At 42.4% G+C, this 72,089-nt stretch overlaps 11 non-coding genes across 11 annotated transcripts; all 11 read right to left on the reverse strand.

Moving 5' to 3' along the window:
* Nucleotides 1–14,102: 14,102 nt before the first annotated feature.
* Nucleotides 14,103–14,181, reverse strand: TRNAW-CCA (transfer RNA tryptophan (anticodon CCA)). Its single transcript has one exon. It is a non-coding gene; the product is annotated as a tRNA-Trp (tRNA).
* Nucleotides 14,182–14,599: 418 nt separating this feature from the next.
* On the reverse strand, nucleotides 14,600–14,671 carry TRNAW-CCA (transfer RNA tryptophan (anticodon CCA)). The gene has a single exon. It is a non-coding gene; the product is annotated as a tRNA-Trp (tRNA).
* A 12,109-nt stretch (nucleotides 14,672–26,780) lies between these two features.
* On the reverse strand, nucleotides 26,781–26,852 carry TRNAW-CCA (transfer RNA tryptophan (anticodon CCA)). The gene has a single exon. It is a non-coding gene; the product is annotated as a tRNA-Trp (tRNA).
* Nucleotides 26,853–51,645: 24,793 nt separating this feature from the next.
* TRNAW-CCA (transfer RNA tryptophan (anticodon CCA)) lies at nucleotides 51,646–51,720 on the reverse strand. Its single transcript has one exon. It is a non-coding gene; the product is annotated as a tRNA-Trp (tRNA).
* A 430-nt stretch (nucleotides 51,721–52,150) lies between these two features.
* On the reverse strand, nucleotides 52,151–52,222 carry TRNAW-CCA (transfer RNA tryptophan (anticodon CCA)). The gene has a single exon. It is a non-coding gene; the product is annotated as a tRNA-Trp (tRNA).
* A 921-nt stretch (nucleotides 52,223–53,143) lies between these two features.
* Nucleotides 53,144–53,215, reverse strand: TRNAW-CCA (transfer RNA tryptophan (anticodon CCA)). The gene has a single exon. It is a non-coding gene; the product is annotated as a tRNA-Trp (tRNA).
* A 932-nt stretch (nucleotides 53,216–54,147) lies between these two features.
* On the reverse strand, nucleotides 54,148–54,219 carry TRNAW-CCA (transfer RNA tryptophan (anticodon CCA)). Its single transcript has one exon. It is a non-coding gene; the product is annotated as a tRNA-Trp (tRNA).
* Nucleotides 54,220–67,252: 13,033 nt separating this feature from the next.
* TRNAW-CCA (transfer RNA tryptophan (anticodon CCA)) lies at nucleotides 67,253–67,324 on the reverse strand. Its single transcript has one exon. It is a non-coding gene; the product is annotated as a tRNA-Trp (tRNA).
* Nucleotides 67,325–67,754: 430 nt separating this feature from the next.
* On the reverse strand, nucleotides 67,755–67,826 carry TRNAW-CCA (transfer RNA tryptophan (anticodon CCA)). The gene has a single exon. It is a non-coding gene; the product is annotated as a tRNA-Trp (tRNA).
* Nucleotides 67,827–70,734: 2,908 nt separating this feature from the next.
* On the reverse strand, nucleotides 70,735–70,806 carry TRNAW-CCA (transfer RNA tryptophan (anticodon CCA)). The gene has a single exon. It is a non-coding gene; the product is annotated as a tRNA-Trp (tRNA).
* Nucleotides 70,807–71,227: 421 nt separating this feature from the next.
* TRNAW-CCA (transfer RNA tryptophan (anticodon CCA)) lies at nucleotides 71,228–71,299 on the reverse strand. The gene has a single exon. It is a non-coding gene; the product is annotated as a tRNA-Trp (tRNA).
* Nucleotides 71,300–72,089: the final 790 nt, after the last annotated feature.

A 72,089-nucleotide genomic window follows, 5' to 3' on the forward strand; every position in this document is an offset into this window, starting at 1 on the left:
ATTTAAACATCAAAACCACATAAATAGTTCCGCCACTGGTTTGACCACCCTGAGCCACGGAACCGGGTTGCCGCCACGGAGACTACAACCACCAGCATCCACCAAAAAGGGTCCGGCTCCGGGTGTCCCAAGGCCCAGGATTCGCGTGAGAACATTTTCATCACCTTTCACAATCACCAATGGGACAAGGCAGGGATGTTCTCTGTCCCCTCTCTTATACATCCTAGTGATGGAGCACCTGCCCTCATCAATTCGCCATAACCCCAATATTATGTGGATTGAGGTGGGAGGCACCGAGTACAAGTGCTCTCTATTTGCTGATGATGTCCTAGAATATATCACTCAATCACATATATCCATCCATGCTGTTATGGCTGAAATAGATCACTTTGTTACATGGTCAAATTTTAAAATCAATGCAGCGAAGTCTGAGGCCCTCGATGTCACCCTCCCCAAATCCATATAGGATTCCATCCAGTCCAACTTTCCCTTTGCCTGGCCCTCACAGGGTATCAAATACTTAGGAATTCCTATTCATAGAGACCTCTCCCATCTATGTTATCTTAATTTTGGGCCCTTTATTGAACAACTCCATACAGACCACGGTTGGCAAGTTAGAACTGTAAGATTCACTACGTGAACCACTGGTGTTTTGTGGAAAAGCACATGTACACTGTGTTCCAAATTATTATGCAAAAAGTGTTTAGGAGTGATAAGGGAAGAATTTGTTTGTTTGTCAGTTAAACTCATTGATGGTGATGTGTGTCAGGGCTCTTTATATCACTGTAAGCAATTGCAGATACCTGTGCTAATTAGTTTGGCAGGTGTGTCCAATGAAAGGCAAGACTACTTAAGAAGGCTGTCTCACATTATTAAGCAGCCTACATTTTCTGCCAAAATGGGAAAGAAAAAGGATGTGTCGGCTGCTGAGAAGCAACAAATTGTGGAGTGTTTAGGTCAAGGCATGACTACAATCAACATTGAGCGATGATCAGGATGAAGTGTCTTGGCAATCAAGAAGTATGTAGCTGATTCACAGTACACACGTGTGCGTGCTGATAAGGGCAAATTGAGGACTCTTTCCTACAGGCAATTACGTCAGGTTGAAAGAGCAGCGGCAAAAAAGCCTTGTCATAGCAGCAGACAAGTTTTTGAAGCTGCTTGTGCCTCCAACGTCCCCCGAACAACAAGATGCAGGGTCCTTCAGAGGTTTGCAGCTGTGCATACGCCATCCTGTCGACCTCCTCTATCCACTTCACACAAGCAGAAACGGCTCCAGTGGGCCAAACATTACATGAAGACTGATTTCAAAACTGTTTTGTTCACGGATGAGTGCCGTGCAGCGCTCGATGGTCCAGATGGATGGAGTGGAGGATGGCTGGTTGATGGACACCCCACGCAAACACGGCTACAGTGCCAACAAGGAGGAGGTGGAGTAATGTTTTGGGCTGGAATCATGGGGAGAGAGATTGTCGGCCCCTTTAGGATCCCTGAAGGCGCTAAAGATGAACTCCATAATGTATGTGGATTTTCTCAAACAGCACTTCCTGCCATGGTTCAAGAAGAAGAACCGTGTATTTCACAGCAAGATCATTTTTCTGCATGATAATGCACCATCTCATGCTGCACATAAAACATCTGCATTTCTGGCTGATATGGGCATAAAAGGGGACAAACTTATGGTGTGACCCACATGCTCCCCTGACCTCTACCCCATTCAGAACCTTTGGAGCATCATTAAAAGGAGTGTCTATGATGGCGGGAGGCAGTTCACATCTAAGCAACAGCTCTGGGAGGGTATTCTGTCCTCATGCAAAACAATTGAAGCAGAAACCATCCAAAACCTGACAAATTCAATGGACTAGAGAGTTCAGAAGCTCCTTTCGAACAAGGGGTTCTATGTGAAAATGTAACATCACCTAGAATAAAGTTTTGAGTTGAAAACTGTTTGATTTCAGTTTCTAACAACCTGCTAATGCTTATAATTTCAAAAATGACCATTTTTTTGGTCTTTATTGAAATGAAAAGGTTGATCGAAAAGTTTGGGGGATCTAAGAGTGTGGCAACCCAGTAGTCATGATTACTTCGAATTCTGACAATATGAGGGTCATGCTGCAGGTAGTGCAGCAAGAAGGCACTTATGTGTCTTGCGCATCTCGGAGCCCCAAAATTATTTTCCGGGCTAGATGCAGCTAAAAATTATTATTAATTTTAAATCTGGTGAAGCTTTAGTATAGATGGCCTAATAGGATCAGTGCTGCACACTGCTACAAAGCCCAAATTATTTTCCAGTCAAGATACAAATAAACATGATTAGTAATTTTAAATCTGGTGGAGCTTATTATAGATGGCCTAATAGAATCAGTGCTGCACACTGCTACAAAGCCCAAATTATTTTCCAGCCAAGATACAGATAAACATGATTAGTAATTTGAAAGCTTAAAACGGTTGGTAGGGTGATTTTAACCAATCATCAAGCTTTTACTCTCCCCAGGATGACACAGGGGTAGAAAAGTCGTTTCGGATCCATGATTTGTTCATCTTTATGAACGTGAGTCTGTCTACATTATCAGTGGAGAGCCGCGTGCGCTTATCTGTCAGCACACCACCAGCAGCGCTGAACACACGTTCAGACAGAACGCTGACTGCGGGGCATGACAAGATCTCCAAGGCGTAAGTGGCTAGCTCCGGCCATTTATCCAGATTGGAAGCCCAAAAAGAGCAATAGTCCAGTGACAGAATCGTGGCTTCAATGTTTACTTGGAGATACTCCTGTACCATCATCTCTAGGCGTTGACTATGTGTCAGACTTCTTGTCTCCTGTGGCCTTGCAAAGGATGGGCTAAAAAAGTGGTGAAATGATTCCGCAAAATTGATGTTACCAGCAGATACTGTGGTTCTGTTACGGTTTGAGTGCTGAACACTTGACGGTCCCACGGTTGGCAAGTTGGAACTGTGAGATTCACTACGTGCACCACTGGTGTTTTGTGGAAAAGCACATGTAAGATTCTGCAACAGTCTCTGCTGATACTCCTGCATGCGTCTATCCCTTTCTATGGCAGGAATAATTTCTGCAAATTTACTTTTGTACCGGGGATCTAACAGTGTGGCAACCCAGTAGTCAGGATTATTTCTAATTCTCACAATTCGAGGGTCATGTTGCAGGTAGTGCAGCAAGAAGGCACTCATGTGTGTTGCGCATCCAGGAGCACCAAGTCCCTGTTGTGTTGGTGGCGAGGTAACAATCATGCTTCCTTCCTCTGTCCTCTCCCCCCAACCTCGCACAACAGAAATGTGATCAAGGTCTCCCTCATCTGATGAGTCTTCCATCAGTTCGTCCTCCACTTCTTCCTGGGCTCCTGCACCTTCCTCACTAGTTTGGCTGCTACCATGCGCCCTGGTAAAACCATCTCCCCCACCCTCACATGCCTGCCGCCTTGGTGCTGCCGACCGTCTGGACCTTGCAGATGTTAGCCCTTCCGCATACAACTCCTCCTCCTCTACTTCCTCCACCTCCTCTTGTGCCACCACCTGACTCCGAATTCTGTTTAACATGTGCTCCAGCATGTAAATCACCGGAATAGTCATGCTGATAATGGCATCGTCAGCACTAAACATCTTTGTCGCCATTTCAAAACTGTGCAGAAGGGTGCATAGGTCCCTGATCTGAGACCACTCCTCCAGCGTGATTTGCCCCACCTCTGGATCTCGTTGGCCCAGGCTATACATCAGGACGTATTGCACCAGGGCTTGTCGGTGCTGCCACAGTCGCTGCAACATGTGCAGAGCTGAATTCCACCGGGTAGGCACATCGCATTTTAGCCGGTGAAGTGGCAGGCCCAACGACTTCTGTAGAGATGTAAGTCGCTGAGCTGCGGGATGCGAACGGCAAAAGTGAGCACACAGCGACCGTGCCCTCTGCAGAAGGCCATCTAGTCTGGGATAGTGGGCTAAAAATTGCTGGACAACCAGGTTCAACACGTGAGCCATACAAGGCACGTGTGTGACATTGCCCCGGCGAAGGGCCGCACCCAGGTTTGCAGTATTGTCGCACACAGCCTTCCCTGGTTTCAGGTCCAGTGGAGACAACCATTCATGAAATTGGTTCTCCAGAGCTGACCACAACTCCTCAGCTGTGTGACTCACATTTCCCAGACATTTCAATGTAAAAACCGCCTGATGACGTTGAGCCCTACTGCCAGCATAGTAAGGAGGTGTGCAGGATCCCTTCTGCGCAGTTAGAAAGCCTGTGGCATGACCAGACAGGCTTTGGGTGCAGGTGGAAGACCGAGAGGAGGTTGAGGAGGCAGAAGCAGTGGAGGAACTTTGACATAAAGAGGATTGACGCACAACTCGTGGGGACGGCAAGACTTGGACAGCAGCCCCTTGTCCTGCTGTCACCATAGTTACCCAGTGCCCAGTCAGCGACATGTAATGCCCCTGTCCATGCCTACTCGTCCAAGTGTCTGTGGTGAAATGCACCCTGTCACACACAGAGTTTCACAAAGAAGCGGTGATGTTGTGTGCGACATGCTCGTGGAGCGCAGGCACACCTTTCTTTGAGAAGTAGTGCCGACTGGGCATCTGGTACTGGGGCACTGCGACAGACATAAGGTCTCGAAAATCCTCTGTGTCCACCAGGCGGAAAGGCAGCTTTTCTGTAGCCAAGAACTTGCAGATGGTGAAATTCAACCTCTTAGCTTTCTCATGGCTAGGAGGAAATGGTCTTTTACTTGTCCACATCTGAGGGACCGAGGGCTGGCTATTGTGCTTAGACGGGGTTGATAAGGGTGTCCCCGGCAAACTGCCGGTCTGTGAGGAAGATGCAGGCGGATATGTTAGGTTGCCTTGATCCAAAGGTGGTGCTATCGATGTCGAACAGCGCTCAACACCAGCTGGTGTTACCACCTCCAAAGAAAATGATGACCTGCCAATCACGCTGGCTGTTGCGGGTAAAGAGGTGGCAGGTCTGCGCCCCAAAACAGGTGTGACTGCTGTCCCCCCAGTCACAGAGGATGAAGAGGCCGCGGATGCACAAGATATGGCAAACGGTGGCTGGCCCGGCCGGCTAGGCTGCATTGTAGCACACTGAGCTTCCCACTGCAACTTATGCTTCATGTCCATGTGCCGGTTCATGCATGAAGTACTCAAACTATGTATTTTTTGGCCTCTACTTAGCTTTTGCTGACAAATGTTACAGATAACACGAGTTGGGTCATCTTTATCGATCTGAAAAAATGCCCAGGCTATGCAAGGCTTAGCACCCATGCGACCTGAAGAGCCACCACGACTTGTGGTGAGAGGCAGAGTTGTGTTTGAGGATGCAGTTGTTGACGTGCTTCCAGTACTACGTCTCTGTCCAGGAAGGCGCAACCTGACCTCGTCGTCACTAGCATCTTCCTTCACCTCCTCTGCTGACCTCATCTCTTGGCTGACTGTGGGTTGACTGTAAGTGGGATCTCCAACCTCATCATCATCACCCTGTGCGTTATCACACCCGTCGTCCTCAGAGCCAACCTGTTCCTGCCCTGACAAAAAACTAAAGTTGTCGCTCCAATCAGGTATTTGAGTCTTATCATCGTCTTCCTCTTTGTCTCCACCAACAGGAGTTACAGTTTGGGAATGAGGGTCTACATTATGGTCAGAACCTTCTGCGTCTGGTCCTGGATCCGACTCATAAAGATTCTGGGCATCAGTGCAGATCATTTCCTCGTCTGGATTCACAGAAGCGCTGGAGTCGACCTCTGATTCCCAGGCTATAGTATGAGTAAACAGCTCTGCAGACTCAACCATCTGTTCTACCTCATACTCAGACGGGCAGATGGAGATTTGGGAGCTGTGAGGAAGCAAGTGCGATTGGGGTGACACCTTTGAGGACTGGAGTATTTGTGATGTTGAAGTTGATGTGGAGGAGAGCCCACTTAAAGGAGCACTTGATATCCGTTGAAGCACCTGCTGTTTTTGTGCCTCATCTGGAATTTGTAGCGATTGGCGTGGCCGTAAGAAAGGGATCTTATCACATTGTCCGCTAAAAGAAGTAGACATTTTAGTTTGACTGGAAGATGGTCTTTCTTCTGCAGATGTTACTGTTGCTTTAACACCTACCCAACGGACACAACCTTTTTTCCCCTTCCCAAAACGCCTATTCCCCTTTCCACCAGCAGCAGGCCTTTTTCCACTCATTTTGGTGGTTAACTAATTAACAACTCTGGAGTTGTTTGCACAAAAAAACAATGGATGGGAACCGAGCAGAGCTGAGTGGCCAAACTGTGGTATTAGGCCAAAACTATTGGCTGGGTTAGATGCAGAAAAAAATTATATTCAATTTGCAACCTGATGGAGGTCAGTATAGATGGACTAATAGAGAAAGTCCCACACACTGCTATAAGGCCAAATATTTTTTCAGAGCTAGATGCAGAAAAAAATATATTCAGTTTGCAACCTGATGGAGGTCTGTATAGATGGATTAATAGAACAAGTCCCACACACAGCTAGAAGCCCAATATTTTTTCAGAGGTAGATGCAGAAAAAAATATATTCAGTTTGCAACCTGATGGAGGTCAGTATAGATGGACTAATACAACAAGTCCCACACACAGCTAGAAGCCCAATATTTTTTCAGAGGTAGATGCAGAAAAAAATATATTCAGTTTGCAACCTGATGGAGGTCTGTATAGATGGATTAATACAACAAGTCCCACACACAGCTAGAAGCCCAATATTTTTTCAGAGGTAGATGCAGAAAAAAATATATTCAGTTTGCAACCTGATGGAGGTCTGAATAGATGGACTAATACAACAAGTCCCACACACAGCTAGAAGCCCAATATTTTTTCAGAGGTAGATGCAGAAAAAAATATATTCAGTTTGCAACCTGATGGAGGTCAGTATAGATGGACTAATACAACAAGTCCCACACACAGCTAGAAGCCCAATATTTTTTCAGAGGTAGATGCAGAAAAAAATATATTCAGTTTGCAACCTGATGGAGGTCTGTATAGATGGACTAATACAACAAGTCCCACACACAGTTAGAAGCCCAATATTTTTTCAGAGGTAGATGCACAAAAAAATATATTCAGTTTGCAACGTGATGGAGGTCAGTATAGATGGACTAATACAACAAGTCCCACACACATCTAGAAGCCCAATATTTTTTCAGAGGTATATGCAGAAAAATATATATTCAGTTTGCAACCTGCTGGAGGTCTGTATAGATGGATTAATAGAACAAGTCCCACACACAGCTAGAAGCCCAATATTTTTTCAGAGGTAGATGCAGAAAAAAATATATTCAGTTTGCAACCTGATGGAGGTCAGTATAGATGGACTAATACAACAAGTCCCACACACAGCTAGAAGCCCAATATTTTTTCAGAGGTAGATGCAGAAAAAAATATATTCAGTTTGCAACCTGATGGAGGTCTGTATAGATGGATTAATAGAACAAGTCCCACACACAGCTAGAAGCCCAATATTTTTTCAGAGGTAGATGCAGAAAAAAATATATTCAGTTTGCAACCTGATGGAGGTCTGTATAGATGGATTAATAGAACAAGTCCCACACACAGCTAGAAGCCCAATATTTTTTCAGAGGTAGATGAAGAAAAAAATATATGCAGTTTGCAACCTGATGGAGGTCAGTATATATGGACTAATACAACAAGTCCCACACACAGCTAGAAGCCCAATATTTTTTCAGAGCTAGATGCAGAAAAAAATTATATTCAATTTGCAACCTGATGGAGGTCAGTATAGATGGACTAATAGAATGATGCTATGCCCAAAAGATTTTACTTCACTAGGTGCAGTAAAAAAATTGGTATTCTATACACATGTGGTATATCTTGCAACACAGAAAGGCTACTCCACTGACTAACACACTCTGCAATAGGCCAAAAAGGATTAGCTTTGCTAGATTCAGCCAAATGCTGTGAAAAAAACTTGCACAGCACTGGCACAGACCTGCCTGGCAAAAACTGATAGGAACTGATGTAACCTAGTCCTGAAAAGGACTCCAATTACAATTAGTCTTTACTCCCACAATCTATCTATTTAAGAGCACAGACCTGCCTGATAAAAGTCGTAGGAAATGCTGTAACCTAGTCCTTAAAAGGACTGCAATCACAACTATTCCCTACTCCCAAGCTATCTGTAGATTTGTGCGAAAATTGGCTTGAAATTAAAAAGGTATAGCGCACACAGCAACAGCGGTGCCCTCTAACACGCAGCTGCAGCAGTGAGAAAATGGTGGCGACGGGGAAAATGGCTTGGTCTTATAGGGCAAGGACATGTGACATACACTGCCAATGACACATGCCCTTGCTTGTGTGAAAAAAAGCACTTCGCTCCGTGTGTGCGCTGCTGATAGGCCGACAGATTGCACCTCCCCACTGTAAATGCGGGAAAGAGAAAAAAAAATGGAGATCTTCATTGTTCCTGCAGAGATCCATCCCCTGCCCCTCCCCCCACCCCGCTGTACACTCAAACTGCGTATTAACATTAATTTTCATCATTACTGAGAAAAAATCCAGTTATGATTTTGGTGCACGAACAGTTATCGAACATAACCTCGAACAGTCGTATTTTTCTCAAATTGTTCGTGTTCGCCGAACGGCTCGAACACCGCCCAAAACAGCTCGAATTTGAGATTGGCGAACAGTTCGAGTAGAACAACCCTCATCTCTAATCAGGAGGCACCCAAATGCATAGGGGCTGGGACTGACAGTAGGATGCCTTGCGGTGGACAGCCGAGCTCGATCCTTATAAAAGCTTTTTAACTGCAGCAGCTTTAGTGGACGCTACTGGAGCTGGAATTACGCGGCTGCTGGAATGAGACTTGCCCTCCAATAGATCCTTGTAAATAGATTTAAAGTGTATTCATTCAAATTAGAGAGACAATTTAAATTAAAAAGCTTAGAGCTGCCTCCACCACAGGGGGGCTCGCTCGACCTACCAGCGGACAGGCACCAGTATTGGGAGAGGGGGGCTGGCTGTCAGGGTTCAACACGGCTCTGGCACAAACCCGGCAACACAGGCAGGAGTGGACTGAATGTGTCAGCTTCTCACGTTTTGGAATTTAGAAGGGCATGACATGCCTATGTCTGTGTCTCCCCCTCCTTTTACTCCTCCACCTCTTTTCTTTTTGCATGACTATATGGACTTGTCACTTATCCATGTGTTAGTTGTGTCTTCTGAGCAGTTTGTCAGCTTTTGGATGTCTTTGAAGGTGTTTCTATGTGTTTTTGTTTGCCTGCCATTGGTTTTAATGGTGTTTGACAAACATACAGGTGTTTGACGAACCGAACCGAACTCGAACACTACAGGGGTGGCTTAACACTACTTCTGATCTGGAGTCAGACATGCTACCAATGCGCCACGAGGTCATATGAAAAGAAACTTTCCGCCCATAATATAACTCACTTAAAAAGTGCATGAAGCAATCATGGCACACCTTCTCGAAATTTGCTACTTTTACTTACAGACTGAAAAAGACATAAACAAGGACGAATGAACATCTTGATATTGGAAATGCAGGGATTTCCAGTTTAAAATTTAGAATCTAGTAATGAACCCTTTTTTCTTATGGTTTCAAAGATGACAATGTTATGATCAAAGTGAAATTGTATCCCGTAGTGCATTAAATATTCAATGTTTTGATTTCGTTTCATGATGATTTTTCTCATCAAAGAATTGTTTATAAGATATTAATCTATAACATTCAACTAAAAGACAGTATTTTAGACACTGCGCCGACAGATAGAAACACAGTTTCAATTTTAATCCAGACATGGGTTAAGTAATGAAAGAGTTACTTGACCCTGACATGACTTGAACACGCAACCTTCTGATCTGGAGTCAGACGTGCTACCGTTTCGCCATGAGATCATACGAAAAGGATATTTCCACCCATAATATAACTCACTTAAAAAGTGCATGAAGAAATCGTGGCACACCTTCTCGAAATTTGCTACTTTTACTTACAGACTGAAAAAGACATAAACAAGCACGAATGAACATCTTGGTATTGGGAATGCAGGGATTTCCAGTTTAAAATTTAGAATCTAGTAATGAACCCTTTTTTCTTATGGTTTCAAAGATGACAATGCTATGATCAAAGTGAAAGGAGATCCAGACGTGCCTTAAATATTCAATGTTTTGATTTTGTTCCCCGATGTTTTTTCTCATCAAATAATTGTTTATAAGATATTAATCTATAACATTTAACTAAAAGACACTTTTTTAGACACTGCGCTGACAGAGAGCAACACATTTTCAATTTTAATCCAGACATGGGTTAAGTAATGAAAAAGTTGCTTGACCCTGGCGTGATTTGAACACGCGAACTTCTGATCTCGAATAAGACGCGCTACCGTTGCGCCACGAGGTCATATGAAAAGAAACTTTCCGCCCATAATATAACTCATATGAAAAGTGCATGAAGAAATCGTGGCACACCTCGAAATTTGCTACTTTTACTTACAGACTGAAAAAGACATAAACAAGGACGAATGAACATCTTGATATTGGGAATGCAGGGATTTCCAGTTTAAAATTTAGAATCTAGTAATGAACACTTTTTTCATAGAATCATAGAATCATAGAATGTAGAGTTGGAAGGGACCTCCTGGGTCATCTGGTCCAACCCCCTGCTCAAAGCAGGATTCACTAAATCATCTCAAACAGATGTCTGTCCAGCCTCTGTTTGAAGATGTCCATTGAAGGGGAACTCACCACCTCTCGTGGCAGCCACTCATTGACCACCCTCACTGTCAAAAAGTTTTTTCTAATATCTAATCTGTGTCTCCTCCCATTTAGTTTCATCCCATTGCTTCTAGTCTTTCCTTGTGCAAATGAGAATAAAGATGATCCTTCTACAATGTGACAGCCCTTGACATATTTGTAGACAGCTATTAAGTCTCCTCTCAGTCTTCTTTTTTGCAAGCTAAACATTCCCAAATCCTGCAACCGTTCCTCATAGGACATGGTTTGCAGACCAGTCACCATTCTGGTTGCTTTTCTCTGAACTTGCTCCAGTTTGTCTATGTCTTTTTTAAAATGTGGTGCCCAAAACTGTACACAGTATTCCAGATGAGGTCTGACCAAAGAGGAGTAAAGTCCGATAATGACTTCACGTGATCTAGACTGTATGCTTCTGTTAATACATCCCAGAATTGTATTTGCCTTTTTTGCTGCTGCATCACACTGTTGACTCATGTTCAGTCTATGATCTATTAGTATACCTAAGTCTTTTTCACATGTACTGTTGCTTAGCTCTATTCCTCCCATTCTGTATATGCTTTTTTCATTTTTATTGCCCAGATGTAGTGCTTTGCATTTTTCCATGTTAAAAACCATTCTGTTGGTTGCCGCCCACTGCTCCAGTTTATTTAGGTCTTTTTGAATCCTCTCTCTCTCTTCTCTAGTATTAGCTATCCCTCCTAGCTTTGTGTCATCAGCAAATTTAATCAGTTTACCCTCAATTCCTTCATCTAAATCATTGATAAAGATGTTGAACAATACAGGTCCCAGGACGGAGCCCTGTGGTACCCCAATTGAGACATTCATCCAGCTGGATGTGAAGCCATTTACAACCACCCTTTGAGTCCGATCACTAAGCCAGTTATGAATCCACCTAACAGTTGCCTGGTCCATTGCATACTTGGTCATTTTTTCAATAAGGATGGTGTGAGATACTTTGTCAAATGCTTTGCTGAAGTCAAGATATACTATATCTACAGCATTTCCCTGATCCACCCAGTCAGTGATTCTGTCATAGAAGGAAATTAAGTTAGTCTGACATGACTTGTTAGTTACAAACCCATGCTGACTCTGGTTAATCACTTCATTCTTATCCATGTACTTACATACATGTTGTTTAATAATATGTTCAAAGATCTTTCCTGGTATAGAAGTCAGACTCACCGGCCTATAGTTCCCTGGGTCCACCTTCTTCCCCTTTTTGAAGATAGGAACAACATTTGCTCTTCTCCAGTCTTCTGGGACTTCTCCTGTTCTCCAAGAATTTTCAAAGATTATGGAGAGTGGTTCTAAAATTTCTTCTACGATCTCCTTCAGTACTCTGGGGTGTAATTCATCTGGACCTAGAGACTTGAACTCATTTATGTTAGCTAAATATTCCCTCACAATCTTTCTGTTTACAGATAACTTGGATTCTTCTATTCTTTTAAAACGACAGTGAAGATCAGTTGATGATACATTTTCTTTCTGAGAGAAAACAGATGCAAAATAGGAATTAAAAAGTTCGGCCTTCTCAACATCCTCTCTTACCATTTCTCCATTTTCATCCTGTAAAAATTCTATAGCATCTTTGACTTTTCTTTTACTTTTAACATACCCCCAAAATCCTTTTTTGTTGCTTTTGACATCTCTTGCAAGCCTTAATTCATTGTCAGCTTTAGCTAACCTGATACGTGCCCTACAGGATCTGCAGACTGCATTATAATCTTCTTTAGATATGCCTCCCTCTTTCCATTTAATAAACATTTCTTTCTTTCTTTTTAGCATGTGTTTAAGTTCTGTGTTCATCCATCCTGTTTTCCTTAAATGCTTCCCATTCTTCCTACTTTTCGGGATTGTTAAGGATTGTGCTTTGAGAATCTCATTTTTAAAAATTTCCCATCCTTCCTGGACATTTTTGTCCTTAAGGACATCCAGCCATTGGATACCTCCTATTCTCTTTCTGAGTCTCTTAAAATCTGCCTTTCTAAAATCTAACCTTGAAGTTTGAATCTTCACATGTCTTCCTCCTCTAGTTATCGAAAATTCTATAATAGCATGATCGCTGCCTCCTAGGGTCCCAGCCACCTTTACCTCCTCAACCATTTCATCCCTGTTTATAAGGATTAGATCCAAAGTAGCAGATCCCCTTGTTTTCTCCCCTACCAATTGGAAGATAAAGTTGTCAGCAAGAGAGGATAAGAATTTGCTTGACCTGTTAGTTTTACTTGAGAGAGATTCCCAACAAATGTCTGGATAGTTGAAATCTCCCATTACCACTACGTCATATTTTTTGGAGAACTTGGTCATTTGATACATAAAGAGTTCATCCATATCTTCAGCTTGCCCAGGTGGCCTGTAGTAAATGCCTACAATGGTGTCCTTTCCGTTGTTCTCTCCTTGTATTCTTACCCAAACAGTTTCCACAGAACTCCCAGTCTCTGAAGCTTCAATCTCTGTGCAGATATACGCTTTTCTAACATACAATGCGACACCTCCTCCTCGTTTATCAAGTCTGTTTCTTGCAAATAAGTTGTATCCTTTTAGCCTTTTATTCCAATCATGTGTATCGTCCCACCAAGTTTCAGTGATTCCAATGACATCATATTCCTTTTCCTGCGTTAGTAGTTCCAATTCTTATGGTTTCTTATGGTTTCAAAGATGACAATGCTATGATCAAAGTGAAAAGAGATCCCGAAATGCATTAAATATTCAATGTTTTGATTTCGTTTCACGATGATTTTTCTCATGAAAGAATTGTTTATAAGATATTAATCTATAACATTCAACTAAAAGACACTTTTTTAGACACTGCGCTGACAGATAGCAACACAGTTTCAATTTTAATCCAGACATGGGTTAAGTAATGAAAAAGTTGCTTGACCCTGGCGTGATTTGAACACGCAACCTTCTGATCAGGAGTCAGATGCGTCACTGTTGCACCACAAGATCATACGGAAAGAAACTTACCGCCCATAATTCACTTAAAAAGTGCATGAAGAAATCGTGGCACACCTCGAAATTTGCTACTTTTACTAACAGACTGAAAAAGACATAAACAAGACGAATGAATATCTTGGTATTGGGAATGGAGGGTTTTCCAGTTTAAAATTTAGAGTCTAGTAAAGAACCCTTTTTTCTTATGGATTCAAAGATGACAATGCTATGATCAAAGTGAAAGGAGATCCCAACGTGCCTTAAATATTCAATGTTTTGATTAAGCTTCCCTATGATTTTTCTCATCAAATAATTGTTTATAAGATATTAATTTTTAACATTCAACTAAAAGACACTTTTTCAGACACATAGCAACACAGCTTCAATTTTAATCCAGACATGGGTTAATTTAGGAATAAGTTTTTTGACCCCGACGTGATTTGAACACGCAACCTTCTGATCTGGAGTCAGATGCGCTATGCGCTACCGTTGCGCCACAAGGTCATATGAAAAGAAACTTTCCACCCATAATATAGCTCACTTAAAAATTGCATGAAGAAATCGTGGCACACCTTCTCGAAATTTGCTACTTTTACTTACAGACTGAAAAAGACATAAACAAGGACGAATGAACATCTTGATATTGGGAATGCAGGGATTTCCAGTTTAAAATTTAGAATCTTGTAATGAACACTTTTTTCTTATGGTTTGAAAGATAACAATGCTATGATCAAAGTGAAAAGAGATCCCGAAGTGCATTAAACATTCAATGTTTTGATTTCGTTTCCCGATGATTTTGCTCATCAAATAATTGTTTATAAGATATTAATCTATAACATTCAACTAAAAGACACTGCGCTGAAATATAGCAACACAGTTTCAATTTTAATCCAGACCTGGGTTAAGTAATGAAAAAGTTGCTTGACCCTGGCGTGATTTGAACACACAACCTTCTGATCTGGAGTCAGACGCGCTACCGTTGCGCCACAAGGTCATAAGAAAAGAAACTTTCCGCCCATAATTCACTTAAAAAGTGCATGAAGAAATCGTGCACACCTTCTCGAAATTTGCTACTTTTACTTACAGACTGAAAAAGACATAAACAAGACGAATGAATATCTTGGTATTGGGAATGCAGGGATTTCCAGTTTAAAATTTAGAGTCTAGTAAAGAACCCTTTTTTCTTATGGATTCAAAGATGACAATGCTATGATCAAAGTGAAAGCAGATCCCGACGTACCTTAAATATTCAATGTTTTGATTTTGCTTCCTGATTATTTTTCTCATCAAATAATTGTTTGTAAGATATTAATCTATAACATTCAACTAAAAGACACTTTTTCAGACACTGTGCTGACAGATAGCAACACAGCTTCAATTTTAATCCAGACATGGGTTAAGTTATGAAAAAGTATTTTGATCTTGACATGATTTGAACACGCAACCTTCTGATCTGGAGTCAGACGCGCTACCGTTGCTCCACGAGGTCATATGAAAAGGAACTTTCCGCCCATAATATAACTCACTTAAAAATTGCATGAAGAAATCGTGGCACACTTTCTCGAAATTTGCTACTTTTACTTACAGACTGAAAAAGACATAAACAAGGATGAATGAACATCTGGATATTGGGAATGCAGGGATTTCCAGTTTAAAATTTAGAATCTATTAATAAACCCTTTTTTCTTATGGTTTCAAAGATGACAATGCTATGATCAAAGTGAAAAGAAATCCCGAAATGCATTAAATATTCATTGTTTTGATTTCGTTTCACGATGATTTTTCTCATGAAAGAATTGTTTATAAGATATTAATCTATAACATTCAACTAAAAGACACTTTTTTAGACACTGCGCTGACAGATAGCAACACAGTTTCAATTTTAATCCAGACATGGGTTAAGTAATGAAAATGTTGCTTGACCCTGGCATGATTTGAACACGCAACCTTCTAATCTGGAGTCAAACGCGTCACTGTTGCACCACAAGATAATACGGAAAGAAACTTTCCACCCATAATTCACTTATAAAGTGCATGAAGAAATCGTGTCACACCTCAAAATTTGCTACTTTTACTAACAGACTGAAAAAGACATAAACAAGGACGAATGAATATCTTGGTATTGGGAATGGAGGGTTTTCCAGTTTAAAATTTATAGTCTAGTAAAGAACCCTTTTTTCTTTTGGATTCAAAGATGACAATGCTATGATCAAAGTGAAAAGACATCCCAACGTACCTTAAATATTCAATGTTTTGCTTTCGCTTCCCTATGATTTTTCTCATCAAATAATTGTTTATAAGATATTAATTTATAACATTCAACTAAAAGACACTTTTTTAGACACTGCGCTGACAGATAGCAACACAGTTTCAATTTTAATCCAGACATGGGTTAAGTTATGAACAAGTTGCTTGACCCTGGCGTGATTTGAACATGCAAACTTCTGATCTGGAGTGCGCTACCGTTGCACCACAAGATTATACGAAAAGAAACTTTCCGCCCATAATTCACATGAAAAGTGTATGAAGAAATCACGCAAACCTTCTCGAAATTTGCTACTCTTGCTCACAGACTGAAAATTACATAAACAAGGACGAATGAACATCTTGATATTGGGAATTCATTGTTTTCCTGTTTAAAATTTAGAATCTAGTTAAGAACCATTTTTTCTTATGGATTCAAAGATGACAATGCTATGATCAAAGTGAAAGGAGATCCCGACGTGCCTTAAATATTCAATGTTTTGATTTTGTTCCCCGATGCTTTTTCTCATCAAAGAATTGTTTGTAAGATATTAATCTATAACATTCAACTAGAAGACACTTTTTTAGACACTGCGCTGACAGATAGCAACACAGGTTCAATTTTAATCCAGACATGGGTTAAGTAATGAAAAAGTTGCTTGACCCTGGCGTGATTTGAACACGCAACCTTTTGATCGGGAGTCAGTCGCGTCACTGTTGCACCACAAGATCATACGAAAAGAAGCTTTCCGCCCATAATTCACTTAAAAAGTGCATGAAGAAATCGTGGATAGTGTTGAGCCACCCCCTTAGTGTTCTAGTTCGGTTCGGTTCGTCGAACACCCGTGTGTTCGTCGAACTGTTCGTCGAACACTTCGAACACCGTTAAAACCAATGGCAGGAAAACAAAAACACATAGAAACACATAGAAAACACCATCAAAGGTGTCCAAAAGCTGACAAACTGCTCAGAAGACACAACTAACACATGGAAAAGTGACAAGTACATATAGTCATGCGAAAAGAAAAGAGGTGGAGGAGTAAAAGGAGGGGGAGACACAGCTATAGGCATGTCATGCCCTTCTAAAATCCAAAAAGTGAGAAGCCGACACGGCCAGTCCGTTCCTGCCCGTGCCACCTCTGTGTCGCCGGGTTTGTGCCAAAGCCACGGTGGACCCTGACGGCCAGCCCCCCTATCCCAATACTGGTGCCTGTCCGCCGGTGGGTCGAGGCCCCCCACGGTGTGGAGGGGAGAAACATTTGCAGAAGAAAGACCATCTTCCAGCCAAACTAAGATGTCGACTTCTTTTCGTGGACAATGTGATACGATCCCATTCTTACGGACACGCCCATCGCTACAAATTCTAGATGAGGCACAAAAACAGCAGGTGCTTCAAAAGATATAAAGTGCTCCTTCAAGTGGGCTCTCCATCACCTCAATTTCAACATCACAAATACTCCAGTCCTCAGACCTGTCACCCCAATCGCACTTGCTTCCTCACAGCTCCCAAGTCTCCAGCTGCCCGTCTGAGTATGGGGTAACACAGATGGTTGAGTCTGCACAGCTGTTTACTCATACTATAGCCTGGGAAACGGAGGTCTGCTCCAGAGCTTCTGTTTATCCAGATGAGGAAATGATCTGATCTGATGCCCAGAATCTTTATAAGTCGGATCCAGGACCAGATGAAGAAGGTTCTGAGCATAATGTAGACCCTTGTTCCCAAACTGTAACTCCTGTTGGTGGAGACAATGATGAAGACGATGATGAGACTCAAATACCTGATTGGAGCGACAACTTGACTTTTCGGTCAGGGCAGGAAGAGGTTGGCTCTGAGGACGACGGGTGTGATAACACACAGGGTGATGATGACGAGGTTGGAGATCCCACTTACTGTCAACCCACAGTCAGCCAGTCCATGAGGTCAGCAGAGGAGGTGGAGGAGGATGTGACTAGCCCTGGGGATGGGGATGACTCAGTACCCGGGCATTTGCCTGGCCTTGGGGATGTCGCGGTTGTCGGCTCCCTAGCCCGTACCCTGGGGTCTCTCTTTAAAAGGGTGGATAATTGTTAATTTTATAAGAGTTCATGACGCCACCTGTGGTATCTGGTGACAAGCACCAGCGCTGCAGCAGTCCACTGAGGCCGGTGATAAGGCAGCTCGATGGTATAGCTCCCCACAGGTGGAGCTAGGTCTCAGGGCAGCGTATGCAGGGGGAATGCAGGACAGGCGAGAACCAGCTGGGTCAGAGCAAGAACGGGAACGGACACGGTAGTCACTTCAGTACCTTTTACTGGTGGAAATTCAGGCACATCCCGAAGCACTGTAGGGTGAAGGGTGCATATCAGGATCCTCCCCAATGAGCGGGTGTAGGGCCTCCTGTTTCTTGTCTCTGCGTAGTAAGTTTCTGACCTGCCTGGAGCTAGGCCTAACTTTGTCTCTGTCCTGCGCTGGCTGACCTCTTGGTAGGGCCTTCTCTTGGAGTTCACGCTCCCAGTATGCGGGGCCTAATCGTCTCCTGGCTCTGTTACATATCAGCACCTTAGCGATCCTGGGACTTGTAGTTCTCCAGGGATTCCGGTTATGCCTTACTGGGTCATAGAGATACCGGTAAGCTCGGATCCTGTGTCCGGTAAATGCTTCGGGGTGAGCTGGTTAAGCTCCTCTGTCCCTTATGTACTAACTCGCCCCTCGCCTTCGGCCTACTCGGGCCCTCACTAGGCTATACACACTAACGGCAGCTTGCCACGCTTCACTGATCTTACAGCACCGGCACACCTTAAGCTCTATCTGGGCTCCCTGAATCTAGCAAGCAGGAGCCTCGTGCTCCAATGCTGAACTATTAACTGCGTTCTCTAGACTAGACTGAGCTCCACTGCAGACTGACCTCTCTTAGGCTTCTCTACTGCAGGAACTCTTCAGAGGAACTGAACTGCCTATACCGCTATCGGCACAATCTCTGACCATACTATAGCTAATTTTGTGAAAAAATCTCTGAAGCGCTTGGTGTCTAGTTTCATTATTGTCATTAGTTATGCGCTCTTGTGATGACCTAGGTTGTTTCCCCCGGCCTGTATAACTAATATGACTGGACCTCTTGCCTCTCTCCCTACCTTGATTACCTCCATTAGTACCTGTGGACATAGCAGGCCTCTAATACCTCTCCAGTTGAAATATGTGTTATGAAACTCTAATTTCCTCCCGCCTGGGCGAACTTTCGCCCTTTTTTGTGCCCAATATATATACGAGTGGCCTATCACTCACACTGTTGGCTTAGCTTCACCTGTAAAAGAAACAAACCACGTTAGGATAACAAGTCCGGTCTTATGTATCTCGCCAAACACGTGGATCGCCATCTCCCTATCCTCTGAACTTCCGTTTCTGACAGTCCTGCTCTTGCTGCTTCCGTGGCCGCACCTATGCGGAATGAGTGTGTCCCGTAATCTTTGGGGTGGTTCCCTGCTGATGTTATGCATTTATTAAATATAGCTTGGAACAGGTATCTTGATAATGGCGTTCCATCAATGTGTGATAGGAAGAAATTACTTTGTGATCTGATGGTTAGATATGTTTTTACTATTGTTACCTGACTCAGTGTACCGTTTGTGGGTTGTAGAAGTACCCAAGTACCCCTGCCCGCTGGAACTGTTTTCGATTGGTGTATGCGTAGACGTATTGCATTATTGGCTATGACTACGTCCTGGTGTAATAAGCCTCCACTGGTGGTAATTTTGGATTGAGGGACTAATTCGCTTATACATAGCGCCCCGAAGAAGGCGATCACAAATGCAGTAGACATTAGTGTTGCTTCAAATTGTGAGTGTCATGTTAATGGTGTTAGGGATAAGATGTGAGAAATCAGTTTTAGTGACACGGGACGGGACGTCTACATTCCTGACTTGGCTGACCTCTTTTCGACCCTTTTATGGATTGTCTGATGATGAATCTTTGTCACATCTCAACAATTCTGTAGTTGGAAGTGAAATGCTACTCCGGTCAGACACCGCTGCGCTGACGCCCCTGATATGCCCCTCATCATTAGCTGGTGGAGAAATTCTATGGTGAGTTGTGATCTGGCTTGTTCACATTGGTCAACCCGTCTGCCTGCTACTAGTCGTGTCCACTCTTCCCATGCCTTACCGTATGCTTGCCATGTTGACGGGGCATCTGACGCTCTGATTAATGGCATCAACTATTCGCCACTAGATCCCATAGGGAGGGTGGGCAACTGTTGCCCGATGGGTGGGCGTTGTGGAAGAGCTCTGTGAAAATCTGCCAATTGAATTGTTATAAAGCGTTAGCAGCAGCTTTATACCCCTCAGCATAGTGGCTAGCGCGGACTCATACATTGTGTTTTAGGCACAGGAATGCTAGCCTGCGTAGTAGGCCTAGCACTGGGAGAGACGATGATGCCATCTTATTAATGCAGTGCGCTAGGCTGGTGTTTTGTGCTATGAAGCGTATATTTTTGTTAGCCAGGCGCGCGCCCCATATTGCTATTGCTACCACTATTGGGAAAAATTATTTTCAGGGCTAGATGCAGCTAAAAATTATTATTAATTTCAAAGCTGGTGGAGCTTGGTATAGATGGCCTAATACAATGAGTCCCACACACTGATAGTAGCCCAACCTGATGGAGGTCAGTATAGATGGACTAATAGACCAAGTCCCACACACTGCTAGAAGCCCAAATATTTTTTCAGAGCTAGATGCAGATAACAAATATTTTGAATTTGCAACCTGATAGAGGTCAGTATAGATGGACTACTAAAACAAGTCCCACACACTGCTAGAAGCCCAAATATTTTTTCAGAGGTAGATACAGAATAAAATTATATTGAATTTGCAACCTGGTGTAGGTTAGTATAGATGGACTAATAGAACAAGTCCCACACACTGCTAGAAGCCCAAAATTTTTTCAGAGCTAGATGCAGAAAAAAATGATATTCAATTTGCAACCTGATGGAGGTCAGTGTAGATGGACTAATAGACCAAGTCCCACACACTGCTAGAAGCCCAAATATTTTTTCAGAAGTAGATGCAGAAAAAAATTATATTCAATTTGCAACCTGATGGAGGTCAGTATAGATGGACTAATAGAACAAGTCCCACACACTGCTAGAAGCCCAAATTTTTTTTCAGAGGTAGATGCAAAAAAAATGATATTCAGTTTGCAACCTGATGGAGGTCAGTGTAGATGGACTAATAGACCAAGTCCCACACACTGCTAGAAGCCCAAATTTTTTTTCAGAGGTAGATGCAGAAAAAAATTATATTCAATTTGCAACCTGATGGAGATCAGTATAGATGGACTAATAGAACAAGTCCCACACACTGCTAGAAGCCCAAATATTTTTCCAGAGCTAGATGCAGATAAAAATTATTTTTAATTTGCAGTCTGATGGAGGTCAGTATAGATGGACTAATAGACCAAGTCCCACACACTGCTAGAAGCCCAAACATTTTTTCAGAAGTAGATGCAGAAAAAAATGATATTCAATTTGCAACCTGATGGAGGTCAGTATAGATGGACTAATAGAACAAGTCCCACACACTGCTAGAAGCCCAAATTTTTTTTCAGAGGTAGATGCAGAAAAAATTATATTCAATTTGCAACCTGATGGAGGTCAGTATAGATGGACTAATAGAGCAAGTCCCACACACTGTTAGAAGGCCAAATATTTTTTCAGAGCTAGATGCAGAAAAAAATTATATTTAATTTGCAGCCTGATGGAGGTCAGTATAGATGGACTAATAGAGAAAGTCCCACACACTGCTAGAAGGCCAAATATTTTTTCAGAGCTAGATGCAGACAAAACATTATTTTTAATTTGCAACCTGATGGAGGTCAGTATAGATGGACTAATAGAGAAAGTCCCACACACTGCTAGAAGGCCAAATATTTTTTCAGAGCTAGATGCAGATATAAATTATTTTTAATTTGCAACCTGATGGAGGTCAGTATAGATGGACTAATAGAGAAAGTCCCACACACTGCTAGAAGGCCAAATATATTTTCAGAGCTAGATGCAGAAAAAAATTATATTCAATTTGCAACCTGATGGAGGTCTGTATAGATGGACTAATAGACCAAGTCCCACACACTGCTAGAAGGCCAAATATTTTTTCAGAGCTACAGTAGATGCAGATAAAAATTATTTTTAATTTGCAACCTGATCCCGACGTGCCTTAAATATTCAATGTTTTGATTTCGTTTCACGATGATTTTTCTCATGAAAGAATGGTTTATAAGATATTAATCTATAACATTCAACTAAAAGACACTTTTTTAGACACTGCGCTGACAAATAGAAACACAGCTTCAATTTTAATCCATACATGGGTTAAGTTATGAAAAACATTTTGAACCTGACGTGATTTGAACACGCAAACTTCTGATCTTGAGTAAGACGCACTTCTGTTGCGCCACAAGGTCATATGAAAAGAAACTTTCCGCCCATAATATAACTCACTTAAAAAGTGCAAGAAGAAATCGTGGCACACCTTCTCGAAATTTGCTACTTTTGCTTACAGACTGAAAATGACATAAACAAGGATGAATGAACGTATTGATATTGGGAATGCAGGGTTTTCCAGTTTAAAATTTAGAATCTAGTAAAGAACCCTTTTTTCTTATGGATTCAAAGATGACAATGCTGTGATCAAAGTGAAAGGAGATCCCGAAGTGCATTAAATATTCAATGTTTTGATTTCGCTTCCCGATGATTTTTCTCATCAAATAATTGTTTATGAGATATTAATCTATAACATTCAACTAAAATACAATTTTTCAGACACTGTGCTGACAGATAGCAACACAGCTTCAATTTTAATCCAGACATGGGTTAAGTTATGAAAAAGTTTTTTGACCAAGATGTGATTTGAACATGCAACCTTCTGATCTGGAGTCAGACGTGCTACCATTGCGCCACACTATAATAAGAAAACAAACTTTCCGCCCATAATATAAATTACTTAAAAAGTGCATGAAGAAATCGTGGCACACCTTCTCGAAATTTGCTACTTTTACTTACAGACTGAAAAAGACATAAACAAGAACGAATGAACATCTTGATATTGGGAATGCAGGGATTTCCAGTTTAAAATTTAGAATCTAGTAATGAACACTTTTTTCTTATGGTTTCAAAGATGACAATGCTATTATCAAAGTGAAAAGAGATCCCGAAATGCATTAAATATTCAATGTTTTGATTTCGTTTCACGATGATTTTTCTCATCAAAGAATTGTTTATAAGATATTAATCTATAACATTCAACTAAAAGACACTTTTTTAGACACTGCCCTGACAGATTGCAAAACAGTTTCAATTTTAATCCAGACATGGGTTAAGTAATGAAAAAGTTGCTTGACCCTGGCGTGATTTGAACCAGCAACCTTCTGATCTGGAGTCAGACACGCTACAGTTGCGCCACAAAATATTAAGAAAATAAACTTTCCGCCCATAATTCACATGAAAAGTGCATGAAGAAATCGCGCAAAGCTTCTCGAAATTTGCTACTTTTGCTCACAGACTGAAAATGACATAAACAAGGACGAATGAACATCTTGATATTGGGAATGCAGGGTTTTCCTGTTTACAATTTAGAATCTAGTAATGAACCCTTTTTTCTTATTGATTCAAAGATGACAATGCTATGATCAAAGTGAAAGGAGATCCCGAATTGCATTAAATATTCAATGTTTTGATTTCACTTCCCGATGATTTTTCTCATCAAATAATTGTTTATGAGATATTAATCTATAACATTCAACTAAAAGACACTTTTTCGGACACTGTGCTGACAGATAGCAACACAGCTTCAATTTTAATCCAGACATGGGTTAAGTTATGAAAAAGTTTTTTGACCAAGATGAGATTTGAAAATGCAACCTTCTGATCTGGAGTCAGACGTGCTACCATTGCGCCACACTATCATAAGAAAGCAAACTTTCCGCCCATAATATAAATTACTTAAAAAGTGCATGAAGAAATCGTGGCACACCTTCTCGAAATTTGCTACTTTTACTTACAGACTGAAAAAGACATAAACAAGAACGAATAAACATCTTGATATTGGGAATGCAGGGATTTCCAGTTTAAAATTTAGAATCTAGTAATGAACACTTTTTTCTTATGGTTTCAAAGATGACAATGCTATTATCAAAGTGAAAAGAGATCCCGAAATGCATTAAATATTCAATGTTTTGATTTCGTTTCACGATGATTTTTCTCATCAAAGAATTGTTTATAAGATATTAATCTATAACATTCAACTAAAAGACACTTTTTTAGACACTGCCCTGACAGATTGCAAAACAGTTTCAATTTTAATCCAGACATGGGTTAAGTAATGAAAAAGTTGCTTGACCCTGGCGTGATTTGAATCAGCAACCTTCTGATCTGGAGTCAGACGTGCTACCGTTGCGCCACAAAATCTTAAGAAAATAAACTTTCCGCCCATAATTCACATGAAAAGTGCATGAAGAAATCGCGCAAAGCTTCTCGAAATTTGCTACTTTTGCTCACAGACTGAAAATGACATAAACAAGGACGAATGAACATCTTGATATTGGGAATGCAGGGTTTTCCTGTTTACAATTTAGAATCTAGTAATGAACCCTTTTTTCTTATTGATTCAAAGATGACAATGCTATGATCAAAGTGAAAGGAGATCCCGAATTGCATTAAATATTCAATGTTTTGATTTCGCTTCCCAATGATTTTTCTCATCAAATAATTGTTTATGAGATATTAATCTATAACATTCAACTAAAAGACACTTTTTCAGACACTGTGCTGACAGATTGCAACACAGCTTCAATTTTAATCCAGACATGGGTTAAGTTATGAAAAAGTTTTTTGACCAAGATGTGATTTGAACATGCAACCTTCTGATTTGGAGTCAGACGTGCTACCATTGCGCCACGCTATCATAAGAAAATAAACTTTCCGCCCATAATATAAATTACTTAAAAAGTGCATGAAGAAATCGTGGCACACCTTCTCGAAATTTGCTACTTTTACTTACAGACTGAAAAAGACATAAACAAGAACGAATGAACATCTTGATATTGGGAATGCAGGGATTTCCAGTTTAAAATTTAGAATCTAGTAATGAGCACTTTTTTCTTATGGTTTCAAAGATGACAATGCTATGGTCAAAGTGAAAAGAGATCCCGAAGTGCATTAAATATTCAATGTTTTGATTTCGTTTCCCGATAATTTTTCTCATCAAAGAATTGTTTATAAGATATTAATCGATAACAATCAACTAAAAGACACTTTTTTAGACACTGTGCTGACAGATTGCAACACAGTTTCAATTTTAATCCAGACATGAGTTAAGTTATGAAAAAGTTGCTTGACCCAGATGTGATTTTAACACGCAATCTACTGATCTGGAGTCAGACACGCTACCGTTGCGCCACAAGATCATAAGAAAAGAAACTTTCCACTCATAATTCACATTAAAAGTGTATGAAGAAATCGCGCAAATCTCGAAATTTGCTAATTTTGCTCACAGACTGAAAATGACATAAACAAAGACGAATGAACATCTTGATATTGTGAATGCAGGGTTTTCCTGTTTAAAATTTTGAATCTAGTAAATAACCCTTTTTTCTTATGGATTAAAAGATGACAATGCTATGATCAAAGTGAAAAGAGATCCCGACGTGCCTTAAATATTCAATGTTTTGATTTTGTTTCCCGATGATTTTTCTCTTCAAAGAATCATTTGTAAGATATTAATCTATAACATTCAACTAAAAGACACTTTTTAAGACACTGTGCTGACAGATAGCAACACAGCTTCAATTTTAATCCAGACATGGGTTAAGTTTTGAAAAAGTTTTTTGACCGTCACGAGATTTGAACACGCAAACTTCTGATCTGGAGTCAGATGAGCTACCGTTGCACCACAAGGTCATAAGAAAAGAGACTTTCCGCCCATAATATAACTCACTTAAAAAGTGCATGAAGAAATCGTGGCACACTTTCTCGAAATTTGCTACTTTTACTTACAGACTGAAAAAGACATAAACAAGGATGAATGAACATCTTGATATTGGGAATGCAGGGTTTTCCAGTTTAAAATTTATAGTCTGGTAAAGAACCCTTTTTTCTTCTAGATTCAAAGATGACAATGCTATGATCTAAGTGAAAGGAGATCCCGATGTGACTTAAATATTCAATGTTTTTATTTCACTTCCTGATGATTTTTCTCATCAAATAATTGTTTATAAGATATTAATCTATAACATTCAACTAAAAGACACTTTTTCAGACACTGTGCTGACAGATAGCAACACATCTTCAATTTTAATCCAGACATGGGTTAAGTTATGAAAAAGTTTTTTGACCACGATGTGAATTGAACATGCAACCTTCTGATCTAGAGTCAGACGTGCTACCATTGCGCCACGCTATCATAAGAAAACAAACTTTCCGCCCATAATATAAATTACTTAAAAAGTGCATGAAGAAATCGTGGCACACCTTCTCGAAATTTGCTACTTTTACTTACAGACTGAAAAAGACATAAACAAGAACGAATAAACATCTTGATATTGGGAATGCAGGGATTTCCAGTTTAAAATTTAGAATCTAGTAATGAACACTTTTTTCTTATGGTTTCAAAGATGACAATGCTATTATCAAAGTGAAAAGAGATCCCGAAATGCATTAAATATTCAATGTTTTGATTTCGTTTCAAGATGATTTTTCTCATCAAAGAATTGATTATAAGATATTAATCTATAACATTCAACTAAAAGACACTTTTTTAGACACTGCCCTGACAGATTGCAAAACAGTTTCAATTTTAATCCAGACATGGGTTAAGTAATGAAAAAGTTGCTTGACCCTGGCATGATTTGAACCAGCAACCTTCTGATATGGAGTCAGACGCGCTACCGTTGCGCCACAAAATCTTAAGAAAATAAACTTTCCACCCATAATTCACATTAAAAGTGTATGAAGAAATCGCGCAAATCTCGAAATTTGCTAATTTTGCTCACAGACTGAAAATGACATAAACAAAGACGAATGAACATCTTGATATTGTGAATGCAGGGCTTTCCTGTTTAAAATTTAGAATCTAGTAAATAACCCTTTTTTCTTATGGATTAAAAGATGACAATGCTATGATCAAAGTGAAAAGAGATCCCTACTAGAGATGAGCGTTGTTCTACTCGAACTGTTCGCCAATCTCAAATTCGAGCTGTTTTGGGCGGTGTTCGAGCCGGTCGGCGAACACGAACAATTTGAGAAAAATTCGGCTGTTCGAGGTTATGTTCGATAACTGTTCGTGCACCCAAATCATAACTGGATTTTTTCTCAGTAATGATGAAAATTAATGTTAATACGCAGTTTGAGTGTACAGCGGGGCGGGGGGAGGGGCAGGGGATGGATCTCTGCAGGAACAATGAAGATCTCCATTTTTTTTTCTCTTTCCCGCATTTGCAGTGGGGAGGTGCAATCTGTCAGCCTATCAGCAGCGCACACACGGAGTGAAGTGCTTTTTTTCACACAAGCAAGGGCATGTGTGATTGGCAGTGTATGTCACATGTCCTTGCCCTATAAGACCAAGCCATTTTCCCCGTCGCCACCATTTTCTCACTGCTGCAGCTGCGTGTTAGACGGCACCGTTGTTGCTGTGTGCGCTATACCTTGTTAATTTCAAGCCAATTTTCGCACAAATATACAGATAGCTTGGGAGTAGGGAATAGTTGTGATTGCAGTCCTTTTAAGGACTAGGTTACAGCATTTCCTACGACTTTTATCAGGCAGGTCTGTGCTCTTAAATAGATAGATTGTGGGAGTAAAGACTAATTGTAATTGGAGTCCTTTTCAGGACTAGGTTACATCAGTTCCTATCAGTTTTTGCCAGGCAGGTCTGTGCAAGTTTTTTTCACAGCATTTGGCTGAATCTAGCAAAGCTAATCCTTTTTGGCCTATTGCAGAGTGTGTTAGTCAGTGGAGTAGCCTATCTGTGTTGCAAGATATACCACCTGTGTATAGAATACCAATTTTTTTACTGCACCTAGTGAAGTAAAATCTTTTGGGCATAGCATCATTCTATTAGTCCATCTATACTGACCTCCATCAGGTTGCAAACTGAATATAATTTTTTTCTGCATCTAGCTCTGAAAAAATATTTGGGCTTCTAGCAGTGTGTGGGACTTGGTCTATTAGTCCATCTATACTGACCTACATCAGGTTGCAAATTAAAAATAATTTTTTTCTTCATTTAGCTCTGAAAAAATATTTGGGCTTCTAGCAGTGTGTGGGATTTGTTCTATTAGTCCTTCTATACTGACCTCCAGCAGGTTGCAAATTGAATATAATTTTTTTCTGTATCTAGCTCTGAAAAAATATTTGGGCTTCTAGCGGTGTGTGGGACTTGGTCTATTAGTCCATCTATACTGACCTCCATCAGGTTGAAAATTAAAAATAATTTTTTTCTACATCTAGCTCTGAAAAAATATTTGGGCTTCTAGCAGTGTGTGGGACTTGGTCTATTAGTCCATCTATACTGACCTCCATCAGGTTGCAAATTAAAAATAATTTTTTTCTTCATTTATCTCTGAAAAAATATTTGGGCTTCTAGCAGCGTGTGGGACTTGTTCTTTTAGTCCATCTATACTGACCTCCATCAGGTTGCAAATTAAAAATAATTTTTTTCTGCATCTAGCTCTGAAAAAATATTTGGGCTTCTAGCAGTGTGTGGGACTTGGTCTATTAGTCCATCTATACTGACCTCCATCAGGTTGCAAATTAAAAATAATTTTTTTCTGCATCTAGCTCTGAAAAAATATTTGGGCTTCTAGCAGTGTGTGGGACTTGGTCTATTAGTCCATCTATACTGACCTCCATCAGGTTGCAAATTAAAAATAATTTTTTTCTGCATCTAGCTCTGAAAAAATATTTGGGCTTCTAGCAGTGTGTGGGACTTGGTCTATTAGTCCATCTATACTGACCTCCATCAGGTTGCAAATTGAATAAAAAAATTTTCTGCATCTAGCTCTGAAAAAATATTTGGGCTTCTAGCGGTGTGTGGGACTTGGTCTATTAGTCCATCTATACTGACCTCCATCAGGTTGCAAATTAAAAATAATTTTTTTCTGCATCTAACCCAGCCAATAGTTTTGGCCTAATACCACAGTTTGGCCACTCAGCTCTGCTCGGTTACCATCCATTGTTTTTTTGTGCAAACAACTCCAGAGTTGTGAATTAGTTAACCACCAAAATGAGTGGAAAAAGGCCTGCTGCTGGTGGAAAGGGGAATAGGCGTGTTGGGAAGGGGAAAAAAGGTTGTGTCCGTGGGGTAGGTGCAGAAGAAAGACCATCTTCCAGCCAAACTAAAATGTCTACTTCTTTTAGCGGACAATGTGATAAGATCCCTTTCTTACGGCCACGCCAATCGCTACAAATTCCAGATGAGGCACAAAAACAGCAGGTGCTTCAACGGATATCAAGTGCTCCTTTAAGTGGGCTCTCCTCCACATCAACTTCAACATCACAAATACTCCAGTCCTCAAAGGTGTCACCCAAATCGCACTTGCTTCCTCACAGCTCCCAAATCTCCAGCTGCCCGTCTGAGTATGAGGTAGAACAGATGGTTGAGTCTGCAGAGCTGTTTACTCATACTATAGCCTGGGAATCAGAGGTCGACTCCAGCGCTTCTGTGAATCCAGACGAGGAAATGATCTGCACTGATGCCCAGAATCTTTGTGAGTCGGATCCAGGACCAGACGCAGAAGGTTCTGACCATAATGTAGACCCTCATTCCCAAACTGTAACTCCTGTTGGTGGAGACAATGAGGAAGACGATGATAAGACTCAAATACCTGATTGGAGCGACAACTTTAGTTTTTTGTCAGGGCAGGAACAGGTTGGCTCTGAGGACGACGGGTGTGATAACGCACAGGGTGATGATGATGAGGTCGGAGATCCCACTTACTGTCAACCCACAGTCAGCCAAGAGATGAGGTCAGCAGAGGAGGTGGAGGAAGATGCTAGTGACGACGAGGTCAGGTTGCGCCTTCCTGGACAGAGACGTAGTACTGGAAGCACGTCAACAACTGCATCCTCAAACACAACTCTGCCTCTCACCACAAGTCGTGGTGGCTCTTCAGGTCGCATGGGTGCTAAGCCTTGCATAGCCTGGGCATATTTTTAGATCGATAAAGATGACCCAACTCGTGTTATCTGTAACATTTGTCAGCAAAAGCTAAGTAGAGGCCAAAAAATACATAGTTTGAGTACTTCATGCATGAACCGGCACATGGACATGAAGCATAAGTTGCAGTGGGAAGCTCAGTGTGCTACAATGCGGTCTAGCCGGCCGGGCCAACCACCGTCTGCATATCTTGTGCATCCGCGGCCTCTTCATCCTCTGTGACTGGGGGGACAGCAGTCACACCTGTTTTGGGGCGCAGACCTGCCACCTCTTTACCCGCAACAGCCAGCGTGATTGGCAGGTCATCATTTTCTTTGGAGGTGGTAACACCAGCTGGTCTTGAGCGCTGTCCGACATCGATAGCACCACCTTTGGATCAAGGCAACCTAACATGTCCGCCTGCATCTTCCTCACAAACCGGCAGTTTGCCGGGGACACCCTTATCAACCCCGTCTAAGCACAATAGCCAGCCCTCGGTCCCTCAGATGTGGACAAGTAAAAGACCATTTCCTCCTAGCCATGAGAAAGCTAAGAGGTTGAATTTCACCATCTGCAAGCTCTTGGCTACAGAAATGCTGCCTTTCCGCCTGGTGGACACAGAGGATTTTCGAGACCTTATGTCCGTCGCAGTGCCCCAGTACCAGATGCCCAGTCGGCACTACTTCTCAAAGAAAGGTGTGCCTGCGCTCCACCAGCATGTCGCACACAACATCACCGCTTCTTTGAGAAACTCTGTGTGTGACAGGGTGCATTTCACCACAGACACTTGGACGAGTAGGCATGGACAGGGGCGTTACATGTCGCTGACTGGGCACTGGGTAACTATGGTGACAGCAGGACAAGGGGCTGCTGTCCAAGTCTTGCCGTCCCCACGAGTTGTGCGTCAATCCTCTTTATGTCATTTTTCCTCCACTGCTTCTGCCTCCTCAACCTCCTCTCGGTCTTCCACCTGCACCCAAAGCCTGTCTGGTCATGCCACAAGCTTTCTAACTGCGCAGAAGGGATCCTGCACACCTCCTTACTATGCTGGCAGTAGGGCTCAACGTCATCAGGCGGTTTTTACATTGAAATGTCTGGGAAATGTGAGTCACACAGCTGAGGAGTTGTGGTCAGCTCTGGAGAACCAATTTCATGAATGGTTGTCTCCACTGGACCTGAAACCAGGGAAGGTCGTGTGCGACAATGCTGCAAACCTGGGTGCGGCCCTTCGCCGGGGCAATGTCACACACGTGCCTTGTATGGCTCACGTGTTGAACCTGGTTGTCCAGCAATTTTTAGCCCACTATCCCAGACTAGATGGCCTTCTGCAGAGGGCACGGTCGCTGTGTGCTCACTTCCGCCGTTCGCATCCTGCAGCTCAGCGACTTACATCTCTACAGAAGTCGTTGGGCCTGCCACTTCACCGGCTAAAATGCGATGTGCCTACCCGGTGGAATTCAACTCTGCACATGTTGCAGCGACTGTGGCAGCACCGACAAGCCCTGGTGCAATACGTTCTGACGTATAGCCTGGGCCAATGAGATTCAGAGGTGGGGCAAATCACGCTGGAGGAGTGGTCTCAGATCAGGGACCTATGCACCCTTCTGCACAGTTTTGAAATGGCGACGAAGATGTTTAGTGCTGACGATGCCATTATCAGCATGACTATTCCGGTGATTTACATGCTGGAGCACATGTTAAACAGAATTCGGAGTCAGGTGGTGGCACAAGAGGAGGTGGAGGAAGTAGAGGAGGAGGAGTTGTATGCGGAAGGGCTAACATCTGCAAGGTCCAGACGGTCGGCAGCACCAGGGCGGCAGGCATGTGAGGGTGGGGGAGATGATTTTACCAGGGCGCATGGTAGCAGCCAAACTAGTGAGGAAGGTGCAGGAGCCCAGGAAGAAGTGGAGGACGAACTGATGGAAGACTCATCAGATGAGGGAGACCTTGATCACATTTCTGTTGTGCGAGGTTGGGGGGAGAGGACAGAGGAAGGAAGCATGATTGTTACCTCGCCACCAACACAACAAGGACTTGGTGCTCCTGGATGCGCAACACACATGAGTGCCTTCTTGCTGCACTACCTGCAACATGACCCTCGAATTGTGAGAATTAGAAATAATCCTGACTACTGGGTTGCCACACTGTTAGATCCCCAGTACAAAAGTAAATTTGCAGAAATTATTCCTGCCATAGAAAGGGATGCACGCATGCAGGAGTATCAGCAGAGACTGTTGCAGAATCTTACATGTGCTTTTCCACAAAATACCAGTGGTGCACGTAGTGAATCTCACAGTTCCAACTTGCCAACCGTGGGACCGTCAAGTGTTCAGCACTCAAACCGTAACAGAACCACAGTGTCTGCTGGTAACATCAATTTTGCGGAATCATTTCACCACTTTTTTAGCCCATCCTTTGCAAGGCCACAGGAGACAAGAAGTCTGACACATAGTCAACGCCTAGAGACGATGGTACAGGAGTATCTCCAAGTAAACATTGAAGCCACGACTGTGTCACTGGACCCTTGCTCTTTTTGGGCTTCCAATCTGGATAAATGGCCGGAGCTAGCCACTTACGCCTTGGATATCTTGTCATGCCCCGCAGCCAGCGTTCTGTCTGAACGTGTGTTCAGCGCTGCTGGTGGTGTGCTGACAGATAAGCGCACGCGGCTCTCCACTGATAATGTAGACAGACTCACGTTCATAAAGATGAACAAATCATGGATCCGAAACGACTTTTCTACCCCTGTGTCATCCTGGGGAGAGTAAAAGCTTGATGATTGGTTAAAATCACCCTACCAACCGTTTTAAGCTTTCAAATTACTAACCATGTTTATCTGTATCTTGACTGGAAAATAATTTGGGCTTTGTAGCAGTGTGCAGCACTGATCCTATTAGGCCATCTATAATAAGCTTCACCAGATTTAAAATTAAAAATAATTTTTAGCTGCATCTAGCCCGGAAAATAATTTTGGGGCTCAGAGATGCGCAAGACACATAAGTGCCTTCTTGCTGCACTACCTGCAGCATGACCCTCATATTGTCAGAATTCGAAGTAATCATGACTACTGGGTTGCCACACTCTTAGATCCCCAAACTTTTCGATCAACCTTTTCATTTTAATAAAGACCAAAAAAATGGTCATTTTTGAAATTATAAGCATTAGCAGGTTGTTAGAAACTGAAATCAAACAGTTTTCAACACAAAACTTTATTCTAGGTGATGTTACATTTTCACATAGGACCCCTTGTTCGAAAGGAGCTTCTGAACTCTCTCGTCCATTGAATTTGTCAGGTTTTGGATGGTTTCTGCTTCAATTGTTTTGCATGAGGACAGAATACCCTCCCAGAGCTGTTGCTTAGATGTGAACTGCCTCCCGCCATCATAGACACTCCTTTTAATGATGCTCCAAAGGTTCTGAATGGGGTAGAGGTCAGGGGAGCATGGGGGTCACACCATAAGTTTGTCCCCTTTTATGCCCATATCAGCCAGAGATGCAGATGTTTTATGTGCAGCATGAGATGGTGCATTATCATGCAGAAAAATGATCTTGCTGTGAAATACACGGTTCTTCTTCTTGAACCATGGCAGGAAGTGCTGTTTGAGAAAATCCACATACATTATGGAGTTCATCTTTAGCGCCTTCAGGGATCCTAAAGGGGCCGACAATCTCTCTCCCCATGATTCCAGCCCAAAACATTACTCCACCTCCTCCTTGTTGGCGCTGTAGCCGTGTTTGCGTGGGGTGTCCATCAACCAGCCATCCTCCACTCCATTCATCTGGACCATCGAGCACTGCACGGCACTCATCCGTGAACAAAACAGTTTTGAAATCAGTCTTCATGTAATGTTTGGCCCACTGGAGCCGTTTCTGCTTGTGTGAAGTGGATAGAGGAGGTCGACAGGATGGCGTATGCACAGCTGCAAACCTCTGAAGGACCCTGCATCTTGTTGTTCGGGGGACGTTGGAGGCACAAGCAGCTTCAAAAACTTGTCTGCTGCTATGACAAGGCTTTTTTGCCGCTGCTCTTTCAACCTGACGTAATTGCCTGTAGGAAAGAGTCCTCAATTTGCCCTTATCAGCACGCACACGTGTGTACTGTGAATCAGCTACATACTTCTTGATTGCCAAGACACTTCATCCTGATCATCGCACAATGTTGATTGTAGTCATGCCTTGACCTAAACACTCCACAATTTGTTGCTTCTCAGCAGCCGACACATCCTTTTTCTTTCCCATTTTGGCAGAAAATGTAGGCTGCTTAATAATGTGAGAGAGCCTTCTTAAGTAGTCTTGCCTTTCATTGGACACACCTGCCAAACTAATTAGCACAGGTGTCTGCAATTGCTTACAGTGATATAAAGAGCCCTGACACACATCACCATCAATGAGTTTAACTGACAAACAAACAAATTCTTCCCTTATCACTCCTAAACACTTTTTGCATAATAATTTGGAACGCGGTGTACATGTGCTTTTCCACAAAACACCAGTGGTTCACGTAGTGAATCTTACAGTTCTAACTTGCCAACCGTGGTCTGTATGGAATTGTTCAATAAAGGGCCCAAAATTAAGATAACATAGATGGGAGAGGTCTCTATGAATAGGAATTCCTAAGTATTTGATACCCTGTGAGGGCCAGGCAAAGGGAAAGTTGGACTGGATGGAATCCTATATGGATTTAGGGAGGGAGACATCGAGGGCCTCAGACTTCGCTGCATTGATTTTAAAATTTTATCATGTAACAAAGTGATCTATTTCAGCCATAACAGCAGGGATGGATATATGTGATTGAGTGATATATACTAGGACATCATCAGCAAATAGAGAGCACTTGTACTCGGTGCCTCCCACCTCAATCCACCTAATATTGGGGTTATGGCGAATTGATGAGAGCAGGTGCTCCGTCACTAGGATGTATAAGAGAGGGGACCGAGGACATCCCTGCCTTGTCCCATTGGTGATTGTGAAAGGTGATGAAAATGTTCTGACGCACCCCCTGGGCCTTGGGACACCCGGAGCCGGACCCTTTTTGGTGGATGCTGGTGGTTGTAGTCTTCGTGGCGGCGATCCGGTTCCATGGCTCAGGGCGGTCAAACCAGTGGCGGAACTATTTATGTGGTTTTGATGTTTAAATGTCCGACTACGCCACCCGTGGATTGCGGTCAGAGTGAACCGCCACTACAGGGCAGACCGCTAAGGCCGGTGTTGTGGGTGCAGCAGAGCGTAGCATAACTCCCCACGGGAGGAGTATAGCCTCAGGGCAGTGTATGCGGAGGATGGGGGTGATGGTGCAGGGCAGCAGCAGTAACGACACGGAGTCAGTGATGCAGTTCAGGGCCTTTACTCACAGTTCTTATTATCCAGACCACGTCTGCAGGTAACGGCTGCCCACGTCGTACTGTGCTCACCAGGTGAGGGGCTCAGACAACTCCCAGATAACTTTGGAGCGCTTCACAGGACCCCCTTTGTGTGTCCTTTGTCTGGCCTTTCTTACCAACACTTCTGTCCGGCTGCCTCGGGCCTCCTCTTGGTAAACTTGGCGCCAGTTTCCCTGACCCTATGTGGTGCCTTCCTAGCGGGTGGAGCAAGGGGCTGCGCCACATAAAATGTCAGAGCCTCCGGTTTCTAGCTGAGGGTCGTTTCCTGCCTCCACTAGTTCGGGGACCGGTCTCCCCCTTTGGCCTGACCCCTCCACGCAGGTGGATTCGGGCGTGCGGTGGCAACTCGCCCGTCCGCACCCCTGGGATCCCTTCATTCCTCGTTCCTGGAGCCTTCTCCGCTCCTCTTCCTTCCTTCTCCCTCTTGCAGGCCTGGGCCTCTGTTACTAGGCCCGCCTCCGGAGCAGAGCTCATGCAGAGCCCCTGCTCCCTGCCACTTCTGCTCAGACTTCTCTGCACTGAACTAAGATGGTGCCCACCTTTTATACTCCCTTCTCAATGCACCCAGGAACTGCTTCCTCCCTGCTCCTGCACTGCAGGGTTCCCCTTCCTCAGTGTTCCCTCCCCCCACTCCAGCCAGGGACAGGGACTGTCGTGCCCATCTCAGGGGCATATTGGTCGCCCTGCCCCACGGCAATGTGGTGTAATGCATGCAGGTGTCGGGTCCTGATCCACACTCCATCCTTATCTGAGAGTGAGATATCACACCTCTGGGTGAGGTGCAATACGTCTGTAGCAACCGAGCCCTCGGTGCTACAGTTCCATTTATCTTCAGCCTAGGTGACGTATTGTGATACAGGGCCGTGATTTTGGCTATAAAAGGGTCCCCTAGACCCCTACCCCAAGCTTTTTAAGAGAATCATATATGGCGTGCCAGGAGACTCTATGGAATGCTTTCTCAGCATCCAACGAGAGTATCTACTTACAAATTTTTAACTGCATCTAGCCCAGGAAATACTTTGTGCCTAGTAGCAGTGTCTGCTAGTCAGCGGATTATCTCGGCTGTTAAGCAAGCTACACCACCTGTAGTTTGGACACTTAATTTTTTCAAAGGAAATGCTTCGGGACCACGGGATACTTAGTGAAGAGCATCAGGAGGCACCCCAAGGCATAGGGGCTGGGACTGGCACTAGGATGCCTTGCGTGGACAGCCGAGCTCGATCCTTATAAAAGCTTTTTAACTGCAGCAGCTTTAGTGGATGCTACTGGAGCTGGAATTACGCGGCTGCTGGCATGAGACTTGCCCTCCAATAGATCCTTGTAAATGGATTTAAAGTGTATTCATTCAAATTAGAGGGACAATTTAAATTAAAAAGCTTAGAGCTGCCTCCACCACAGGGGGGCTCTCTCGACCCACCAGCGGACAGGCACCAGTATTGGGAGAGGGGGGCTGGCCGTCAGGGTTCACCGCGGCTCTGGCACAAACCCGGCGACACGGAGGTGGCACGGGCAGGAGCGGACTGGCCGTCTCGGCTTCTCACTTTTTGGATTTTAGAAGGGCATGACATGCCTATATCTGTGTCTCCCCCTCCTTTTACTCCTCCACCTCTTTTCTTTTCGCATGACTATATGTACTTGTCACTTTTCCATGTGTTAGTTGTGTCTTCTGAGCAGTTTGTCAGCTTTTGGACACCTTTGAAGGTGTTTTCTATGTGTTTCTATGTGTTTTTGTTTGCCTGCCATTGGTTTTAACGGTGTTCGAAGGTGTTCGACGAACAGTTCGACGAACAGTTCGGCGAACACACGGGTGTTCGACGAACTGAACCGAACTCGAACACTACGGGGGTGGCTCAACACTAATCCCTACGTGCCTTAAATATTCAATGTTTTGATTTTGTTTCCCGATGATTTTTCTCATCAAAGAATCGTTTGTAAGATATTAATCTATAACATTCAACTAAAAGACACTTTTTAAGACACTGTGCTGACAGATAGCAACACAGCTTCAATTTTAATCCAGACATGGGTTAAGTTTTGAAAAAGTTTTTTGACCGTCACGAGATTTGAACACGCAAACTTCTGATCTGGAGTCAGATGCGCTACCGTTGCACCACAAGGTCATAAGAAAAGAGACTTTCCGCCCATAATATAACTCACTTAAAAAGTGCATGAAGAAATCGTGGCACACCTTCTCGAAATTTGCTACTTTTACTTACAGACTGAAAAAGACATAAACAAGGATGAATGAACATCTTGATATTGGGAATGCAGGGTTTTCCAGTTTAAAATTTATAGTCTGGTAAAGAACCCTTTTTTCTTCTAGATTCAAAGATGACAATGCTATGATCTAAGTGAAAGGAGATCCCGATGTGACTTAAATATTTAATGTTTTGATTTCACTTCCTGATGATTTTTCTCATCAAATAATTGTTTATAAGATATTAATCTATAACATTCAACTAAAAGACACTTTTTCAGACACTGTGCTGACAGATAGCAACACAGCTTCAATTTTAATCCTGACATGGGTTAAGTTATGAAAAAGTTTTTTGACCCCGACGTGATTTGAACAAGTAACCTTCTGATGTGGAGTCAGACGCTCTACCGTTGCGCCACAAGGTCACATGAAAATAAACTTTCCGCCCATAATATAACTTACTTAAAAAGTGCATGAAGAAATCGTGGCACACCTCGAAATTTGCTACTTTTACTTACAGACTGAAAAAGACATAAACAAGAACGAATGAACATCTTGATATTGGGAATGCAGGGTTTTCCTGTTTAAAATTTAGAATCTAGTAATGAACACTTTTTTCTTATGGTTTCAAAGATGACAATGCTATTATCAAAGTGAAAAGAGATCCCGAAATGCATTAAATATTCAATGTTTTGATTTCGTTTCACGATGATTTTTCTCATCAAAGAATTGTTTATAAGATATTAATCTATAACATTCAACTAAAGGACACTTTTTTAGACACTGCGCTGACAGATTGCAACACAGTTTCAATTTTAATCCAGACATGGGTTAAGTAATGAATAGTGTTGAGCCACCCCCGTAGTGTTCGGGTTCGGTTCGGTTCGTCGAACACCGGGATGTTCGAGGAACTGTTCGTCGAACTGTTCGTCGAACACCTTAGAACACCGTCGAACACCGTTAAAACCAATGGCAGGCAAACAAAAACACATAGGAACACATAGAAAACACCTTCAAAGGTGTCCAAAAGCTGACAAACTGCTCAGAAGGCGCTTTCTTTAAAAAAGCCGGCCGGCAATTCAGCAGCGGCATACACCGGTACCCGACAATTTAGACATGAAGGAATAAAGCATCACACATAGATTAGATAGATAGAAACATGTCAGCCACATATATATGAAGTACAGTGACAGTGTTGCTTACTGTACTTGTCATTTAGTGTAAAGGATTTATTAAAAAATATAATAGTGTTTTCATGCACCGTCTCTTTAAAAAAGCCGGCCGGCAATTCAGCAGCGGTACCCGACAATTTATAACAGACAGAATAGAGCTTCACACATAGATTAGATAGATAGAAACATGTCAGTCACATATATATGAAGTACTGTAACAGTGTTGCTTACTGTACTTGTCATTTACTGCAAAGAATTTATTTAAAAAAATAATAGTGTTTTCATGCACCGTCTCTTTAAAAAAGCCGGCCTGCAATTCAGCATCTGTACCCGACAATTTAGAATAGAAGGAATAGAGCTTCACACATAGATTAGATAGATAGAAACATGTCAGCCACATATATACGAAGTACAGTGACAGTGTTGCTTACTGTACTTGTCATTTAGTGTAAAGGATTTATTAAAAAATATAATAGTGTTTTCGTGCACCGTCTCTTTAAAAAAGCCGGCCGGCAATTCAGCAGCGGTACCCGACAATTTATAACAGACAGAATAGAGCTTCACACATAGATTAGATAGATAGAAATATGTCAGTCACATATATATGAAGTACTGTGACAGTGTTGCTTACTGTACTTGTCATTTACTGCAAAGGATTTATTAAAAAAAATAATAGTGTTTTCATGCACCGTCTCTTTAAAAAAGCCGGCCGGCAATTCAGCATCTGTACCCGACAATTTATAACAGACAGAATAGAGCTTCACACATAGATTAGATAGATAGAAACATGTCAGTCACATATATAATAAGTACAGTGACAGTGTTGGTTACTGTACTTGTCATTTAGTATTAAAATAAAGGATTTATTATTAAAAAAAATTGGCGTGGGGTTCCCCGTAATTTTAGTCTCTAGCGGAGGTTAAGCAGACAGCTGGGGCAGATGTTTGAAGCCTGGGAAGGGGGTAATACCCACGGAGCTTCCCAGGCTACTAATATCAGCCCCCAGCTGAATACCTAGCCTTTACTAGCTATTAAAATGGAGGACCCCCCCAAAAAAATGACGTGGGGTCCCCCCTAATTTAATAGCTAGCAAAGGCTAGCAGACAGCTGGGGGCTGATATTAATAGCCCAGGAAGGGAGCCATGAATATTGGCCCCCTCTCAGGCTAGAAACACCAGCCCTAAGCCGCCCCAGAAATGGCGCATCCATAGGATGCGCCAATTCTGGCACTTAGCTTCGCTCTTCCACGCTGCCCTGGTGCGGTGGCAGGGGGTAATAGGGTTGGGGTTGATGTCAGCTTATAATGCCAGCTGACATCAAGCCCAGGTTAGTAATGGAGAGGCGTCTATAAGACACCCCCATTACTAACCCCATAGTCAAAGTTAAAAAAAAAACACAAACACCCAGAATAAAGTCCTTTAATTGAAATAAAGACACAATTCTTTATTGTTCTAAATTAAACCATACTTACCATCACGCCCATTCCAGCTGAAGCCAACGATCTCCTGCAATAAAAGAAAAATAATAAAGCAACCTCATCCTTACCTTTCCATGGTTCCCAGGACAGCTCCAGCTCTGCTACATCGAGATGACAGGCTGGACCGCAGCAGAACGCTGCCATCCAGCTTGCCATGCCGCACACACTGAGAAGCGCAGGCATGCTTGCGCTCCTCAGTGTCTGACTGTGACGGCATCCAGATGAGCCGACAATGAACTCGGCGCACCTCATGTACGTCACTGACAGCGTGGGAAAATTCTCCTGCACTCAGCTCTTCAGCGTGAGAATTTTCCCACGCTGTCAGTGACGTGCATGAGGTGAGCCGAGTTCATTGGACATGACCTCGGCTCATCTGGATGCCGTCACAGCCAGACACTGAGTAGCGCAAGCATGCCTGCGCTTCTCAGTGTCTGCGGGATGACAGGCTGGATGGCAGCGTTCTGCTGCGGTCCAGCCTGTCATCTCGATGTAGAAGAGCTGAAGCTGTCGTGGGAGCCATGGAAAGGTAAGGATGATGTTGCTTTATTATTTTACTTTTATTGCAGGAGATCATTGGCTTCAGCTGGAATGGGCGTGGCGGTAAGTATGGTTTAATTTAGAACAATAAAGAATTGTGTGTTTATTTCAATTAAAGGACTTTATTCTGGGTGTTGTGTTTTTTTAAATACTTTACTAGAAATTCATGGTGGTCATGTCTAATATTGGCGTGACCCCATGAATTTCGGGCTTAGGGCCAGCTGATAATGCCAAGCTGGCCTTAACCCCTTTATTACCCAGTGAGCCACCGCACCAGGGCCCTGGATGAGTTGGGTACAGCGCCAGAAGATGGCGCTTCTATGAACGCGCCATTTTCCGGGGCGGCTGCGGACTGCAATTTGCAGCGGGTGGGGCCCAGAAAGCTTGGGCCTCCCTGCGCTGCAGATTCCAGCTCCCAGCTGCCTAGTTGTACCTGGCTGGACACAAAAATAGGGCGAAGCTCCACGTATTTTTTTTTTAAATTCATGAAATTCATGGAATAATTAAGAAAAAAAGGGCTTCCCTATATTGTTGTGTCCGGCTAGGTACAAATAGGCAGCTGGTGGTTGGGAGCAGCCCGTTCCTGCCTGCTGTACCTGACTGGACACAAATATAGGGCGAAGCCCCACATCAATTTTTTTTTTCATTATTTCATGAATTTCCTGAAATAATTTAAAAAAAATTGACGTGGGGCTTCGCCCCATATTTGTGTCCAGTCAGGTACAGCAGGCAGGAACGGGCTGCCCCCAACCACCAGCTGCCTATTTGTACCTGGCCAGACACAACAATATAGGGAAGCCCTTTTTTAAAAAAATTATTTCATGAAATAATTAAAAAAAAATTGACGTGGGGCTTCGCACTATATTTGTGTCCAGCCAGGTACAGCAGGCAGGGACGGGCTGCCCCCAACCACCAGCTGCCTATTTGTACCTGGCCAGACACAACAATATAGGGAAGCCCTTTTTTAAAAAAATTATTTCATGAAATAATTAAAAAAAAATTGACGTGGGGCTTCGCACTATATTTGTGTCCAGCCAGGTACAGCAGGCAGGGACGGGCTGCCCCCAACCACCAGCTGCCTATTTGTACCTGGTTGGACACAACAATATAGGGAAGCCCTTTTTTTCTTAATTATTCCATGAATTTCATGAAATAATTTTTAAAAAAAATGCGTGGGGCTTCGCCCTATTTTTGTGCCCAGCCAGGTACAACTAGGCAGCTGGGGGCTGGAATCTGCAGCGCAGGGAGGCCCAAGCTTTCTGGACCCCACCCGCTGCATATTGCAGTCCGCAGCCGACCCGGAAAATGGCACGTTCATAGAAGCGCCATCTTCTGGCGCTGTACCCAACTCATCCAGGGCCCTGGTGCGGTGGCTCACTGGGTAATAAAGGGGTTAAGGCCAGCTTGGCATTATCAGCTGGCCCTAAGCCCGAAATTCATGGGGTCACGCCAATATTAGACATGACCACCATGAATTTCTAGTAAAGTATTTAAAAAAACACAACACCCAGAATAAAGTCCTTTAATTGAAATAAACACACAATTCTTTATTGTTCTAAATTAAACCATACTTACCGTCACGCCCATTCCAGCTGAAGCCAATGTCTTCTGCAATAAAAGTAAAATAATAAAGCAACCTCATCCTTACCTTTCCATGGTTCCCAGCACAGCTTCAGCTCTGCTACATCGAGATGACAGGCTGGACCGCAGCAGAACGCTGCCATCCAGCCTGTCATCCCGCAGACACTGAGAAGCGCAGGCATGCTTGCGCTCTGCAATGTCTGGCTGTGACGGCATAAAGATGAGACGAGTTCATGTCCAATGATCTCAGCTCACCTCATGCACGTCACTGACAGCGTGGGAAAATTCTCCTGCACTCAGCGCTACAGCGTGAGAATTCTCCCACGCTGTCAGTGACGTGCATGAGGTGAGCTCATTTATGTCCAATGAACTCAGCTGACCTCATGCACGTCACTGACAGCGTGGGAGAATTCTCACGCTGAAGTGCTGAGTGCAGGAGAATTCTCCCACGCTGTCAGTGACGTGCATGAGGTGCGCCGAGTTCATTGGACATGAACTCGTCTCATCTTTATGCCGTCACAGCCAGACACTGCAGAGTGCAAGCATGCCTGCGCTTCTCAGTGTCTGCGGGATGACAGGCTGGATGGCAGCGTTCTGATGCGGTCCAGCCTGTTATCTCGATGTAGCAGAGCTGAAGCTGTCGTGGGAACCATGGAAAGGTAAGGATGAGGTTGCTTTATTATTTTTCTTTTATTGCAGGACATCGTTGGCTTCAGCTGGAATGGGCGTGACGGTAAGTATGGTTTAATTTAGAACAATAAAGGAATGTGTCTTTATTTCAATTAAAGGACTTTATTCTGGGTGTTTGTGTTTTCTTTTAACTTTGACTATGGAGTTAGTAATGGGGGTGTCTTATAGACGCCTCTCCATTACTAACCTGGGCTTGATGTCAGCTGGCATTATAAGCTGACATCAACCCCAACCCTATTACCCCCTGCCACCGCACCAGGGCAGCGTGGAAGAGCGAGGCTAAGTGCCAGAATTGGCGCATCCTATGGATGCGCCATTTCTGGGGCGGCTGACGGCTGGTGTTTCTAGCCTGGGAGGGGGCCAATATTCATGGTTCCCTTCCTGGGCTATTAATATCAGCCCCCAGCTGTCTGCCTAGCCTTTGCTAGCTATTAAATTAGGGGGGACCCCACGTCATTTTTTTGGGGGGTCCCCCATTTTAATAGCTAGTAAAGGCTAGGTATTCAGCTGGGGGCTGATATTAGTAGTCTGGGAAGCTCCGTGGGTATTACCCCCTTCCCAGGCTTCAAACATCTGCCCCAGCTGTCTGCTTAACCTCCGCTAGAGACTAAAATTACGGGGAACCCCACGCCAATTTTTTTTAATAATAAATCCTTTATTTTAATACTAAATGACAAGTACAGTAACCAACACTGTCACTGTACTTATTATATATGTGACTGACATGTTTCTATCTATCTAATCTATGTGTGAAGCTCTATTCTGTCTGTTATAAATTGTCGGGTACCGCTGCTGAATTGCCGGCCGGCTTTTTTAAAGAGACGGTGCACGAAAACACTATTATATTTTTTAATAAATCCTTTACACTAAATGACAAGTACAGTAAGCAACACTGTCACTGTACTTCGTATATATGTGGCTGACATGTTTCTATCTATCTAATCTATGTGTGATTCTCTATTCCTTCTATTCTAAATTGTCGGGTACAGATGCTGAATTGCCGGCCGGCTTTTTTAAAGAGACGGTGCATGAAAACACTATTATTTTTTTTGATAAATCCTTTACACTAAATGACAAGTACATTAAGCAACACTGTCACTGTACTTATTATATGTGTGACTGACATGTTTCTATCTATCTAATCTATGTGTGATGCTCTATTCTTTCTGTTCTAAATTGTCGGGTACCAGTGTATGCCGCTGCTGAATTGCCGGCTTTTCATGTTTCACTGTGAGCACTGTTCCCATCGATTTGGGCAATCACTGTAATGCCACAACCACCATGGCTGTGGCATTACAGTGAGTGGCAGACAATCCCTGCATGATTGGTGCTCTAAATAGCGCCAGACATGCAGGACACGCTTTTGGTGCACGAACAGTTATCGAACATAACCTCGAACAGCCGAATTTTTTGCAAATCGTTCGGGTTCGTCGAACGACTCGAACACCGCCCAAAACAGCTCGAATTTGAGATTGGCGAACAGTTCTAGTCAAACACCGCTCATCTCTAGTAATAAATAAGTTGCTTGACCCTGGCGTGATTTGAACCAGCAACCTTCTGATGTGGAGTCAGACGCGCTACCGTTGCGCCACAAAATATTAAGCAAAGAGTCTTTCCGCCCATAATTCACATGAAAAGTGCATGAACAAATCGCGCAAAGCTTCTCGAAATCAAGGGAGGAGAGCCAGGCGGAGGTGACCGAGCGGACCGGGAGGACCAGTAGGAGGCGACCGGAGGGACGAGCGCAAGAGAGCGCTGTGGCAGCGTGCAGTGCCGGCCAGCGGAGGGTGCCAGGTGGTGGTGATCAGGAGGACCGGTAAGAGGCGACCGGAGGGATAAGCGCGCTGTGATAGCGTGCAGCGTCCCTAGAGGAGGTGAGTGAGGGGCAGAGGCCGCGATAAGTGGCCCTACTGAACCCAAGTGTGTACTGTACTGTATTGTATTTGTATCTGTATTGTAATTGTATTGTATTCCCTAGTCCATATTTAATTGATTACCCCCCCGTCCATATTTAATTGATCACCCCCGTCCATATTTAAATTGATTCCCCTGAACACCCCCGTCCATATTTAACTGATCCCTCTGACCACATTAAATTGACCCCCCGTCCTCATTTAATTGATCCCCGACCACCCCCCGTCCATATTAAAGTGATCCCCCTGACCACATTTAAATGGTTGACCCCCCCAGCCCATAAATGATTGATCCCCCTTGTCCTATTTAATAGATTCCCCTTGTCCACTTTTACTCATCCCCAGTCCCTATCTATTTGCCTTATCCCCACCATATTTAATTAACCCCTGTCCATAATTAATTGATTGATTCCCCAGACCACAATTAATTATTTCCCCAGTCCATATTTATTGATATTATTGATACTTATTGATCCCCAGTCCTTAGTTAATTGACCCACCGTCCATACCTATATATTTGCTTTACCCCCCATCCTATTTAATTAAACCCCCTGTCCATAATTAATTGATTGATTCCCTCTAGTCCACAATTAATTATTTCCCCAGTCCATAATTATTGATCCCAGTCCATAGTTAATTGACACACCGTCCATACTTAATTAATCCACCTGACCCACTCAGCTGATCCCCCGTCCATACTTAATTGATACTTAATTGATCCCCCGTCCATACTTAACTGATCCCGCGCCGATATCTAATCGATACACTTGCACATCCCTAATTGATCCCCGTCCATACACCTATATATAAATAATTGTGTTTTGTACTTGTACATATATACTGACTGTATCCCCATATTTAGAATGACGTCCATGTTGGCCGGAGCCGTGCAGTGTACATCTTGCGCAATGTATGCATTCCCTGAGCTACCGCTCAGGGATCCATACTGCTGCGAGAGATGTGAGCATATCGTGCACTTGGAAGCCCAAATCCTGGATCTAAGTCTCAGATAGCGGTACTGAGGGGCATCGACAACATGGAACGGAGTTTGCTGCTCACCGAGCAGACACTCAATGGGTCAACACTGGGGGTGGAGCTTAGTGGGGAAGCGCAGGCTGAACAGGCAGGGAGCTGGGTAACAGTTAGAAGGGATAGAGGGAAGAAGTATAGGAAGGCTGGTTCAGAACCGGCATTATTGGAGCACGACAGATCCTCTTACCACCGGGGGAGTGTATGCTCCAGTAATGAGGGGGAGGGGGGAAGTGTAGGGCAGGCTAGACAGGTCCTGGTAGTGGGTGACTCTATTATTAGGGGGACAGACAGGGCAATCTGTCACAAAGACCGGGATCGCCGAACGGTGTGCTGCCTCCCTGGCGCTCGAGTCCGGCACATCGCGGATCGGGTTGACAGGTTACTGGGTGGGGCTGGCGAAGATCCAGCGGTCATGGTCCACATTGTCACCAATGACAAAGTGAGTGGTAGATGGAGGGTCCTTAAAAATGATTTCAGGGATCTAGGTAGGAAGCTTAGGGCAAGGACCTCCAAGGTAGTTTTCTCAGAAATACTACCAATCCCGCGAGCCACACAGGAGCGCCAACGGGAGGTTAGGGAGGTGAATAAGTGGCTAAAGAGTTGGTGCAAGGCAGAAGGGTTTGGGTTCATGGAGAACTGGGCCGACTTCGCTGTCGGCTACAGGCTCTACCGTAGGGATGGGCTGCACCTCAATGGGGAGGGTGCAGCGGTGCTGGGGAAGAAGATGGCTAATAGGTTGGAGGAGTTTTTAAACTAGAGACGGGGGGGGGAAACCAAGGAAATAGGTGGGATGTGAGGCAAGCAAGGGGGAAGGGGAGAAGTGAATATAATGAGGGTGGAGAGGGGGGTGGGGATAGTACAGTTAGATCGTTAGAGAAGAATAGGATGCTAAATAACCCCAAAGTTTTATCTTGCATGCTGACCAACGCAAGAAGCCTGACCAATAAGGCGGATGAGCTGCGGGCGCTTATATCGGAGGAGAGGTATGACATCGTAGGTATAACAGAGACTTGGCTAGACGATAGCTACGACTGGGCGGTAAATTTAACAGATTATAGTATATTTAGAAGGGACCAGAAAGAGGGGAAGGGCGGAGGAGTCTGCTTATATGTAAAGTCACGTCTAAAGCCCAGACTAAGGGAAGATAAAGGAGAGGGAGAAGAGGGGGTCGAGTCCATGTGGGTAGAGATAGAGGGGGCAAAAAATAATAATAAAATATTACTGGGGGTCTGCTATAAGCCACCCAATATAACAGAGGAGAATGAGAAACTGCTATTAGGACAAATAGACAAAGTAGCAAAACATAATGAGGTGATTGTAATGGGGGACTTCAACTACCCGGATATTGACTGGGAAACAGAAACCTGTAGATCGCAGAAAGGAAAAAGGTTCTTGACAAATATCAAGGATAATTATCTCTCCCAACTAGTGCAGGAACCAACGAGAGGGAAGGCAGTGTTGGACTTAATATTGACTAATAGGCCTGATAGAATAACTGAGGTACAGATAGGGGGGCACCTAGGTAATAGCGATCATAATATTATCAATTTCAAAATGCCCTTCAGTAGGGTTATCAATAAGGGAACAACTAAAACATTAAACTTTAGGAGGGCGAAGTTTGATCAGCTGAAAGAAAACCTTCAACTTATAGACTGGGACAAAGTTCTTAATCAAGGAAATACGAATAGTAAATGGGAAACCTTCAAAAGAATTCTGAATACTCAGTGCGAGAGGTATATACCGTATGGGAATAAAAGGGCCAGAAATAAGAGGAAACCAATATGGTTGAATAAGAACGTAAAAGGGGCGTTAAATAGCAAAAAAGAGGCATTCAAGAGATTAAAACAGGAAAACAGCAAGGAGGCACTAATGTGTTACAAGGAAAAAACGAGAACCTGCAAAAAACAAATAAAAATAGCAAAGGAGGAAACAGAGAGACGTATTGCTAGGGAAAGTAGATCAAATCCCAAACTGTTCTTTACGTATATAAATAGTAAAAGGATTAAATCGAATAATATTGGACCGATAAAAAGTGATGAAGGCAAAATCATAGAGAAAGATGAGGATAAAGCTAATCTATTAAATAAATTTTTTTCGTCAACTTTCACAAAGGAAAAAGAACTAACAGGCGAAATGAGAAGTGACAAGCTTAATCCTCCACTAAGTATGACAAATCTAACCCAAGCTGGGGTACAGAAACGCCTCAGTAACATTAAAATAAACAAATCACCAGGACCTGATGGCATACACCCACGGGTACTAAGGGAACTAAGTAATGTGATAGACAGACCGTTATATCTTATATTTAAGGACTCTGTTGAGACTGGGTCTGTACCACTTGATTGGCGACAGGCGAATGTAGTGCCAATATTCAAAAAGGGAGCAAAAAGTAACACCGGAAACTATCGGCCGGTGAGTCTGACGTCCGTTGTGGGCAAAATTTTTGAAGGCTTTATTAATGAGGCAATCATGGAGCATCTTGATGCTAATAATCTATTAACCCCGAACCAACATGGATTCATGAGGAATTGCTCCTGCCAAACAAACCTGATTGACTTCTACGAGGAGGTTAGCTCTCGAGTAGATCAGGGGGAACCAGTGGATGTCGTGTATCTCGACTTCTCAAAAGCGTTCGATAGCGTGCCACATAATAGGTTGGTATACAAAATGAGAATGATGGGGCTGGGCGAAAATGTCTGCAAGTGGGTAGCTAACTGGCTAAAGGATAGAAGGCAGAGGGTGGTTATAAATGGAATATACTCAGATTGGGTAAGCGTCACTAGTGGGGTACCACAGGGGTCTGTACTAGGCCCAATGTTATTTAATATCTTTATTAACGACATAGTCAACGGGATAAATAGTAAAATATCAATATTTGCAGATGACACAAAGTTATGTAAAACAATTAATACAAAAGAGGATAGTGAAGACCTACAGAGGGATTTGGATAAGCTGGGTAGGTGGAGCATTAAATGGCAAATGAGGTTTAATGAGGAGAAATGTAAAGTCATACATATGGGAAGGAAAAATGGAAGTCACCAGTACTCACTGAATGGGAAATCATTGGGGAATTCAGAGATGGAGAAGGACTTGGGCATCTTGATTGATAGCAAACTAAATTGGAGTGCCCAAAGTCAGGCCGCTGCTGTAAGGGCAAACAGGGTAATGGGATGTATCAGAAGAGGTATAGCTGTAAAGGATGAGAACATTGTTCTTCCACTGTACAAAGCACTGGTCAGACCACACTTGGAATACTGTGCTCAGTTATGGGCCCCAATATATAGAAAGGATATAAATGAGCTTGAAAAGGTACAAAGGAGGGCAACAAAATTAATAAGGGGAATGGAGGGACTGCAATACCCAGAGAGGTTGGCAAAACTAGGACTATTCAGCCTGGAAAAGAGAAGGTTGAGGGGGGACATAATAAATGTGTACAAATATGTTAGGGGACAGTATAGAGGCCTTGCCCGGGATTTGTTCAAAAGGAGGGATATTACGGTAACAAGAGGGCATTCACTAAGACTGGAAGAGAAAAGGTTTCAGCACCAGCATAGGAAGGGGTTCTTTACGGTAAGAGCAGTGAGAATATGGAATTCACTGAGTGAGGAGACGGTAATGTCGGATTCACTAAACCAGTTCAAGCGGGGACTGGATGCTTTTCTAGATACCAGGCAGATTTCTGCATATACTTAAAAATAGAATAAAATAGTAGGTTGATACAGGGATTTATTCTGACTGCTGGTTTCAGAGTCAGGAGGGAATTTTTCCTCAGGTGAAGATTGGCCAAATCATTTGGGGTTTTTGCCCTCCTCTGGATCAACTTTAGCAATTACAGAACTAACAGGTCGAACTTGATGGACGCAAGTCTTTATTCGGCTTTACTAACTATGTAACTATGTAACTATGAAATTTGCTACTTTTGCTCACAGACTGAAAATGACATAAACAAGGACGAATGAACATCTTGATATTGGGAATGCAGGGTTTTCCTGTTTACAATTTAGAATCTAGTAATGAACCCTTTTTTCTTATTGATTCAAAGATGACAATGCTATGATCAAAGTGAAAACAAATCCCGAAGTGCCTTAAATATTCAATGTTTTGATTTTGTTTTCCGATGATTTTTCTCATTAAAGAATTGTTTGTAAGATATTAATCTATAACATTCAACTAAAATACACTTTTTTAGACACTGTGCTGACAGATAGCAACACAGCTTCAATTTTAAACACACAACCTTCTGATCTGGAGTCAGACGCGCTACCGTTGCGCCACAAGATCATAAGAAAACTGACTTTCCGCCCATAATATAACTCACTTAAAAAGTGCATGAAGAAATCGTGGCACACCTTCTCGAAATTTGCTACTTTTACTTACAGACTGAAAAAGACATAAACAAGGATGAATGAACATCTTGATATTGGGAATGCAGGGTTTTCCAGTTTAAAATTTAGAATCTAGTAAAGAACCCTTTTTTCTTATGGATTCAAAGATGACAATTCTGTGATCAAAGTGAAAGGAGATCCCAACGTGCCTCAAATATTCAATGTTTTGATTTCTCTTCCCGATGATTTTTCTCATCAAATAATTGTTTATAAGATATTAATCTATAACATTCAACTAAAAGACAATTTTTCTGACACTCTGCTGACAGATAGCAAGACAGTTTCAATTTTAATCCAGACATGGGTTAAGTTATGAAAAAGTTTTTTGACCCTGACATGATTTGAACACGCAACCTTTGGATCTGGAGTCAGACATGCTACCATTGCGCCATGAGGTCACATGAAATCTAATTTTCCGCCCATAATATAACTCACTTAAAAAGTGCATGAAGAAATCGTGGAACACTTTCTCGAAATTTGCTACTTTTACTTACAGACTGAAAAAGACATAAACAAGGACGAATGAACATCTTGGTATTGGGAATGCAGGGATTTCCAGTTTAAAATTTAGAATCTAGTAATGAATACCTTTTTCTTATGGTTTCAAAGATGACAATGCTATGATCACTTTTTTAGACACTGAGCTGACAGATAGCAACACAGTTTTAATTTTAATCCAGACATGGGTTTAGTTATGAAATAGTTTTCTGACCACAATGTGATTTGAACACGCAATCCTCAGATCGGGAGTCAGACGCGCTACCATTGCGCCACAAGATCATATGAAAAGAAAATTTCCACCCATAATTCACATGAAAAGTGTATGAAGAAATCGCGCAAATCTCGAAATTTGCTACTTTTGCTCACAGACTGAAAATGACATAAACAAGGACGAATGAACATCTTGATATTGTGAATGCAGGGATTTCCTGTTTAAAATTTAGAATCTAGTAAAGAACCCTTTTTTCTTATGGATTCAAAGATGACAATGCTATGATCAAAGTGAAAAGAGATCCCAACGTGCCTCAAATATTCAATGTTTTGATTTCTCTTCCCGATGATTTTTCTCATCAAATAATTGTTTATAAGATATTAATCTATAACATTCAACTAAAAGACACTTTTTCAGACACTGTGCTGACAGATAGCAACACAGCTTCAATTTTAATCCAGACATGGGTTAAGTTATGAAAAAGTTTGTTCACCCTGACGTGATTTGAACACGTAACCTTCAGATCTGGAGTCAGAAGCACTACCGTTGTGCCACAAGGTCATATGAAAAGAAACTTTCCGCCCATAATATAACTTACTTAAAAAGTGCATGAAGAAATCGTGGCACACCTTGTCAAAATTTGCTACTTTTACTTACAGACTGAAAAAGACATAAACAAGAACGAATGAACATCTTGATATTGGGAATGCAGGGATTTCCAGTTTAAAATTTAGAATCTAGTAATGAATACCTTTTTCTTATGGTTTCAAAGATGACAATGCTATGATCAAAGTGAAAAGAGATCCCGAAATGCATTAAATATTCAATGTTTTGATTTCGTTTCACGATGATTTTTCTCATCAAAGAATTGTTTATAAGATATTAATCTATAACATTCAACTAAAAGACACTTTTTTAGACACTGCACTGACAGATTGCAACACAGTTTCAATTTTAATCCAGACATTGGTTAAGTAATGAAAAAGTTGCTTGACCCTGGCGTGATTTGAACCCGCAACCTTCTGATCTGGAGTCAGACGCGCTACCGTTGCGCCACAAAATCTTAAGAAAAGAAACTTTCCACCCATAATTCACATGAAAAGTTCTTGAAGAAATCGCGCAAAGCTTCTCGAAATTTGCTACTTTTGCTCACAGACTGAAAAAGACATAAACAAGAACGAATGAACATCTTGATATTGGGAATGCAGGGATTTCCAGTTTAAAATTTAGAATCTAGTAATGAACATTTTTTTCTTATGGTTTCAAAGATGACAATGCTATGGTCAAAGTGAAAAGAGATCCCGAAGTTCATTAAATATTCAATGTTTTGACTTCGCTTCCCGTTGGTTTTTCTCATCAGAGAATTGTTTATAAGATATTAATCTGTAACAATCAACTAAAAGACACTTTTTTAGACACTGCGCTGACAGATAGCAACACAGTTTCAATTTTAATCCAGACATGGGTTAAGTTATGAAAAAGTTTCCTGACCCCGATGTGATTTGAACATGTAATCTTCTGATCTGGAGTCAGATGCGCTACCGTTGCGCCACAAAATCATATGAAAAGAAACTTTCCACCCATAATTCACATGAAAAGTGTATGAAGAAATCGCACAAATCTCGAAATTTGCTACTTTTGCTCACAGACTGAAAATGACATAAACAAGGACGAATGAACATCTTGATATTGGGAATGCAGGGCTTTCCTGTTTAAAATTTAGAATCTAGTAAAGAACCCTTTTTTCTTATGGATTCAAAGATGACAATGCTATGATCAAAGTGAAAGGAAATCCCGACGTGCCTTAAATATTCAATGTTTTGATTTTGTTTCCAGATGATTTTTCTCATCAAAGAATTGTTTGTAAGATATTAATCTATAACATTCAACTAAGAGTCACTTTTTTTAGACACTGCGCTGACAGATAGCAACACAGTTTCAATTTTAATCCAGACGTCATGGGTTAAGTTATGGAAAAGTTTTTTGACCCCGACGTGATTTGAACACGCAACCTTCTGATCTGGAGTCAGACGCGCTACCATTGCGCCACAAGGTCATATGAAAAGTGACTTTCCGCCCATAATATAACTCACTTAAAAAGTGCATGAAGAAATCGTGGAACACTTTCTCGAAATTTGCTACTTTTACTTACAGACTGAAAAAGACATAAACAAGGACGAATGAACATCTTGATATTGGGAATGCAGGGTTTTTCAGTTTAAACTTTATAGTCTGGTCAAGAACCCTTTTTTCTTCTGGATTCAAAGATTACAATGCTATGATCAAAGTGAAAGGAGATCCCGATGTGACTTAAATATTCAATGTTTTGATTTCACTTCCTGATGATTTTTCTCATCAAATAATTGTTTATCAGATATTAATCTATAACATTCAACTAAAAGACACTTTTTCAGACACTGTGCTGACAGATAGCAACACAGCTTCAATTTTAATCCAGACATGGGTTAAGTTATGAAAAAGTTTTTTCACCCCGACGTGATTTGAACACGTAACCTTCAGATCTGGAGTCAGAAGTGCTACCGTTGTGCCACAAGGTCATATGAAAAGAAACTTTCCGCCCATAATATAACTTACTTAAAAAGTGCATGAAGAAATCGTGGCACACCTTCTCAAAATTTGCTACTTTTACTTACAGACTGAAAAAGACATAAACAAAAACGAATGAACATCTTGATATTGGGAATGCAGGGATTTCCAGTTTAAAATTTAGAATCTAGTAATGAATACTTTTTTCTTATGGTTTCAAAGATGACAATGCTATGATCAAAGTGAAAAGAGATCCCGAAATGCATTAAATATTCAATGTTTTGATTTTGTTTCACAATGATTTTTCTCATCAAAGAAATGTTTATAAGATATTAATCTATAACATTCAACTAAAAGACACTTTTTTAGACACTGCACTGACAGATTGCAACACAGTTTCAATTATAATCCAGACATTGGTTAAGTAATGAAAAAGTTGCTTGACCCTGGCGTGATTTGAACCCGCAACCTTCTGATCTGGAGTCAGACGCGCTACCGTTGCGCCACAAAATCTTAAGAAAATAGACTTTCCATGCATAATTCACATGAAAAGTGCATGAAGAAATCGCGCAAAGCTTCTCGAAATTTGCTACTTTTGCTCACAGACTGAAAAAGACATAAACAAGAACGAATGAACATCTTGATATTGGGAATGCAGGGATTTCCAGTTTAAAATTTAGAAACTTGTAATGAACACTTTTTTATTATGGTTTCAAAGATGACAATGCTATGATCAAAGTGAAAGGAGATCCCGACGTGCATTAAATATTCAATGTTTTGACTTCGCTTCCCGATGATTTTTCTCATCAGAGAATTGTTTATAAGATATTAATCTATAACAATCAACTAAAAGACACTTTTTTAGACACTGCGCTGACAGATAACAACACAGTTTCAATTTTAATCCAGACATGGGTTAAGTTATGAAAAAGTTTTCTGACCCCGATGTGATTTGAACATGTAATCTTCTGATCTGGAGTCAGACGCGCTACCGTTGCGCCACAAGTTCATATGAAAAGAAACTTTCCACCCATAATTCACATGAAAAGTGAATTAAGAAATCGCACAAATCTCGAAATTTGCTACTTTTGCTCACAAACTGAAAATGACATAAACAAGGACGAATGAACATCTTGATATTGGGAATGCAGGGCTTTCCTGTTTAAAATTTAGAATCTAGTAAAGAACCCTTTTTTCTTATGGATTCAAAGATGACAATGCTATGATCAAAGTGAAAGGAAATCCCGACGAGCCTTCAATATTCAATGTTTTGATATTGTTTCCCGATGATTTTTCTCAACAAAGAATTGTTTGTAAGATATTAATCTATAACATTCAACTAAAAGACACTTTTTTAGACAGTGCGCTGACAGATAGCAACACAGCTACAATTTTAATCCAGACGTCATGGGTTAAGTTATGGAAAAGTTTTTTGACACCGACGTGATTTGAACACTAAACCTTCTGATCTGGAGTCAGACGTGCTATCATTGCGCCACAAGGTCATAAGAAAAGTGACTTTCCGCCCATAATATAACTCACTTAAAAAGTGCATGAAGAAATCGTGGAACACTTTCTCGAAATTTGCTACTTTTACTTACAGACTGAAAAAGACATAAACAAGGACGAATGAACATCTTGATATTGGGAATGCAGGGTTTTCCAGTTTAAACTTTATAGTCTGGTCAAGAAACCTTTTTTCTTCTGGATTCAAAGATGACAATGCTATGATCAAAGTGAAAGGAGATCCCGATGTGACTTAAATATTCAATGTTTTGATTTCACTTTCTGATGATTTTTCTCATCAAATAATTGTTTCTAAGATATTAATCTATAACATTCAACTAAAAGACACTTTTTCAGACACTGTGCTGACAGATAGCAACACAGCTTCAATTTTAATCCAGGCATGGGTTAATTTATGAAAAAGTTTTTTCACCCCGATGTGATTTGAACACGTAACCTTCTGATATAGAGTCAGACGCGCTACCGTTGCGCCACAAGGTCATATGAAAAGAAACTTTCCGCCCATAATATAACTTACTTAAAAAGTGCATGAAGAAATCGTGGCACACCTTCTCAAAATTTGCTACTTTTACTTACAGACTGAAAAAGACATAAACAAGAACGAATGAACATCTTGATATTGGGAATGCAGGGATTTCCAGTTTAAAATTTAGAATCTAGTAATGAATACTTTTTTCTTATGGTTTCAAAGATGACAATGCTATGATCAAAATGAAAAGAGATCCCGAAATGCATTAAATATTCAATGTTTTGATATCGTTTCACGATGATTTTTCTCATCAAAGAATTGTTTATAAGTAGAGATGAGCGTTGTTCTACTCGAACTGTTCGCCAATCTCAAATTCGAGCTGTTTTGGGCGGTGTTCGAGCCGGTCGGCGAACACGAACAATTTGAGAAAAATTCGGCTGTTCGAGGTTATGTTCGATAACTGTTCGTGCACCAAAATCATAACTGGATTTTTTCTCAGTAATGATGAAAATTAATGTTAATACGCAGTTTGAGTGTACAGCGGGGCGGGGGGAGGGGCAGGGGATGGATCTCTGCAGGAACAATGAAGATCTCCTTTTTTTTTTCTCTTTCCTGCATTTGCAGTGGGGAGGTGCAATCTGTCAGCCTATCAGCAGCGCACACACGGAGCGAAGTGCTTTTTTTCACACAAGCAAGGGCATGTGTGATTGGCAGTGTATGTCACATGTCCTTGCCCTATAAGACCAAGCCATTTTCCCCGTCGCCACCATTTTCTCACTGCTGCAGCTGCGTGTTAGACGGCACCGATGTTGCTCTGTGCGCTATACCTTGTTAATTTCAAGCCAATTTTCGCACAAATATACAGATAGCTTGGGAGTAGGGAATAGTTGTGATTGCAGTCCTTTTAAGGACTAGGTTACAGCATTTCCTACGACTTTTATCAGGCAGGTCTGTGCTCTTAAATAGATAGATTGTGGGAGTAAAGACTAATTGTAATTGGAGTCCTTTTCAGGACTAGGTTACATCAGTTCCTATCAGTTTTTGCCAGGCAGGTCTGTGCCAGTGCTGTGCAAGTTTTTTTCACAGCATTTGGCTGAATCTAGCAAAGCTAATCCTTTTTGGCCTATTGCAGAGTGTGTTAGTCAGTGGAGTAGCCTATCTGTGTTGCAAGATATACCACCTGTGTATAGAATACCAATTTTTTTACTGCACCTAGTGAAGTAAAATCTTTTGGGCATAGCATCATTCTATTAGTCCATCTATACTGACCTCCATCAGGTTGCAAATTGAATATAATTTTTTTCTGCATCTAGCTCTGAAAAAATATTTGGGCTTCTAGCAGTGTGTGGGACTTGGTCTATTAGTCCATCTATACTGACCTCCATCAGGTTGCAAATTAAAAATAATTTTTTTCTGCATCTAGCTCTGAAAAAATATTTGGGCTTCTAGCAGTGTGTGGGACTTGGTCTATTAGTCCATCTATACTGACCTCCATCAGGTTGCAAATTAAAAATAATTTTTTTCTTCATTTATCTCTGAAAAAATATTTGGGCTTCTAGCAGCGTGTGGGACTTGTTCTATTAGTCCATCTATACTGACCTCCATCAGGTTGCAAATTAAAAATAATTTTTTTCTGCATCTAGCTCTGAAAAAATATTTGGGCTTCTAGCAGTGTGTGGGACTTGGTCTATTAGTCCATCTATACTGACCTCCATCAGGTTGCAAATTGAATAAAAAAATTTTCTGCATCTAGCTCTGAAAAAATATTTTGGCTTCTAGCAGTGTGTGGGACTTGGTCTATTAGTCCATCTATACTGACCTCCATCAGGTTGCAAATTAAAAATAATTTTTTTCTGCATCTAGCTCTGAAAAAATATTTGGGCTTCTAGCGGTGTGTGGGACTTTCTCTATTAGTCCATCTATACTGACCTCCATCAGGTTGCAAATTCAAAATAATTTTTTTCTGCATCTAACCCAGCCAATAGTTTTGGCCTAATACCACAGTTTGGCCACTCAGCTCTGCTCGGTTACCATCCATTGTTTTTTTGTGCAAACAACTCCAGAGTTGTGAATTAGTTAACCACCAAAATGAGTGGAAAAAGGCCTGCTGCTGGTGGAAAGGGGAATAGGCGTGTTGGGAAGGGGAAAAAAGGTTGTGTCCGTGGGGTAGGTGTTAAAGCAACAGTAACATCTGCAGAAGAAAGACCATCTTCCAGCCAAACTAAAATGTCTACTTCTTTTAGCGGACAATGTGATAAGATCCCTTTCTTACGGCCACGCCAATCGCTACAAATTCCAGATGTGGCACAAAAACAGCAGGTGCTTCAACGGATATCAAGTGCTCCTTTAAGTGGGCTCTCCTCCACATCAACTTCAACATCACAAATACTCCAGTCCTCAAAGGTGTCACCCAAATCGCAATTGCTTCCTCACAGCTCCCAAATCTCCAGCTGCCCGTCTGAGTATGAGGTAGAACAGATGGTTGAGTCTGCAGAGCTGTTTACTCATACTATAGCCTGGGAATCAGAGGTCGACTCCAGCGCTTCTGTGAATCCAGACGAGGAAATGATCTGCACTGATGCCCAGAATCTTTATGAGTCGGATCCAGGACCAGACGCAGAAGGTTCTGACCATAATGTAGACCCTCATTCCCAAACTGTAACTCCTGTTGGTGGAGACAATGAGGAAGACGATGATAAGACTCAAATACCTGATTGGAGCGACAACTTTAGTTTTTTGTCAGGGCAGGAACAGGTTGGCTCTGAGGACGACGGGTGTGATAACGCACAGGGTGATGATGATGAGGTCGGAGATCTCACTTACTGTCAACCCACAGTCAGCCAAGAGATGAGGTCAGCAGAGGAGGTGGAGGAAGATGCTAGTGACGACGAGGTCAGGTTGCGCCTTCCTGGACAGAGACGTAGTACTGGAAGCACGTCAACAACTGCATCCTCAAACACAACTCTGCCTCTCACCACAAGTCGTGGTGGCTCTTCAGGTCGCATGGGTGCTAAGCCTTGCATAGCCTGGGCATTTTTTCAGATCGATAAAGATGACCCAACTCGTGTTATCTGTAACATTTGTCAGCAAAAGCTAAGTAGAGGCCAAAAAATACATAGTTTGAGTACTTCATGCATGAACCGGCACATGGACATGAAGCATAAGTTGCAGTGGGAAGCTCAGTGTGCTACAATGCGGCCTAGCCGGCCGGGCCAATCACCGTCTGCCATATCTTGTGCATCCGCGGCCTCTTCATCCTCTGTGACTGGGGGGACAGCAGTCACACCTGTTTTGGGGCGCAGACCTGCCACCTCTTTACCCGCAACAGCCAGCGTGATTGGCAGGTCATCATTTTCTTTGGAGGTGGTACACCAGCTGGTGTTGAGCGCTGTCCGACATCGATAGCACCACCTTTGGATCAAGGCAACCTAACATGTTCGCCTGCATCTTCCTCACAGACCGGCAGTTTGCCGGGGACACCCTTATCAACCCCGTCTAAGCACAATAGCCAGCCCTCGGTCCCTCAGATGTGGACAAGTAAAAGACCATTTCCTCCTAGCCATGAGAAAGCTAAGAGGTTGAATTTCACCATCTGCAAGCTCTTGGCTACAGAAATGCTGCCTTTCCGCCTGGTGGACACAGAGGATTTTCGAGACCTTATGTCCGTCGCAGTGCCCCAGTACCAGATGCCCAGTCGGCACTACTTCTCAAAGAAAGGTGTGCCTGCGCTCCACCAGCATGTCGCACACAACATCACCGCTTCTTTGAGAAACTCTGTGTGTGACAGGGTGCATTTCACCACAGACACTTGGACGAGTAGGCATGGACAGGGGCATTACATGTCGCTGACTGGGCACTGGGTAACTATGGTGACAGCAGGACAAGGGGCTGCTGTCCAAGTCTTGCCGTCCCCACGAGTTGTGCGTCAATCCTCTTTATGTCAAAGTTCCTCCACTGCTTCTGCCTCCTCAACCTCCTCTCGGTCTTCCACCTGCACCCAAAGCCTGTCTGGTCATGCCACAAGCTTTCTAACTGCGCAGAAGGGATCCTGCACACCTCCTTACTATGCTGGCAGTAGGGCTCAACGTCATCAGGCGGTTTTTACATTGAAATGTCTGGGAAATGTGAGTCACACAGCTGAGGAGTTGTGGTCAGCTCTGGAGAACCAATTTCATGAATGGTTGTCTCCACTGGACCTGAAACCAGGGAAGGCCGTGTGCGACAATGCTGCAAACCTGGGTGCGGCCCTTCGCCGGGGCAATGTCACACACGTGCCTTGTATGGCTCACGTGTTGAACCTGGTTGTCCAGCAATTTTTAGCCCACTATCCCAGACTAGATGGCCTTCTGCAGAGGGCACGGTCGCTGTGTGCTCACTTCCGCCGTTTGCATCCCGCAGCTCAGCGACTTACATATCTACAGAAGTCGTTGGGCCTGCCACTTCACCGGCTAAAATGCGATGTGCCTACCCGGTGGAATTCAACTCTGCACATGTTGCAGCGACTGTGGCAGCACCGACAAGCCCTGGTGCAATACGTTCTGACGTATAGCCTGGGCCAACGAGATTCAGAGGTGGGGCAAATCACGCTGGAGGAGTGGTCTCAGATCAGGGACCTATGCACCCTTCTGCACAGTTTTGAAATGGCGACGAAGATGTTTAGTGCTGACGATGCCATTATCAGCATGACTATTCCGGTGATTTACATGCTGGAGCACATGTTAAACAGAATTCGGAGTCAGGTGGTGGCACAAGAGGAGGTGGAGGAAGTAGAGGAGGAGGAGTTGTATGCGGAAGGGCTAACATCTGCAAGGTCCAGACGGTCGGCAGCACCAAGGCAGCAGGCATGTGAGGGTGGGGGAGATGATTTTACCAGGGCGCATGGTAGCAGCCAAACTAGTGAGGAAGGTGCAGGAGCCCAGGAAGAAGTGGAGGACGAACTGATGGAAGACTCATCAGATGAGGGAGACCTTGATCACATTTCTGTTGTGCGAGGTTGGGGGGAGAGGACAGAGGAAGGAAGCATGATTGTTACCTCGCCACCAACACAACAGGGACTTGGTGCTCCTGGATGCGCAACACACATGAGTGCCTTCTTGCTGCACTACCTGCAACATGACCCTCGAATTGTGAGAATTAGAAATAATCCTGACTACTGGGTTGCCACACTGTTAGATCCCCGGTACAAAAGTAAATTTGCAGAAATTATTCCTGCCATAGAAAGGGATGCATGCATGCAGGAGTATCAGCAGAGACTGTTGCAGAATCTTACATGTGCTTTTCCACAAAATACCAGTGGTGCACGTAGTGAATCTCACAGTTCCAACTTGCCAACCGTGGGACCGTCAAGTGTTCAGCACTCAAACCGTAACATAACCACAGTATCTGCTGGTAACATCAATTTTGCGGAATCATTTCACCACTTTTTTAGCCCATCCTTTGCAAGGCCACAGGAGACAAGAAGTCTGACACATAGTCAACGCCTAGAGACGATGGTACAGGAGTATCTCCAAGTAAACATTGAAGCCACGACTGTGTCACTGGACCCTTGCTCTTTTTGGGCTTCCAATCTGGCTAAATGGCCGGAGCTAGCCTCTTACGCCTTGGAGATCTTGTCATGCCCCGCAGCCAGCGTTCTGTCTGAACGTGTGTTCAGCGCTGCTGGTGGTGTGCTGACAGATAAGCGCACGCGGCTCTCCACTGATAATGTAGACAGACTCACGTTCATAAAGATGAACAAATCATGGATCCGAAACGACTTTTCTACCCCTGTGTCATCCTGGGGAGAGTAAAAGCTTGATGATTGGTTAAAATCACCCTACCAACCGTTTTAAGCTTTCAAATTACTAATCATGTTTATCTGTATCTTGACTGGAAAATAATTTGGGCTTTGTAGCAGTGTGCAGCACTGATCCTATTAGGCCATCTATACTAAAGCTTCACCAGATTTAAAATTAAAAATAATTTTTAGCTGCATCTAGCCCGGAAAATAATTTTGGGGCTCCGAGATGCGCAAGGCACATAAGTGCCTTCTTGCTGCACTACCTGCAGCATGACCCTCATATTGTCAGAATTCGAAGTAATCATGACTACTGGGTTGCCACACTCTTAGATCCCCCAAACTTTTCGATCAACCTTTTCATTTTAATAAAGACCAAAAAAATGGTCATTTTTGAAATTATAAGCATTAGCAGGTTGTTAGAAACTGAAATCAAACAGTTTTCAACTCAAAACTTTATTCTAGGTGATGTTACATTTTCACATAGGACCCCTTGTTCGAAAGGAGCTTCTGAACTCTCTCGTCCATTGAATTTGTCAGGTTTTGGATGGTTTCTGCTTCAATTGTTTTGCATGAGGACAGAATACCCTCCCAGAGCTGTTGCTTAGATGTGAACTGCCTCCCGCCATCATAGACACTCCTTTTAATGATGCTCCAAAGGTTCTGAATGGGGTAGAGGTCAGGGGAGCATGGGGGTCACACCATAAGTTTGTCCCCTTTTATGCCCATATCAGCCAGAGATGCAGATGTTTTATGTGCAGCATGAGATGGTGCATTATCATGCAGAAAAATGATCTTGCTGTGAAATACACGGTTCTTCTTCTTGAACCATGGCAGGAAGTGCTGTTTGAGAAAATCCACATACATTATGGAGTTCATCTTTAGCGCCTTCAGGGATCCTAAAGGGGCCGACAATATCTCTCCCCATGATTCCAGCCCAAAACATTACTCCACCTCCTCCTTGTTGGCGCTGTAGCCGTGTTTGCGTGGGGTGTCCATCAACCAGCCATCCTCCACTCCATCCATCTGGACCATCGACAGGATGGCGCATGCTCAGCTGCAAACCTCTGAAGGACCCTGCATCTTGTTGTTCGGGGGACGTTGGAGGCACAAGCAGCTTCAAAAACTTGTCTGCTGCTATGACAAGGCTTTTTTGCCGCTGCTCTTTCAACCTGACGTAATTGCCTGTAGGAAAGAGTCCTCAATTTGCCCTTATCAGCACGCACACGTGTGTACTGTGAATCAGCTACATACTTCTTGATTGCCAAGACACTTCATCCTGATCATTGCACAATGTTGATTGTAGTCATGCCTTGACCTAAACACTCCACAATTTGTTGCTTCTCAGCAGCCGACACATCCTTTTTCTTTCCCATTTTGGCAGAAAATGTAGGCTGCTTAATAATGTGAGAGAGCCTTCTTAAGTAGTCTTGCCTTTCATTGGACACACCTGCCAAACTAATAAGCACAGGTGTCTGCAATTGCTTACAGTGATATAAAGAGCCCTGACACACATCACCATCAATGAGTTTAACTGACAAACAAACAAATTCTTCCCTTATCACTCCTAAACACTTTTTGTATAATAATTTGGAACGCAGTGTACATGTGCTTTTCCACAAAACACCAGTGGTTCACGTAGTGAATCTTACAGTTCTAAATTGCCAACCGTGGTCTGTATGGAGTTGTTCAATAAAGGGCCCAAAATTAAGATAACATAGATGGGAGAGGTCTCTATGAATAGGAATTCCTAAGTATTTGATACCCTGTGAGGGCCAGGCAAAGGGAAAGTTGGACTGGATGGAATCCTATATGGATTTGGGGAGGGAGACATCGAGGGCCTCAGACTTCGCTGCATTGATTTTAAAATTTTACCATGTAACAAAGTGATCTATTTCAGCCATAACAGCATGGATGGATATATGTGATTGAGTGATATATACTAGGACATCATCAGCAAATAGAGAGCACTTGTACTCGGTGCCTCCCACCTCAATCCACCTAATATTGGGGTTATGGCGAATTGATGAGAGCAGGTGCTCCGTCACTAGGATGTATAAGAGAGGGGACAGAGGACATCACTGCCTTGTCCCATTGGTGATTGTGAAAGGTGATGAAAATGTTCTGACGCACCCCCTGGGCCTTGGGACACCCGGAGCCGGACCCTTTTTGGTGGATGCTGGTGGTTGTAGTCTTCGTGGCGGCGACCCAGTTCCGTGGCTCAGGGCGGTCAAACCAGTGGCGGAACTATTTATGTGGTTTTCATGTTTAAATGTCCGACTACGCCACCCGTGGATTGCGGTCAGAGTGAACCGCCGCTACAGGGCAGACCACTGAGGCTGGTGTTGTGGGTGCAGCAGAGCGTAGCATAACTCCCCACGGGAGGAGTATAGCCTCAGGGCAGTGTATGCGGAGGATGGGGGTGATGGTGCAGGGCAGCAGCAGTAACGACACGGAGTCAGTGATGCAGTTCAGGGCCTTTACTCACAGTTCTTATTATCCAGACCACGTCTGCAGGTAACGGCTGCCCACGTCGTACTGTGCTCACCAGGTGAGGGGCTCAGACAACTCCCAGATAACTTTGGAGCACTTCACAGGACCCCCTTTGTGTGTCCTTTGTCTGGCCTTTCTTACCAACACTTCTGTCCGGCTGCCTCGGGCCTCCTCTTGGTAAACTTGGCACCAGTTTCCCTGACCCTATGTGGTGCCTTCCTAGCGGGTGTAGCGAGGGGCTGCGCCACATAAAATGTCAGAGCCTCCGGTTTCTAGCTGAGGGTCGTTTCCTGCCTCCACTAGTTCGGGGACCGGTCTCCCCCTTTGGCCTGACCCCTCCACGCAGGTGGATTCGGGCGTGTGGTGGCAACTCGCCCGTCCGCACCCCTGGGATCCCTTCATTCCTCGTTCCTGGAGCCTTCTCCGCTCCTCTTCCTTCCTTCTCCCTCTTCCAGGCCTGGGCCTCTGTTACTAGGCCCGCCTCCGGAGCAGAGCTCACGCAGAGCCCCTGCTCCCTGCCACTTCTGCTCAGACTTCTCTGCACTGAACTAAGATGGTGCCCACCTTTTATACTCCCTTCTCAATGCACCCAGGAACTGCTTCCTCCCTGCTCCTGCACTACAGGGTTCCCCTTGCTCAGTGTTCCCTCCCCCCATTCCAGCCAGGGACAGGGACTGTCGTGCCCATCTCAGGGGCATATTGGTCGCCCTGCCCCACGGCAATGTGGTGTAATGCATGCAGGTGTCAGGTCCTGATCCACACTCCATCCTTACCTGAGAGTGAGATATCACACCTCTGGGTGAGGTGCAATACATCTGTAGCAACCGAGCCCTCAGGGTGCTACAGTTCCATTTATCTTCAGCCTAGGTGACGTATTGCGATACAGGGCCGTGATTTTGGCTATAAAAGGGTCCCCTAGACCCCTACCCCAAGCTTTTTAAGAGAATCATATATGGCGTGCCAGGAGACTCTATGGAATGCTTTCTCAGCATCCAACGAGAGTATCTAATTACAAATTTTTAACTGCATCTAGCCCAGGAAATACTTTGTGCCTAGTAGCAGTGTCTGCTAGTGAGCGGATTATCCCGGCTGTTAAGCAAGCTGCACCACCTGTAGTTTAGACACTTAATTTTTTCAAAGGAAATGCTTCGGGACCATGGGATACTTAGTGAAGAGCATCAGGAGGCACCCCAAGGCATAGGGGCTGGGACTGGCAGTAGGATGCCTTGCGGTGGACAGCCGAGCTCGATCCTTATAAAAGCTTTTTAACTGCAGCAGCTTTAGTGGACGCTACTGGAGCTGGAATTACCGCGGCTGCTGGCATGAGACTTGCCCTCCAATAGATCCTTGTAAATGGATTTAAAGTGTATTCATTCAAATTAGAGAGATAATTTAAATTAAAAAGCTTAGAGCTGCCTCCACCACAGGGGGGCTCGCTCGACCCACCAGCGGACAGGCACCAGTATTGGGAGAGGGGGGCTGGCCGTCAGGGTTCACCGCGGCTCTGGCACAAACCCGGCGACACGGAGGTGGCACGGGCAGGAGCGGACTGGCCGTGTCGGCTTCTCACTTTTTGGATTTTAGAAGGGCATGACATGCCTATATCTGTGTCTCCCCCTCCTTTTACTCCTCCACCTCTTTTATTTTCGCATGACTATATGTACTTGTCACTTTTCCATGTGTTAGCTATGTCTTCTGAGCAGTTTGTCAGCTTTTGGACACCTTTGAAGGTGTTTTCTATGTGTTTCTATGTGTTTTTGTTTGCCTGCCATTGGTTTTAACGGTGTTCGAAGGTGTTCGACGAACAGTTCGGCGAACACACGGGTGTTCGACGAACCGAACCGAACTCGAACACTACGGGGGTGGCTCAACACTAATGACAATGCTATGATCAAAGTGAAAGGAGATCCCGATGTGACTTAAATATTCAATGTTTTGATTTCACTTCCTGATGATTTTTCTCATCAAATAATTGTTTATAAGATATTAATCTATAACATTCAACTAAAAGACACTTTTTCAGACACTGTGCTGACAGATAGCAACACAGCTTCAATTTTAATCCAGACATGGGTTAAGTTATGAAAAAGTTTTTTCACCCCGACGTGATTTGAACACAAGGTCATATTTTGATTTCGTTTCACGATGATTTTTCTCATCAAAGAATTGTTTATAAGATATTAATCTATAACATTCAACTAAAAGACACTTTTTTAGACACTGCACTGACAGATTGCAACACAGTTTCAATTTTAATCCAGACATTGGTTAAGCAATGAAAGAGTTGCTTGACCCTGGCGTGATATAAACCAGCAACCTTCTGATCTGGAGTCAGACGCGCTACCGTTGCGCCACAAAATCTTAAGAAAAGATACTTTCCACCCATAATTCACATGAAAAGTGCATGAAGAAATCGCGCAAAGCTTCTCGAAATTTGCTACTTTTGCTCACAGACTGAAAAAGACATAAACAAGAACGAATGAACATCTTGATATTGGGAATGCAGGGATTTCCAGTTTAAAATTTAGAATCTAGTAATGAACACTTTTTTCTTATGGTTTCAAAGATGACAAAGCTATGATCAAATTGAAAGGAGATCCCGACGTCCATTAAATATTCAGTGTTTTGACTTCGCTTCCCGATGATTTTTCTCATCAGAGAATTGTTTATAAGATATTAATCTAGAACAATCAGCTAAAAGACACATTTTTAGACACTGCGCTGACAGATAGCAACACAGTTTCAATATTAATCCAGACATGGGTTAAGTTATGAAATAGTTTTCTGACCCCGATGTGATTTGAACATGTAATCTTCTGATCTGGAGTCAGACGCGCTACCGTTGCGCCACAAGATCATATGAAAAGAAACTTTCCACCCATAATTCACATGAAAAGTGTATGAAGAAATCGCACAAATCTCGAAATTTGCTACTTTTGCTCACAGACTGAAAATGACATAAACAAGGACGAATGAACATCTTGATATTGGGAATGCAGGGCTTTCCTGTTTAAAATTTAGAATCTAGTAAAGAACCCTTTTTTCTTATGGATTCAAAGATGACAATGCTATGATCAAAGTGAAAGGAGATCCCGACGTGCCTTAAATATTCAATGTTTTGATTTTGTTTCCCGATGATTTTTCTCATCAAAGAATTGTTTGTAAGATATTAATCTATAACATTCAACTAAAAAACACTTTTTTAGACACTATGCTGACAGATAGCAACACAGCTTCAATTTTAATCCAGATGTCATGGGTTAAGTTATGGAAAAGTGTTTTGACCCCGACGTGATTTGAACACGCAACCTTCTGATCTGGAGTCAGACGCGCTACCATTGCGCCACAAGGTCATAAGAAAAGTGACTTTCCGCCCATAATATAACTCACTTAAAAATTGCATGAAGAAATATTGGAAAACTTTCTCGAAATTTGCTACTTTTACTTTCAGACTGAAAAAGACATAAACAAGGACGAATGAACATCTTGATATTGGGAATGCAGGGTTTTCCAGTTTAAACTTTATAGTCTGGTCAAGAACCCTTTTTTCTTCTGGATTCAAAGATGACAATGCTATGATCAAAGTGAAAGGAGATTCCGATGTAACTTAAATATTCAATGTTTTGATTTCACTTCCTGATGATTTTTCTCATCAAATAATTGTTTATAAGATATTAATCTATAACATTCAACTAAAAGACACTTTTTCAGACACTGTGCTGACAGATAGCAACACAGCTTCAATTTTAATCCAGACATGGGTTAAGTTATGAAAAAGTTTTTTCACCCCGACGTGGTTTGAACACGTAACCTTCTGATCTGGAGTCAGACGCGCTACCGTTGCGCTACAAGGTCATATGAAAATAAACTTTCCGCCCATAATATAACTTACTTAAAAAGTGCATGAAGAAATCGAGGCACACCTTCTCAAAATTTGCTACTTTTACTTACAGACTGAAAAAGACATAAACAAGAACGAATGAACATCTTGATATTGGGAATGCAGGGATTTCCAGTTAAAAATTTAGAATCTAGTAATGAATACTTTATTCTTATGGTTTCAAAGATGACAATGCTATGATCAAAGTGAAAAGAGATCCCGAAATGCATTAAATATTCAATGTTTTGATTTCGTTTCACGATGATTTTTCTCATCAAAGAATTGTTTATAAGATATTAATCTATAACATTCAACTAAAAGACACTTTTTTAGACACTGCACTGACAGATTGCAATACAGTTTCAATTTTAATCCAGACATGGGTTAAGTAATGAAAAGGTTGCTTGACCCTGGCGTGATTTGAACATGCAACCTTCTGATCTGGAGTCAGATGCGTCACTGTTGCACCACAAGATCATACGGAAAGAAACTTTCCGCCCATAATTCACTTAAAAAGTGCATGAAGAAATCGTGGCACACCTCGAAATTTGCTACTTTTACTAACAGACTGAAAAAGACATAAACAAGGACGAATGAATATCTTGGTATTGGGAATGGAGGTTTTTCCAGTTTAAAATTTATAGTCTAGTAAAGAACCGTTTTTTCTTATGGATTCAAAGATGACAATGCTATGATCAAAGTGAAAAGAGATCCCAACGTGCCTTAAATATTCAATGTTTTGATTTCGCTTCCCTATGATTTTACTTATCAAATAATTGTTTATAAGATATTAATTTATAACATTCAACTAAAAGACACTATGCTGACTGATAACAACACAGCTTCAATTTTAATCCAGACATGGGTTAAGTTATGAATAAGTTTTTTGACCCCGACGTGATTTCAACACGCAACCTTCTTATCTGGAGTCAGACGAGCTACCGTTATGCCACGAGGTCACATGAAAAGAAACTTTCCGCCCATAATATAACTCACTTAAAAACTGCATGAAGAAATCGTGGCACACCTTCTCGAAATTTGCTACTTTTACTTACAGACTGAAAAAGACATAAACAAGGACGAATGAACATCTTGATATTGGGAATGCAGGGATTTCCAGTTTAAAATTTAGAATCTATTAATGAACCCTTTTTTCTTATGGTTTCAAAGATGACAATGCTATGATCAAAGTGAAAAGAGATCCCGAAATGCATTAAATATTCAATGTTTTGATTTCGATTCACGATGATTTTTCTCATGAAAGAATTGTTTATAAGATATTAATCAATAACATTCAACTAAAAGACACTTTTTTAGACACTGCGCTGACAGATAGCAACACAGTTTCAATTTTAATCCAGACATGGGTTAAGTAATGAAAAAGTTGCTTGACCCTGGCGTAATTTGAACACGCAAATTTCTGACCTGGAGTCAGACGCGCTACCGTTTCACCACAAGATCATATGAAAATAAACTTTCCGCCCATAATTCACATGAAAAGTGTATGACGAAATCGCACAAACCTTCTCGAAATTTGCTACTATTGCTCACAGACTGAAAATGACATAAACAAGGACGAATGAACATCTTGATATTGGGAATGCAGGGATTTCCAGTTTAAAATTTAGAATCTATTAATGAACCCTTTTTTCTTATGGATTCAAAGATGACAATGCTATGATCAAAGTGAAAGGAGATCCCGACGTGCCTTAAATATTCAATGTTTTGATTTTGTTCCCCGATGATTTTTCTCATGAAAGAATTGTTTATAAGATATTAATCTATAACATTCAACTAAAAGACACTTTTTTAGACACTGCGCTGACAGATAGCAACACAGTTTCAATTTTAATCCAGACATGGGTTAAGTAATGAAAAAGTTGCTTGACCCTGACGTGATTTGAGCACGCAAACTTCTGATGTGGAGTCAGACGCGTTACCGTTGCACCACAAGATCATATGAAAAGAAACTTTCCGCCCATAATTCACTTAAAAAGTGCATGAAGAAATTGTGCACACCTTCTCGAAATTTGCTACTTTTACTTACAGACTGAAAAAGACATCAACAAGGACGAATGAATATCTTGGTATTGGGAATGGAGGGTTTTCCAGTTTAAAATTTAGAGTCTAGTAAAGAACCCTTTTTTCTTATGGATTCAAAGATGACAATGCTATGATCAAAGTGAAAGCAGATCCCGACGTGCCTTAAATATTCAATGTTTTGATTTTGCTTCCTGGTTATTTTTCTCATCAAATAATTGGTTATGAGATATTAATCTATAACATTCAACTAAAATACACTTTTTCAGACACTGTGCTGACAGATAGCAACACAGCTTCAATTTTAATCCAGACATGGGTTAAGTTATGAATAAGTTTTTTAACCCCGACGTGATTTGAACACGCAACCTTCTTATATGGAGTCAGACACGCTACTGTTGCGCCACGAGGTCATATGTAAAAAACCTTTCCGCCCATAATATAACTCGCTTAAAAATTGCATGAAGAAATCGTGGCACACCTTCTCGAAATTTGCTACTTTTACTTACAGACTGAAAAAGACATAAACAAGGACGAATGAACATCTTGATATTGGGAATGCAGGGATTTCCAGTTTAAAATTTAGAGTCTATTAATGAACCCTTTTTTCTTATGGTTTCAATGATGACAATGCTGTGATCAAAGTGAAAAGAGATCTCGAAATACATTAAATATTCAATGTTTTGATTTCGTTTCACGATAATTTTTCTCATGAAAGAATTGTTTATAAGATATTAATCTATAACATTCAACTAAAAGATACTTTTTTAGACACTGCGCTGACAGATAGCAACACAGTTTTAATTTTAATCCAGACATGGGTTAAGTAATGAAAAAGTTGCTTGACCCTGGCGTGATTTGAACACGCAAACTTCTGACTTGGAGTCAGACGTGCTACCGTTACACCACAAGATCATATGAAAAGAAACTTTCCGCCCATAATTCACATGAAAAGTGTATGAAGAAATCGCGCAAACCTCGAAATTTGCTACTCTTGCTCACAGACTGAAAATGACATAAACAAGGACGAATGAACATCTTGAAATTGGGAATGCAGGGTTTTCCTGTTTAAAATTTAGAATCTAGTTAAGAACCCTTTTTTCTTATGGATTCAAAGATGACAATGCTATGATCAAAGTGAAAGGAGATTCCGACGTGCCTTAAATATTCAATGTTTTGATTTTGTTCCCCGATGATTTTTCTCATCAAAGAATTGTTTGTAAGATATTAATCTATAACATTCAACTAAAAGACACTTTTTCAGACACTGTGCTGACAGATAGCAACACATCTTCAGATTTAATCCAGACATGGGTTAAGTTATGAAAAAGTTTTTTGACCCCGACATGATTTGAACACGCAACCTTCTGATCTGGAGTCAGACGCGCTACCATTGCGCCACGAGGTCATATGATAAGAAGCTTTCCGCCCATAATATAACTCACTTAAAAAGTGCATGAAGAAATCGTGGCACACCTTCTCGAAATTTGCTACTTTTACTTACAGACTGAAAAAGACATAAACAAGGACGAATGAACATCTTGATATTGGGAATGCAGGGATTTCCAGTAGAGATGAGCGTTGTTCTACTCGAACTGTTCGCCAATCTCAAATTCGAGCTGTTTTGGGCAGTGTTCGAGCCGTTCGGCGAACATGAACGATTTGAGAAAAATTCGGCTGTTCGAGGTTATGTTCGATAACTGTTTGTGCAAAATCATAACTGGATTTTTTCTCAGTAATGATGAAAATTAATGTTAATACGCAGTTTGAGTGTACAGCGGGGTGGGGGGAGGGGCAGGGGATGCATCTCTGCAGGAATAATGAAGATCTCCATTTTTTTTTCTCTTTCCCGCATTTATAGTGGGGAGGCGCAATCTGTCAGCCTATAAGCAGCGCACACACGGAGCGAAGTGCTTTTTTCACACAAGCAAGGGCATGTGTCATTGGCAGTGTATGTCACATGTCCTTGCCCTATAAGACCAAGCCATTTTCCCCATCGCCACCATTTTCTCACTGCTGCAGCTGCGTGTTAGACGGCACCGCTGTTGCTGTGTGCGCTATACCTTGTTAATTTCAAGCCAATTTTCGCACAAATCTACAGATAGCTTGGGAGTAGGGAATAGTTGTGATTGCAGTCCTTTTAAGGACTAGGTTACAGCATTTCCTATGACTTTTATCAGGCAGGTCTGTGCTCCTAA

Source organism: Phyllobates terribilis, unplaced genomic scaffold, assembly GCF_046119375.1.
Source record: "Phyllobates terribilis strain yellow unplaced genomic scaffold, ASM4611937v1 Scaffold_11__3_contigs__length_659146591, whole genome shotgun sequence".
In the NCBI taxonomy this organism is placed as follows: domain Eukaryota; kingdom Metazoa; phylum Chordata; class Amphibia; order Anura; family Dendrobatidae; genus Phyllobates; species Phyllobates terribilis.